The sequence below is a fragment of the Glycine max genome, chromosome 2, assembly GCF_000004515.6.
Source record: "Glycine max cultivar Williams 82 chromosome 2, Glycine_max_v4.0, whole genome shotgun sequence".
Lineage (NCBI taxonomy): Eukaryota > Viridiplantae > Streptophyta > Magnoliopsida > Fabales > Fabaceae > Glycine > Glycine max.
In genome coordinates this window covers 42,017,648-42,078,595 of record NC_016089.4, presented here as the reverse complement: position 1 = coordinate 42,078,595, position 60,948 = coordinate 42,017,648, and the positions used below count along the sequence as shown (strand labels likewise).

The following is a 60,948-nucleotide window of genomic DNA, read 5'->3' as shown; positions in this document are numbered from 1 at the left end:
GTTAGGGTACACATATTACCCATTGTTGTTAGTGAGCCTCAAGTTAGTTGTAATCAGTTGTCTGATTTAAGTGGTGGAGAATGCAGTGCTTCTAGCCAGGCCTCTATTGCTACAATAAAAAAGGCTCCTGCACTTTTTATTTGTGAAAAATTCTGTGTCTCATGTGAATTTGGCCATGATAGGTACTAATCTTTCTTGTATATTTTTTTTTATAATATAAATCATGCACACCACTTGTTTGAGTGGTTGTTGGAGAAAAGGAAGTGAATTGGTATGCAAGATGTTAACAAGCTATATAATGTAAAGCTTATGGTTGAAGGCAATGGAAATTTTGAAGTGAGAAGATTCAACTATAAGGGACAGATTCTTGTGTACACATGGTGCATATCTCTGAATTAATCCATTAGAAATAGGCTGTTAGTTTGATAAATGTTGCATTCTTGGACCCGAATTTGACAATTCCAAACCAATGAAAACTTTCTTTTGCTTTGGTTCACAATTCAGGTGGTGCACCATTTGTTCCTAAGAATATATTTTAAATAATATTATCTGTCAAAAGGAACTTGCTTTTTAATCTTTATAATTATACCTGGTTTTCCCCTTTGCAGTTTCTATAAATGTCCTCGTATTTTAAAAGGAAAAAAATTACTTATTCTTGTGTTATGCAGCATTGCTGCAAAATTACTTGACTTGGACACCCTCATCCTTTCCTTATTTTCATTTTTTTTATCCTTCTAGGGCTTCTTAGTTGTTGTTTTTCTTCTTTTTGGATGCAGGGAAGTGGGTATACTTATAAAGAGTGTGGACATTTCCATTGGGGAAGTCACAGTGAATTTGAATGAGGGGTTGCTTGTGAAGAAAAAGAGTTCAGTGGAATCTTCTTCTGGCTCTGAGAAAAGTGTAGGGTCAAATGTTGATTCTATGAGCGCAAAAGAGCCTCCCAAGAAGCGGGAAAAAATTATAGGCTATATTTCTAAGTTTCCTCAAAAGGTTTGCAAAATTAAACATGCTTTGTTTTTCTAATCATCACATATTCTTCCCGAGCCTTGGTGCAACGATAGGGTAGTTGAGTTGTGTTGGCTTTGTGTTCAAGTTACTGAAATAGCTTGGCTTATTTGGGTAAGGAAGTATTCATGATTCATCTAACCCTCCCCAAGGATAGGGCATCACTTCATGTATTTTATTGAAATTCATGACTTATGTCTTCTTGTTCTTTGTAATTCTATTTCTTATAGCAGTAAATAAACAAATCTAACTTGATTGAAATTTATTAATTTGGATGCTATTGAGGAGGCTGAGAAAAGGCATCTCTTATAGTAGGCCTTCTCTCCTTTGAAAGATATTGCCATATTTGTAGTCATACTTTGAAAAAACCAGAGATAAGATAAAAATAATAGAGGGAGAACTTTTTCAGAAGAGAATTGATTTTATTTCATCATCATATTTATGATACAATGGTGTATGCGTGCACATGTAGGGTCTTAACTAACTAGCTGCATGTTGGTTGTAGCCAGAACTATTGGCTAGGTGTGTTCAAGTGAATGCAAAACTGATTTCTTAAGTGTTCATACAAGTGGTTGCAGGTATTTATATGATAGGTGTCTTACTGACTACTCATGAGTCAACATTTAGTTACAGAAACAACTAAAACATAACAAAATAACATAAAATATACTGTTTACAACAGAACCCACACAATACTGATTATAACTCAAACAAGATGTTCCACATTGACTAGGAATATGGTCAAAGTACTCCTTATAAGATTTGGACAATCCTTCTCTCTTCAACAGAGTTTTGAGGTTGAGTTAGGCCTAATTTGATTCTAATACTTATGTCTAATTGTCATCTAGTAGTTCTTTATTATCTATTTGAGAAATGCTAAGAACACACTCTTTTAAACATACTCTTTTTTATTGGTTGAAATTTATTAAAAATTACAAAATTTTGTGGACTCCACATTATATTTAATGATTTTCTCTCTTGATGTTGTAGTTTTCAGTATATTTTAACCAATTAGGGGGAGTGCGTTTGAGAGAGTGTGCTAGAGAGTGAGTTCTTAGCACTCCTCTTATTTCTTTTATCTCCATTTAGTGTTATCAATTAAGAATGTTGCTAGGTCCTATTCTTTGATTGTGGTGAATATTGGTCCATCTTAGCAAAGTGCATTATATCTTCAGTTTATCTTGCTGGTAGGTTGTGTGGCATAGTGATGCATCTTTGTGGAGCTTTTCACCAACTTTAAGTTCTTTTCATGGCACATCAGAAATTAGATGCCTTGTTGTAGATAGTTCTAGAGGCATTTTCAATTTTCTTAAACACTAGAATTTGGCTTTGTGGCTAATGTGATTCCTTCACTTGTAAGTCTCTCTGAATATCTTGTTCATGTTCTTGGTGATTTTTGGTTTGTCAGGCAATTTGATATAAAATTGTAGGCCACTATTGAAAACAAAATTATGATAACTTTGTGGTACTTAATCGGACAATCAGTTTCTGTTACATTTTCTGTTTATATTTAACCAAAGATAGAAATTGTTCTCAGGTTTTTCAAATAGTTTTGATTTCAGCTGTTAATTATGCTTTTTTTTATTGTAGGTCAGCTTCAATCTGCCAAAGCTAAATGTGAGTTTTGTGCATCGTGAACGTGGTCTCTCTGTTGAAAATAACATCATGGGCATCCAATTCAAAAGCATCAAATCACGACCCTCAAAAGATGCTGGGGAGAGTACACGTCTTCATTTTCAACTTGAATTTAGTGAAATTCATGTACGGAGTGTGTCTATTGACTTTTTGAAGCTCATATGATTTCCATTTTTGCAATTTTCTTCTTGCTGACAACTTTTTTCTATTGATATTACAGCTTCTTAGAGAAGCTGGTTCTTCCATCCTGGAGATATTGAGGGTGAATTTGGTCACTTTTGTGTATGTCCCAGTACAGGTAAGTTATTTTGCCATCCATAAAACACACCTTTGCATCTTTGTATAATTGGTATCATTTAGTGTTTTCTCAACCTAGCAAACTTTTCTTAATATTAAGAGCAATAAAAGGGTAAAATACAATTTATATGGAGAAATTTATTGGAAAGCAATCTTCCTGTTGAAGTCATATAACCTTTAACCTATGAAGCACATATACTTGCATTTGATTCTCATATCCAATATGGATACCTGTCTTATACTCTTAGAAACTTCACGAATATGTATATATCTATAAAGTATCTAAGCATTTAAAAAAATGTTGTGAAAATTTGATATAAATAAAGGGATATGAAACAAAGAAGTATAAGATAGAAACATGAAAGCATTGTCTCTAGATGATCCAAAAATAGAAGTTTCGGTTTTTCTGGATGATAGCTCAAGGGAGTTTGATACTATTGTTATTAATAGGCAGTGATTTATAATGACAATGGTTTATAATGTTTATTTAGTATTTAATAATGTCAAAAAAGTTCTCTCTTAATTTGGATTTGCAGAATTGAAATTATATATTTATTATGTTTTATTAATTTTTGTACATATCTACATATGTAATCTTCACATCTTATATATTTTAAAAATAATAATATTGCCGCATCGAATACATATTGTCAGCTTATTGAATCTGTGCATCATAGCCTTTAATCGGCAGGTGGTAATTTTTGGGGGCCTACACATTGATTTGTGACATTCATGAAACTATCTTGCAAAACCACCATTAGACAACTTAAGCTTTTAGGAGGGTTAGTCCTCGATAAGGAATGAGAGTCTTCTTGATATAGTGGTGAAGAATTTGATCTTTTCCATCTCATACTTCTGACAAAACTCAACTTTTAGCACAAGATAGTGTGCTTGCACGTTGTTCATGCTTCAAGCCTACAGAACTCCTAGTGGTTTGTTTTGGAGATATTTATGACAATTTTAAGCATTCACCTGACAACTTAAGCTTTTAGGAGAGTTGTTTGTTGATAGCCATAATATTTTATAATAGAATTTCTGCAAAAGTTTATATCTAAAGGACAATGCACTCATAATATGAATCAAGAATGCCTGATATGGACTATTAGACTTAGTTATAATTATTGTTTATTGTATTTTCTGCAAACTTACTTTGATTTTTTGGGTCCCCTCCTCTAGACAATTATGCCTATTAGAGCTGACATAGAATTCAAGCTTGGAGGTTTACAATGCAACATCGTAATAAGCAGATTAAAGCCTTGGCTGCTCCTACATTCATCTAAGAAGAAAAAAATGGTTATTCGGGAAGAAGCTCCTGTTGTAAAACCAAAACCAACAACTGATAGTAGTAAGATCATCGTGTGGACATGTAATTTCTCAGCTCCTAAGATGACAATAATTCTTTTCAATATGGCTGATTCTCCACTGTATCATGTAAGTATTGGCAACTATATATACTTTCGTTATTTATGAACCAAAACAAGCTCAACAATGATGCTATGCACAGAATAAAAAAAAATATTGGTTCTAGTTATTAGTTTGGGATGACAGAATAAATATTGCACGCAGAAGTTACTTAAATACTAGTATTAGTCTGATATAATAACATCTTAACAGCTTTTAGTAAATATTATTGAAGAATACAATAATCCCCAAAATCAAAACTAAGTCCAAATATTGATCAGATCATTTGATCTGTAAGCTTATCCTTTTTGGTGCTAGTTAATCCTGCATCGCTATTGCTCTTCAGTCTTCCCTCTCATTTTCGCTTCTTTTCCCTCTAATAAATTTTATTATTTTACAATAAATCTCTAATATTACTTTGGGCTTTGAGTAGTGGTACTGCCGGGTTTATAACCTTGCTGCCTCTAACACCTTAAGAAAAAGCAAAATGTGAGGACCAAGACAGTCTGGGGGTCTACTAATGAAAAAGAGCCTAGTTGAGTATAATTGTATATTTTTTTGGCTCTTAAAAGGGTGCATTTGGTTTGTTTTTGGCCTCATTTTTATGTAATATATTTTTACAAATAATTTCAAAAATGTCACCTTATTTCCACTCCGTTTCTCCTTTGCCTATTCTTGAAAACAGGAAATGAAGTAAAAACTAGGTAACATTTTTTTTAATTATTAATGAAAACATGTCAATGAAAATAACAAACTAAAAGCTTCCAAATTTTATAGGTTCATCGCTTGCATAATGATGTATGTACAATCATTAAAAGGATCAAATATGCTTTTGTTCCCTCAAAGTATTTTGCAATGTTGGTTTTAGTCCCAATAATAATATAATACATTTTAAGTCCCTACGTTTACCCAAAAACACAGCTTTTAGTTTGGTGAAGGACTACAACCATATCACCTTAGGTAAATGCAGGAACTAAAAACGTATTAAACACTTGTTTTTCTAGGGACTAAAACCAACATTTTGAGGAACCAATGCTCATTATTATTATTATTATTATTATTATTATTATTATTATTATTATTATTATTATAAACTACTAAAAGAGTGACAGCTACTTGGATTAGATTTGAGGTTCAAAGGATCATTGTCAATTATTGGTTGAGTCTTTTTTGGAAAGGCACTAAACTGATCATTTCCATCAAATGAAAGCTATGAATGGATTGTTTTGCTTTCTTTGACTGTTTAAATTTCTTTTATTAAAGTGATTATATCTCCAATGTTTGACCATTTTAAGTTCTATTGGATGAAGTTACCTTATATGTTAATTCAAATGCTTTTGAGTAAAGACATTTACCACAAAGCATCCATTTATTGCTTTCCAAATCTAGGGTTGCTTACAATCAACACATCTATCTGCAAACAACATTTCGAATATGGGGACTACAGTGCATACAGAACTTGGTGAATTAAACCTCAACTTGGCTAATGAAAATGAAGAATGCTTGAAAGAAAGAATTTTTGGTGCTGAGTCAAAGTCTGGCTACATTTTGCACATTACTAAAGTTAGTTTGGATTGGGGCAAAAAGGACTTGAAATCCTCTGAAGAAGGTGCTCCTAAGTGTGTGCTAGGTTTATCTGTTAATATGACCAGCATGGGAGTTTATCTAACTTTCAAGCGAGTAGAATCATTCATATCAACTGCAATATCCTTTCAAGTTCTATTCAAAAGCCTTTCCGCTTCAAAGAAAAAAACAACGCAAACCCGGGCTCGATCATCAAAAAGTTCAGGGAAGGGAACTCAAATGTTGAAATTCAATGTTGAACAGTGTTCAGTATATGTACTGGGGGAGACTGGAATAGAAAATGCAGTTGTTCCTGATCCCAAGCGAGTCAATTTTGGTTCACAAGGTGGTAGAGTTATAATAAATGTGTCAGCAGATGGTACCCCGCGCACTGCAAACATAATCTCCACCGTTTCCGATGACTACCGGAAGCTAAAGTACTGTATTTCTCTTGAAATCTTTCATTTTAAGTTGAGTGTGAACAAGGAGAAAAGATCCAAACAGGTAGAACTTGGAAGGGCTAGATCTATCTATCAGGAATATATGGATGAAAATAGGCCAGTATCAAAAGTGGCATTGTTTAATATGCAAACTATTAAATTTGTACAACGTTTAGGCGGCCTTAAAGAGAATGCTGCCTGTTCTCTTTTCAGTGCTACAGAAATTACAATGAGGTGGGAGCCTGATGTGCATCTATCACTAATTGAACTGGTTCTCCAGCTAAAATTAGTGGTACACAATACGAAGCTTCAGGAGCATGGTAATGATGAACATGTCGAAGACATGTCTAATGTAAAAGATACTAATAGGAAAAATGAAGCTACTGTGGAATCAGGGCATTCAGAAAAGAAGAAAGAATCTGTTTTTGCTGTTGATGTAGAAATGTTAAATATATCTGCTGGGCTGGGAGATGGAGTTGATGCTATGGTTCAGGTGCAGTCAATTTTCTCTGAGAATGCTCGTATAGGAGTGCTCCTTGAAGGACTCATGTTTTATTTTAATGGGGCCAGAATCATCAAGAGTAGCCGGATGCAAATTTCACGAATTCCTAGTAAATCTGCTGCTAGTGCATCTGATGCAAAGGGGCCTGTAGCCACAATATGGGATTGGGTAATTCAAGGTCTGGATATTCACATTTGTTTGCCATTCAGATTGCAATTGCGTGCTATTGATGATGCTCTAGAGGATATGTTGCGTGCATTGAAACTTATTGTTGCTGCAAAGACCAATATGATTTTTCCTGTGAAGAAAGACAGTTCTAAAGCGAAAAAGCCTAGTTCAGTAAAATTTGGATGCGTAAAGCTTTTCGTACGCAAGTTAACTTTTGATATTGAAGAGGAACCAATTCAGGGATGGCTTGATGAACACTACCATTTGTTGAAGAAGGAAGCTGGTGAATTAGCTGTCCGGTTAAACTTTTTAGATGAATTTATATCCAAGGCAAAGCAAGATCCAAAACCTACTGATGACACCAATAATTCTCCTCAAGAAAAAAAGGTTTATTTTAATGATGTTGAGGTTGATGTAAACAATCCTTCGACTATTGAATCAATGCGAGAAGAAATTTATAAAAAATCATTCCGATCATATTACCAGGCATGCCAAAACCTAGTGTTATCTGAAGGGTCAGGTGCTTGTATTGATGATGACTTTCAAGCTGGTTTCAAACCTAGTACTTCAAGGACTTCTCTTCTTTCAATATCTGCATTAGACTTAGATGTAAGCTTGACAAAAATTGATGGTGGAGATGATGGGATGATTGAAGTTCTGAGGAAGCTTGATCCTGTTTGTCTTGAATGTGACATACCATTTTCCAGACTGTATGGGTCAAATATTCTCTTAAACACAGGTTCTCTTGTGGCCCAGATTCGAGATTACACATATCCTCTTTTTGCTGGAAGTTCTGGTAAATGTGAAGGTCGTCTTGTGATGGCTCAGCAGGTAATATGAAGAATCCAATTTCTTTCATATATGTACCTTTAGTTTTTTTTTTTGTTTACATATTGTGGTCATCCTTAAGTTATGAAGATCCTATCAAAATATAGAATCATGATCTTGAAAGGATCCAATAAAACTCGGTCGTAACTCATACATGTGCTCATGAATTTATAGGTTTCCTGTTGCTTTTAAGAAAAAGCTACATGTTACTTGAATTGAACTTTGTATTTGTTTCTTTTGTGTTATTTGGGGTATTACTAAATGATGATTAACCTGATAATATTTCTTGGTCATTATTGTTTATTTCTGCTATTTATTTCAAGTAGGCAACTAGCTTTCAGCCTCAAATGCTTCAAGATGTCTATGTTGGGGCATGGAGAAAGGTATGCATGCTTCGATCTGCTACTGGTACTACTCCGCCAATGAAGACATACACAGATTTGTCCTTGCATTTTCAGAAAGGCGAAGTGTCATTTGGGGTGAGTTATGAACCAGTTTTTGCTGATATTAGTTATGCTTTCACTGTGTTGCTACGGAGGGCTAATCTAAGTGTTATAAACCCCGGCCCACTTATTGTGCCACCAAAAAAGGAGAAGAGTTTGCCATGGTGGGATGACATGAGAAATTACATTCATGGAAGAATTTCCTTATTATTTTCTGAAACAAGATGGCATATTTTGGCAAGTACAGATCCTTATGAAAAGCTTGATAAACTTATACTTCTGACTAGATCTATGGAAATTCACCAGTCAGATGGTCGCATTCTTCTTTCCGCGAAAGATTTCAACATTTTTTTGAGCAGTTTGGAGAGTATGGCAAAAAAGCGTGGTTCCAAAATTCCGCCGGGTGTTTCTAGTGCTTTTTTTGAAGTCCCACTTTTTACACTTGAAGTTGCAATGGACTGGGATTGTGACTCTGGCAAACCATTGAATCATTATTTATTTTCACTTCCAGATGAAGGAAAACCTCGTGAGTTCGTATTTGATCCCTTCAGATCCACTGCTCTTTCACTTCGATGGAACCTATCTTTTAGATCCCTTCCTCCTTCATCAGAAAAACAATGTCCACCCTCTGTTGCAAGAGATAGTATAGAAGGATATGCTACTGTATCTCAGCCTCCTCACACTTCTCAGAATGTTTCACCGGCTTCCCCAACAATAAAACTTGGTGCTCATGATCTAGCATGGATTACAAAATTCTGGAACTTGATGTACCTTCCCCCACATAAACTGCGGATGTTTTCACGCTGGCCTCGTTTTGGTGTTCCAAGAATTATCAGATCAGGCAATCTTGCACTAGATAAAGTAATGACCGAGTTTATGATTCGTATAGATTCCACACCGATTTGTATAAAGAACATGCCTTTACATGATGATGATCCAGCCAGAGGACTGACCTTCATGATGACAAAGCTGAAGATTGAATTATGTTTTGGCAGGGGTAAGCAAAAGTTTACTTTTGAAAGCTACCGTGGCCTTCTTGATCTTGTTTACCAAGGTATTGACCTTCATATGCCCAAAGTTTTCCTAAGTAAAGAAGACTGCTGTAGTGTTTCTAAGTTAATTAGCATGGCAACAAAAAGCTCACAATCTGCATCCAAGGATAACGTTCCCTCTGAAAAAGGTTGCATGACGCAGAAAAATCCTGATGATGGATTTATTTTATCCTGTGATTACTTCAGTATAAGAAAACAGTCCGCAAAGGCCGATCCTGATACTTTGGGAGCCTGGCGTGAAGAGGGAAAAATAAATCCTGAGAAGACCACGTGTGTACAGTTTGAGCGTGGTAAACAGAGCGAAACTAATGAGCATACGCAATCAGACCCAAGCGACGACGATGATGGCTACAATGTGGTGATAGCTGACAGTTGCCAGCGTGTGTTTGTCTATGGTATGAAGCTTCTATGGAATATTGAAAACAGAAATGCTGTTTGTTTCTGGGTTGCTGCTCTTTCCAAAGCCGCTGCACCTGCCAAGCCTTCTCCTTCTCGGCAGTATGCACAGAGAAAATTACATGAGGACAACAAAAAGGATGATGCAGCCGAAACTAATCAAGATGATGATGCATGTCAAACCCATCAAGATGATGGAGCCAAAATCCAGCAAGATGATGAAGCTGAATCCCATCGAGATGATGGAGCTGAAACCTGTCAAGATGAAGGAGCTGAGACACATAAAGATGAAGTTTCAACATCCCTTAACACTAACAGCATCTCGGATTCTCCCTCTTCTCAGGCTGCCAAGAATCCTGAATTACCTTCATCCCCACCACATTTGGATAATGCGGACAACTTGCCATCTAGTATGTGCCATAAGCTTCAGGAAATTTACATGCAAGTAGTAAAATAGAACACACAAACACACACACACACAAAAAAATAAAAAAAATACATCAATTAATATGCCTTGTGTCACAACAAATATTTTCACTGCTTGCCAGATCGTTGATGTAATTTTGGTAAGCACCATTTGTTCTTGAGTATTTTTACTGACAGATTTGTTTACCCTCTTTTATTTCCCTTTTTTGTCTCCTGCCAGCTAAAAATGAGAATGCTGACGACACTGAGGAGGGGATTCGACACTTCATGGTTAATATTATTGAACCTCAGTTTAATCTTCACTCAGAGGACGCAAATGTAAGTTATAGAATACTTTTTTTTTTTCATTTTAAATAGAGCTTATGGGCTGAGACACAGAGCATTTTAATTATTGTGCATGCCTTTTATATGGTAACTTGATTCTAGATTAAAACAATTTCCTTTTATTCAATTTTTTTTCAACAGATCTTATTTTGAGAACAGCTGACAGTTTGGTTTTCTGTTTCCTGTTAGTTTGTGTTAGGATAATTAGTTGTATAACTCTGAAGAGCATGTGTCATATTTTCTCTGAATTCTAATAGAACCTAATTCAATCCTACAAAACCAAAGACATTGACAACCAACTCTCTTAGAATTTGCGCTTAGGACATAACTCAACTCCACAAAACTGGCTTGTTAGAGGAGAACAGTCCAAGCCTTATAAGCACTAGTTATGCCATATCTTCACTCAGCCTTTCTGGTCAGCCCTCCATAGCTATCCCTTTCCAAGACCCTACAACCAATTCTAGCAGGCCACAATTAAGGCGGGTCAGGGTGACAACAATTAAGGTGAATTTCCACTAAAATTTAATAGGCCGCAAATAACTGGAATTAAGACAGCCATCCAACAATTAACACATTTTTTGTATCTTGATTTCCCTTATCTTTTTTCATGTGTTGTTTCTCCTTTGTTTATCAATTTGCAAAAGAATGTGCCAAGATTATGTGTGTACTCATGCTTTTATAGGGTAGGTTTCTGCTTGCTGCTGTAAGTGGCCGCATTTTAGCCCAGTCATTTCACTCAGTCCTTCATGTTGGTTACGAGATGATTGAGCAAGCTCTTAGTACTACAGATGTAAATGGTAGTGAATACCAGCCTGAAATTGCATGGAAAAGATGGGAGTTATCTGTTATGTTGGAGCATGTGCAGGCCCATGTTGCACCAACAGATGTTGATCCAGGGGCTGGAGTGCAGTGGCTACCAAAAATTCTCAGAGGCTCTCCAAAAGTAATGCGTACAGGTGCTCTTCTTGAGAGAGTTTTTATGCCTTGTGATATGTACTTTCAGTTCACAAGGCACAAAGGAGGCACTCCAGAAATGAAGGTAATTTTTTTCTATCATATCCTAGCCTGTGATCAATTTATTGGGAAATCCAAAGCTCATTGTAAGATGAAGTCTTTTTATCTGTGGTGAATGATTTGCTGCACATTCGGATAATAGAAACAGCCATCTCCATAATATTTGTGCTACGTACATGGACAATTTTGAATCAATTAAACATCTGTTTTTACATTGTTTTATTGCTAATTTCTTTTGTAGTGTTTTGGGGAATATTGGTTTCGTGCTAAATCTTTTTATACCTTTTTGACAATAAGGTTTAAAGGGCTTGTTAGAAGAAAAGAGGTCATGAACTGTGCAGTTTTCACTATTTCTTTATAAATTTTATGGAGAAGAATAAGATTTTTATTTTCTGGCTTCTCTTTGGTGCTTGGCTCATGGTATTTCCATTTCAGATTTATTATGTAGAGTTTGGGTTATCAATGTGCACTGCTATTCTTAAGTTTTGCTGGTTTTATTTTTATTTTTATTTTCTTAGTTTTATTTTGAATGTCATCTTATTCTCCTATGTATAGACATTTCCCTTCTAACGAAATTACCTTTTCTATAAAAAAAAATGACCCTAATCTTTCTTAGTAAATGCATATCTTTATGAGTGTTTTTCACCAGTTTGCAGTCTTTTGTCATGGCTGTGGTGGTCAATAATCTCTGTCAAATTCATAATTTAATACTGCAGGTGAAACCCTTGAAGGAGCTCACATTCAATTCTCATAATATAACAGCAACAATGACATCTCGCCAGTTTCAGGTCATGCTGGACGTGTTGTGCAATCTTCTCCTTGCACGGGTTCCAAAGTATGGATAACCATTCTTGCTTTACACTGATTAAAAATCTACTTGTATCTGTTTGCCTACATCAGATATTCTTGTATGTCTACACCATTTAGTACCCTATCAAATTTAACAGTGTCAGGTAAATTTGGTTACTCCATCTAAATGACTACATTGCTAGGAGTCTAGGACCACTATAATTTCTTCTCGGAGATTCAGGGGTCAGATTCTTTAGCTGTTATATATGGATAGATCAATCAGGTTTTTTGTCAGTCTTGTTATTTGGCATGGTCAAGTCACATATTCCTCGTTACCTCTATATATTTTCAATTTCCGAGTTACATTTTTACTGTGGATAGTAGCCTCTTTTTTTTTTTTTGGTGAATCAGTGGATAGTAACCTGATACAGTGTTTGATGTTAATTGATGCTGCAATAGTTTTCTAATTTCTATTTAAAATTATTGTTCATTTACTCTGAAATTATTTATCAGGCAGATATGTTTCATATTCATGAATTTGGTTTAATTTAGATAATCCAGGTAGTTGAATTATATGATTCTTACCTTGATGCAGTTTCTTTTTTCCCTTCAAGAAATTTAAATTCGAGATTTTCTGTTCAATATGAATAGTTCTTTAAATTAACTAAGTATATCATAAACAACTTAGGCCTAAAAAAAGTAGCCAGACACTTTCTATTGAAGATGATGAAATGGTCGAAGAAGAAGCAGATGAGGTGGTACCTGATGGTGTTGAAGAGGTGGAACTTGAAAAAATCAACCTTGAAAAGAAAGAGAGGGAACTAAGGTTGCTTCTTGATGATATAAGAAAACTGTCTCTTTCTTATGACCTTTCTAGAAATCCGCATCCAGAAAAGGAAGCAGACTTGTGGATGATAGACGGTGAAATAGCCATGCTGGTAAGAAATGAATCTTGTTAAAAATCCTTTAAATGTATGTAATTGGATGGTTCGAGTCCAATTATAGATGCTTGTTCTTTGAATTAAGTTGTTTGTATCTGCGAAAAACAGATTAGGCTAGTGCTCTGCCTGGTGATATTTTTATGATTGTGGTACTTAAATATTTGTATCCACTGGCAGAAGTTGATAAGCTTATTAGCTGTAATAGTGAATTGATGATAAAAAGATAGTCTTCTTTTAGAAGGAAAGTAGTGTGTAAGAAAAAGAGCACAAGTTAGCCTTCTTAAAGCTTACACCTTGAGTACAATCGAAACTATTGATACAGAATCTGTTACCATTAAGAAATAGCAATGCTTTCTACAGTATGAAACTGATTAAAAGTAGGAATTCCATGATTTCATTATTTATGCTGCCCAAATGTTAATTGTATGAGGATATCATCAATTAATTTAGCTCATATATTCTACAGGTTGTCAACATATCTGACATTCTCACAGTTAATTTCTTCTATTGGGTTAACTTCTTCCTATAGCTTTATTTATTTATTTTGTGTGTGTGAGAGAGAACTTCTTTCAGTAGCTGAATGGCTACAATTAGGTCTGGACATGAGTCTTAGCTCAGCTTAGCTAAGTCTTGCTTGGCATGGCTCAATAGAAAATAGTCTTAACTTGAAATTCGTCTCAAGTTCAGTTTGATACGAAACATTTTTGTTGCCCAAGTTCAGCTCAGACCAAGTTCATGAACAATTTGATTAGACTCATTAGCTCAAGTAAGACAACATGGATCAAACTAATGTTTAATTAATAAGAAGTTGAGAACAAGTTGGGAAATGGATACTTTAAGTCCATTGTTGGAAAAGAGAAAAAAGATCAATCAACAAGACACTGTCTTTTTTTTTCTTTTCTTTTTTTAACATCCACTCATGTATTATAAATCTGAATCGTCATTCTTGAATTAGATTTGTCAATATCAGATTCAGATTATTTGTCTTTCCTTCCTCCAAAAATCCTTGTAGTTTCAACAATAACCTAATAAACACAAATTGATCATGTCTGTTCATTACGCACAACTTGTTACAAACGTCAAATAGAGATAATTATGTTTTTGGTTCCTATACATTTTATAATATTACTTTTAGTCGCTAAACAAGATTTTTAATATTTTTGATCCCTATATATTTTCTTTGCTAATAATTTTAGTTTTAGTCCTTGCTGTCAATTATAATCACTAACTAATGAGGTAATAGTGCAACAAGGAGTCTAATGGAACAACTACATGTCATTTTTTTTGTACATAAATTGTTTTAACCCCACAACTAGTAAAATAGAACTATTTATATTTATAATGCATGGCCTGCTAACGTCATTAACAACTAAAACTATTAACAGAGAAAAAGTATAAGAAAAAAAAGAAGTTATATGGTGATTTTAGTATACGACATATTTTCGTGTGTAATCAAAAGTTGTCTAACACTGGCAGGTCCAAGAACTGAAGAGAGAAGTTGTAAATGCGCGAAAATCTAGGAAAGAAGCATATGCATCATTAAGAATGGCAATGCAAAAAGCTGCACAGCAGCGGTTAATGGAGAAGGAGAAGAACAAAAGTCCTTCTTATGCTATGCGAATATCTATGCAAATTAACAAAGTTGTTTGGAGCATGCTCCTTGATGGTAAATCCTTTGCTGAAATTGAGATCAATGACATGGTAAGAATTATTTTCCTCTCTGTTTATCCTTTCAAAGCTCATCCAGTCCCCTGAAAAATCTGTTTCTGACAAAGTATGAACTGCTGTCCCAGCATCAAATATTCTCAGCACTGAGTCTGACTTCATATGTATTAGATAGGTTCTAAAAATTGCGAACTTAATGGCCCAAATTTACTCCATTGACTTTTTATAAAATGCATTGTAATATGACACTTTTTATTTCGACATACATATAAGTAAAAAAATATATAAAAATATAGAATTTAATAAAATTAACTTTATTTAAATCACGTAAACAAATTCATATGAGTAAAAAGATCACATTCACTTCATTGTTACCAAATAAAATTTATTAAAAAATATCTTCGGCTCAAAACAAGGTCATCTAAGTTTACAAAAGAACTTAAGTTAAACAGCGAAATAAAATAAAATAAAGTAACATGTTGAGAACATCATGTAATTGAAATAAAAATCCATGTTTGCCCCAATCTTATGAGAGCATTGTGTCTCAACGTCTTCTAGCACAAGGTTCTTTAAAGTCATCCACCTAGTTATCTGCTCCTACAAATACAAGGTTCGAAATCATCACAAGATCAAAACACAAACAACACATAGAAAGTGAGTTATAACATTTCTAAATAAAATATGGATAAACAAAGACATAAGCAAAATACATTATGAAAATATTTATGACATAGTTCAACTTAATACAATCCACATCACTTCACCACTTTATCATTTAAAATTCACTTTTTTAATCACCAAATTCATAATAAACAATTCGCAGATGTTATGCAACAATTATATTAAGACTCAAACCTATATGCAATATGGTACCATGTTAGTGAAAAACAACATCAGGACGCCTAGGAGTACATAACAAGACACACAATACAATGAGTATGTCAGATCAATCTCACTAAGTGGAATCATAAGGTGATTAGTCAGAGTCACTCTATTTTGCAAGAATGCTCCAACCATTTGGGATCAGCATAAGCTTAAAGGAGCACTCAAACTGAGTGTATTTACCCTCAAGACCTAAACTCCGAAGAATCTGTTAGAGTCTCACCTTCCTGATTCAGGTCCAACAGCCTAAAACAACTTTTGCAGGCAAATACTGCTTATGAATTATACAATACCCATGACCTCACACTTGTTTTCAAACACGTCTAATACATTGTGCTACAATTTAACATGTTAGGTTCCTAACTTGAAACCCCTACACTTTTCTTTTAACACCTCATGCATAAACATTTTTCTCAAGGCAAACACCAGTCGTGTTATTGAATAATTCACAATTCACAACACAAGTAATATCACATCAAGTATTAACCAACCACTTATTCACAATCATATCCCATGTTCACAAATTAACATCTCACAACGTCACAATCCACTGTCACATGTTCACGTGTATCTCATCAATTAACACATGTTCAACTTGTCACTTATATACTCAATCTCAATCACAATTTCATAATCCTAAAACAACATGTTAAAGGATCTTACAACTTTCATGAAGACCACAAAACCTAATTCAATCATTTTCTTAGTCATTTTTAGGCTACAAGTTAACCCACATTGTTAGGAAAGTAACACAGACTTAAAATAACTAATTTTCACTAAGCACGAGCGTTCTCTCATCAAGCACGGTCGTGTTTTGCGAAAAAAAACTCCATTTCATGAAGCAAAAGAGACACAATTCAAACCTCAAAACACTCCCAAATTCAAAATGAATAGCGCAAAACATGTGATCACATCATGGGGAACAAAATCCCTTAATCAATTTCAAGAAAACATGCAAGAATAAAAAATTCTCAAATTTCTAGGTTTCTAACATTCAAAACCAAACACTCAATTAAACCATCAAATTCGCATCAGGGTATCAATTGACCCGTCAAACATGAACAATTCATAGTTATCATTGTACAAACAAAATTAAAATGCATAAGCATCCTAAAATTAATCCCAATTTGATCCCCAAAGGATCCCTACACATGTCCACTCTATCCCTAATTACGATAAACTCATCTTTTACCTCTAAGTGGACTCACATATGTAATCCGGCAGCGATAGCGACATCTCTAGCGATTTCCTAAGATTCTTCAAGCCGTTGCTATGCTAGGGTTTTCAAGCATTAAAGAGAAGGAGAAGAGATTATGACCTCAAATTTATTGTCTCTGTGCGAGGGGCATATCTCTTTAGGGGAGGGTTTATGCAGGGTTTTAGGAGAAGAAGAAGGGAGAATAAATTTAGGAAGAAGAAATAGTATAGAGATAGATCGTAATTGTAAAGGTTTACTCAATATGTCTCTATTTATAGCTAGGGTTCTGAGTCTATTATTTATTATATTTTTTCTTTATTTTATTATTTCATAAAAAGAGAATTTTATTTTACTGTTTTATTAAATAAATAACCAATTAAACATTCTTTTATTTTCTAAAATATTATTTTACTCTATTTATTTTTTTAATATTATGAAATCTTTATTTTGATTAACAAAAACTCTTTTCTCTCATTTATTTAATTTTTTTTAAAACTCTACTAATTTGTGGTTCACATGACTAATCATTAAAAACCCAATTTCAACTTAATATCTCACCCCAAAATATTTACTTAATTCAATTAATTATAAAAACTTAAAATACACATTTAATAAATATCAATATATTTATTTACCAAAAAATTGAATCTGCAAATTTCTTTATCCCTGCATGTTATGGGGGACAATGGAAAAAATTACCATGATCTTTTCTAGTTAAGTTTAATGATATGCAGTGTTAATATAAAAGTTTTTACACTATCAATTAAGTTGAAATCATGTTTAATATGAATTTTCAAGCTGTTATTATCAAAGTTAATAAACTTGTGATTAGACAATAGTGTAAAGATACTATATCAGCGCATATCCTTTTTTTTTTTCTTTCTAGTTTAGTTGTTCTTTCTTGTCGTTGTTTCTATGAACCTGAGCTTATAATGATTCATTTCTAATTCCTAGTTTTCTAACTTTTTTTTTTATTTCTTTTCTCTCAATTTGCAAGAATATACTAATTCAGTTTCATCTTGCTAATCACTTAGATCTACGACTTCGACCGGGATTATAAGGATGTCGGCATTTCTCTGTTCACAACAAAATATATTGTTTTCAAAAATTGCCTATCTAATGCCAAATCTGATACAATTCTGTCAGCATGGAATCCCCCACCCGATTGGGGAAAGTATGTAATTTTCCAGGCATTTTTCTTCAACATACTGGTGCTTCCAAGTTGATTTTCTGATATTTTTTGCTTTGATGTTACATGCATTTTCTTAATTGCTAATTAAAATCTGATTAGTTGTTAAGTTCAAGTTCAACTGCATCATTCACCCCTTAGGTTTCCATACTACTTCCTCTCTTTAAGCTTCAACTGAAAAGGCATACAGATAACCTGGAAAAGTACAACTAAAATAATAAAATTTACATGTGCTGTTGAAATTATTGATGTAGATGAAATGGGAGGAAAAAAGGACCTCTTAATAATTTATTTGATTATAAGATTGATTACCTTTTCTATTTCAATAAAGATTAGTGTCTTTCTATGTTTTCCTTATCTTCTGGGTATCATGATATTGCATGTTTGCTTATGGTTTTGTTTTTTTTCCCAGAAAAGTGATGCTTCAAGTTGATGCGAGACAGGGAGCTCCAAAGGATGGAAGTTCTCCCTTTGAACTTTTCAAGGTAAGTGATTTCTTATGGTTATTTTTCTCATTAAAATTAGTAAAGTTCAGTACAGAATAATAGAATCCACCTCTTATTCTAATTTGGGTTTTTCATATTTTTATGTCTGATGCTTATAATAATTGAGACCAAGTGTAATATGTTAGAGTTTTGTTAAGCAGACCCTGCCCAAGATTATAAATATAAATTAATATTTTATGTGTATTTGATTACAAATGTACAATGTCTCTACATATTGGAGAGAGCAGAATATTAAGGAGCAATAATTACGGAAGCGAATCTATTGAAGTTCATGAGAGAGAAAAATGAGACAGTTTCTAAGAAACAAAAGAAAATAAAGTGAAGAAATTTGTTTTTCTAATATCAGAAATTGTTATTATACAGTAACAGTAATACAACTGAACTCAGAAATTGTCTGGAGAACTGGGAATCATAGAAAATGAGTGAAGTAAAAATATTACTGGAGATATTTGCTGGGAAAGCCAATACTTGTGCCTTTTGTTTCCTAACATGAACATACTTTACTCTATATAGGTAGAGATTTATCCCCTTAAGATCCATTTGACAGAAACGATGTACAGAATGATGTGGGGGTATTTCTTCCCGGAAGAAAAAAAGGAGTCACAACGCCGACAGGTTAATTTAGAATTTCAATGTGCTCATTGACTTATTTCCACAACAATGATAAAATTCATAGATATTATGTGTTTAAGTAAAAATTATGATTGCTCATATAGGAGGTTTGGAAGGTTTCGACGACAGCTGGTGCAAGGCGTTTGAAAAAAGGTTCATCGGTCAATGAAGCTTCTGCTTCAAGTGCAACGAAAGAGTCTGAAGCCCCATCCAAATCCACCATCACTGCAATGCTATTTCCCTCAAGCAATCAGTCTTCTGCTCAAGTTGATTCTGCCCAAGTGAGTCCATTCTCTAGTATATGGTTTTCAAGTAATAATATTAAGAGAAATGCAAGTAACGCATTCTTTAACACTTTTTATTGGGTGAAATCTCATTTTGGCCAACAAATAGAGAATGGACGCATGATATTTAAAGGGGCCAGCATAAGATTTCACCTAATAGTGGAGAAAGTATTGGAAAGGGATTGTCAAGAAATGTGTTGCTAGCATTCCTCTAATAATAAAAGAACCTGAGAAGGCTAATGCTATACTACATTGGTAGGAAAGCTAGGGAAAGATATATAGCTTCTTCTACTTTTGTTATTTTATTCTCACCATCCAATTTTATGACATTTTAAGAAACAAGATAGATCTAACACAAGGAGTTTGGTAACATGCTTGCAGGCATCCAAAACACAAAATGTCAAAGCTAACCCTGGTACTGGTATAACCCCCGAGTTGAAAAAGGCATCTTCTTTTGATAAGACAGAGGAAGATACCGTGGCAGAATCTGTAGCCGATGAACTTGTCTCACAAGATGAAGCATCCAAGAATAAACTAAAAGATTGCAAAGGTGCTATGCCATCTGAAGAGAAGAAATCTAGACCACAAAAAATAATGGAATTTCACAACATCAAAATTAGTCAGGTTGGTAGTAGTTCTGGACCATTTGATGAAGTTGTCACTCATCACATTTCATCAACTTTGTTGAAATAATTCCAATTTCTTATGAATCACATATTCTTTCTTGCAGGTGGAATTGTGTATTACCTATGAAGGGTCAAGATTTGTTGTGAGTGATATGAAATTATTGATGGATCAATTTCACCGAGTTGAGTTTACCGGGACTTGGCGGAGACTCTTCTCTCGAATTAAGAAGCACATTATATGGGGAGTCCTGAAATCCGTGACTGGAATGCAGGTAATGAACAACTTACTGTTTCCTGATCTCCTTTCAATTTGTTGTTAACAAGAATGAATGTATACCCATCGTGTTTATCTTTGTAGACAACTATTCATACCTAACTGCCACGGCAAATTTATAACGACATTCTAAAACAAACTTGAGTGAAATTGTTGCTTGTGACTCCCTTTAAAATGGCTTTTGCCAATTGCTGAGCGGAAAAGAACACGCGCAACAAAACTACAAATATTCTAATTTCTTAGTTACCAAATTATGTAGATCCTATGATTTCCTTAATTAGAGATATCTAATGATATCCAACACTCCCTGTCAAGTTGAAGCATATAAATCATATGCACCAAACTTGTTATATATATAATCAATTTGAAGATCTCTCAAAAACTTGGTGAAGACATCTGTCAGTTATTCGTTGGAATTGACAAAATTAGTGGTGATATCACCCAATAAAATCTTCTCTTTGACGAAATGATAAATCTACCTAAGTGTACTTAGTCCTCTTATGGAATATCAAATATGAAGTAATGTGCAAGGCATCCTAATTATCACAAATTAGTATTCCTAAACTTTAGTTCTTTAGGCAACTCTTTGAGCTAGACAATATCACTATTGACTGACGCCATGGCTTCCTACTCTGCTTCTGCGCTAGACCTTGTTACAACATTTTGAATCTTACTTATGATTGCTTATCTTATACTTCCTCCATTCCAAAATGACTAATGTTTAGGTTTTTCACACAAATTAAGAAAAATAAGTATCTCAACACAATAATATTTATTAGGGGGCAATTTTAATAAAATATCTTGACTCTCTTTCTTAATTTCAATAAATATATTATTAAGTCTTTCAAAATAATAGTAGTATTTATTAGAGGATAAAATTAAAATAAATATTGTAATATCTCGTTAAAAACCGAAAATATCAGTCAATATGATTTCTTTTAATACAAAAACATCAATCAATTCAGAACGGAGGGAATGTGTTGTAATGCTATGTACAATTTCAGTATCAAGGAGCAATATTTAGTTTTTTTCATTTCCTTTATACTCAAGTTGGTGAAATTATTTAACTGATTTTGCTTAATTCGTTTAAATGTCCTATTGTCGTGGATCATGTAGGGTAAGAAATTTAAAGACAAAGGTCAGATTCAGCTCCCTAGTGCTGGTGCTCCAGAAATGGACCTTACTTTGAGTGACAATGAAGGCCAAGCAGGAAAATCTGATAAGCTTCCACCAGCTTGGCCTAAGCGTCCAAATGAAGGAGCAGGTGATGGATTTGTAACATCCATTAAAGGAATATTTAGTAATCAGCGCCGCAAGGCAAAGGCATTAGTGCACAAGACAAAGAAAGGAGAAGCAGAGAATGAAACTCAAGGGGATTCTGGTGAAAATGATGGAGATCAGATCGCTCCTTTTGCTAGGCAGCTCACGATCACACAAGCTAAAAAGCTTATTAGGAAGCACACCAAGAAGTTGCAGTCTAAAGCACAAAAAGGTTTGCTCTAGAGTCACTTCCATGTTATTGTTTTTTGACTACTTAGTTCATTATGATTTGTGAATAATTTTTAATTATTTGGATAAGATTAAAAAATTAGCATTAGCAAGACAAAAAGATAATGCACTTCTAGTTCTAGGCCAAAAGTATATTATTTGTGAGGTAAGGAAATCAATCCTCCTCAAAGAAAAAATAAAAGCAAGTCAAAATGGCTTAAGAATTCAATAACGTATCTAATCTCTCCCTAACACTAATGTATTTCAGCTCAGGATTGTCCTTTATTCTGTTTGCTATGTGTTCTACCCACTAACTTACTTTGGTTATCTATTCGATCTAACTTTCTCTTTTCCGAGTTATGTATTTACTTGAGTAGTTTGAATACCATAAGATTCGGATTATATTGGCTTCTTGAATCTAACCCTTAAAACAAGCCGGCATTATCTGTCTGTACCTATGAAAATAAATCCCATCAAATGACTTATTTTTTTATAATTTACTTTCTAATCTTGCTGATTTATGTAAGCCATTCAAATCTTCATGACTTAATAGCTCAAGGACTGAATAGTAAATGTTTTACAGGTTCCTCCTCACAACAAGCAGAAGCACTACCATCATCAAAAGAGGAGACCATTACATTTGACAGTGATTCTTCAAGTGGATCCTCATCTGATGATGAAGCTTTTCATGAATAGGTTATCTAAAGGAATTCTTACTTTTCAGTTGATCATGAAGCACGTTTTATCTTATTCTTAAATCACTAAATCAGCAGGTACGTACCTCAGATAAACACCTAAATTAACAGAAAAACTTGAGGGTAGGGACACCAAAAATGGAAGAAATAGAACTTTGGACTTAAAATTTGGATAATGTGTGATTGATGTTGATTTTTATTCAGTATATTATTCTCTGGAAACCTCAATCATTGTTGATGAAGAGCCTTGCATTCTTCTAGTATCTAGGTAAAATTTGCAATTTTGGGCTCCTTAATATTTCACAGGACGAGAGAATATAATGCGACTTCGTGAGATTTTTTTTAGAGACCACAACTAAGATTCAAACTCAAAAATACTAAAGACATGCTTGAGTTGTCGAATTGTGTTGTCGTCCGACTTGTCGCAGCACACGTTCAAATACTAATCTAAAGGACCACAGCAAAAGTAACGCTCCTGATTCGTTCGCAGAAGTAATTTTGAGGTTGCAAATGTTTACTCAAACATAGACTAATTAAGTTAGAATAACTCTGTTTGATTTACACGTCCGGTGATGATTTCATGAGATTTAAGAATGTCGTATTTTCTTTTTGTGAATGTATGTGGTCTTATTTACCTTTTAGGCTCTTAAATTTACTATAGACAAACGAATTACGTTGGCAATAACATTATGAAAGTAAATAAATAGAAAGGAATAAGAAGGTTATCATGTAATGGAAATGAGAGGTGACGGGAAGAGAAAGAAATATATATATATATATATATATATATATATATATATATATTGAGAGGAGAAAGAAATGTATGTAGTGTAACCATTTTTTTTGTACGTTTTTGTGTTTTGGCAGTATCAATATAGTTTAATCCTGTCATTATTATGTGACAAGGAACTAACAACTTTGTGGTTTCCGGTTTTTGGTGAGTCGCTAACTTATCTCAAAGAAAAGTAAAAGAAAAACGATCGATGTGATTCAATTTTAATTGGTAGTAGTAAATACAAAACATGATTTTTATGAGAACTCCAATTTCTAACATGAAGACAAATCAATGAAGACAACTTAGAAAAAAAAACTCTAATTTCTTCAAGTTGTCTTCATGCTTACAAGGTGATGGCCATTCCTTTACTTGATCAAAGCTCCAAACAAGGTCCTAATTGACTTCTTGACTCTTAATCACACAAAGCCTTTATCTTTCAAGTTTTTTAAAGCAAGATATACCGAGTTTCAAACCTCCTTTAAGTCTAAAACCGCACAAAAGAACACATCAAGAGTTCTAAATGATAACTAAAGAAAAACAAGGGTAACCTAATCCTAATTGACACGAAATATTAATGGGTCAAAACCTACATTTAGTTTTATCAAATAATAATAATAAAACTAAAAGTGATCTCAAAACATTAACATAAAAAAAATATAAGGAATGAAGAAAGGTGGAAATGAAGCCTCCACCCATGAAGCATCAAAATAGTTTTTTATTAGAAATTAATTACATTGGGATGCATCTAAACTATGGTAAACTTGTATTAATAAAAAAAATTCTTTTTATTTTTTTTAATAGTGTATTGTTACCTTTGTAATTAACAAAAAAAATATTAAGGAGAGGTTGACACCCTCTATCTCAACATGCATATAAATGAGAAAAACATGTAAAATGCATATAAATGAGAAAAACATGTAAATTGCATATTCTAATTAAATCAATTTTATTCAACAAAATCGTAAGCAAATCCACGTGGATAAGTAGTTCATATTCGTTTCACTGTTACCAAATAAAACTTATTAGAAACATTTCTGACTCAAAACAAAGTCCTTCAAGTTTACAAAAGAACTTGAGTTAAGCACTAGAATAAAATAAAGTAAAATAACATGTTCAGAACATCAGTAATTTAAACAGAAATTCATACTCCAATGTCATATCCTATCAGAGCAAGTGTCTCAATATCCTTAAGCACAAAGTTCCTTAAAGTAATCCACCTAGTCATCTATTCCCACAAACACAAGGTTCGAGATCATCACAGGATCCAAACACAAATAACACACGGGGAGTAAGTCATCACATTCCTTGACGAATAAATGAAAGCATACAGGTATGATATAATTATGAGAATAATATAATTATAACAACAATATAGGTATAGCAAGGCTTAATTTTGGCACAATTCGAATCATTTCAACACTCATCATGTAACATCACTTGTCCTAGAATTTAATCAAAAATCACATTACATGCTTTCACGATTAATCATATATTCAAGATAACACATTTCAAATACAATACTACATCTCACACTTACACAATTCATTACCCAACATCATATAGCAAGTCACAATGATCATTACACAGGCGTTATGCAATAGATACACTAAAACTCAATCATATATGTAATGTGGTATCATGTCAATGAAAAACCTTGTCGAGCGCCTGAGAGTACATGACAACACAGATCATACACTAGTAAGTCAAGTCACACTCAGTAGGTAAAATCATAAAGAGATCAGTCATGATCACGCTGTTTTGCAAGAATGCTCCAACCATGTGGGATCGACACAGGCTTAAAGGAGCACTCAAACCAGGTGTATTTACCTCCAAGTCCTAGACTTCGAATAGTCTATTAGGGCTTCTCCCTCTTGATTTATGTCCAACCCAGAAAACATTTTAGCATGCAGACTTTATTTATGAACTATACAAAACACATGACTCGCGCTCCTCAATTGTTCTCAAAATAATTTTACCTCGTCGTGCCTCAAAGTGATTCAACTCGTCGAATCCTCATAGTGGATCCCATCACAATACTCGTCGTGCATTAACTCGTCACCCTAAAAGAGTCTTATAGTTGTGTGATTGTACGGTTCATAACTCAATGCACATAATGTTTCAATACACGTGTAATCTCAAAATTTAACACATACTCAACTTGTCACTCACACATAATTTATCACACATAATCCCAAGACATCATGTTATCACACCTTATGCATATATATATATATATATATATATCACACACACACACACACACATGATTATCAAACTCTCGAGTTAACTCACTAACTTTTACGAGTTTACGAGTTCACTTGTCCTCTACGAGTTGACTCTTAAATAAACTCTTTTTTTAGTAGACTCTGGACAAACTCTAAGTAGACTTGGTAGACTCTCAAGTTTACCACCGAGTCAACGAGTTAGCAAGTTAAAAAAATTAGACCAAAATCTAAGTCATTTTGGATTGTTTTCTGTCTGTTTACCATTCAACATACCTTCATTTAGTGTGTTATTCTCAAATACAAAATTCTCACCTTTAATAATATCAAACTTTTGTTCTCCAATAACATCAAACCTTCGATAAGAATGATCTACCACTACTATAACTTTTGCAAGTTATTATCTAGTAGTTATGTATTATTACTAGACTTGGCTATTCAAATATTCTGAACTTTATGATTTATTGTTTTGTTTTATTATATTATTGAAATATTTAATTAGTATGTTATTTATAAATATTTTATTATTATTTTTATATGAAGTAGAGTTGACTTTACAAGTTCAGTCTATGGAACTCTCACGATTCTATGTAAACTCTCCACACACACACACACACACACACACACACACACACACGCACGCACGCACACGCACACGCACACGCACACAAAGTTCATACTTATCTTGTTTAAAAGTTAAGACAATTATCGATCACAAAACCCTTTGGACCATTAACTATGTCTAACATTTGCTTAGTAATTTGAATCTCTCTCTCTCACACACACACACCCACCCCCCTCCCACACACACACATATCCACTCGCACACACACACCCCCCTTCCCCCCACACACAGTTCCTACTTATCTTGTTTGAAAGCTAAGACAATTATCTACAACTCTTATGTTAATCACAAAAACCCTTTGGACTATGAACTATGTCTAAACCTAAGGTAAACATTGGATCATTGCTTAATCATGATAGTTCAACATTTGCTCAGTAATTTGACTCTCTAGGGGGCTATACAACTCCAAATTGGGTGAAACCAATGACATTTGTTAGATAATATCTAAGTATACAACTTTTATGAAGACCACAAAACTGAATTCAATCATTTTCTTAGTCATTTTTAGGCTACAAGTTAACTCACGTTGTTAGGAAATAGTACGAGCTTAAAACAATTGATTTGCACTAAGCATGGACGTGCTCTCATCAAGCACAATCATGCTTTGCGAAAAACCTCCATTTTGTGAAGCAAAAGGGCACAATTCAAACCTCAAAACACACCCAAATTCAAAACAAATAGCATAGAACATGTGATCACATCATGAGGAACAAAACCCCTCAATCAATTTCAACAAAACATGCAAGAATCAAGAATTTCCAAATTTCTAGGTTTCTAACATTCAAAGCCAAACACTCAATTGAACTATCCTATTTGCATCAGGGCATCAATTGACCTGTCTAACATGAGCAATTTATAATTATCATTGTACAAACAAAATTAAAACACATAAAATACCCCAAAATTAACCTCAATTTGATCCTCTAAGGATTCCTACACATGTTCACTCTAATCTCAATTGTGATAAACTCATCTTTTACTTCTAAACGGGCTCACGAGTGTAGTTTGACAGCGATAGTGGCGCCTCTAATGGTTACCTAAGATTTCTCAAGTTATTCCTCTGGTTTCTCTGCTAGGGTCTCCAAGCATTAAGAAGGGATTGGAGCCTCAATTTCACTATCTTTGTGTGAGGGGGATTTCTCTCTCTCTCTCTCTCTCTTTCTCTTTCTCTCTACAGACATTATTTCACAAATTCCAACAATGAAAATGTGTGAATATGAGTTCCGAAGAGAGTGTCCAAATTTCACGATAATCGAACGATTAACAGGTTCATGATCATAAATTTCAAGATAATCGAACAATTAACAGGTTCATGATCGTAATTTTACTGAAATAGGTGTAAGTGTATGTGAGAAAAGAGAGTGTTTTGGGAAAGGAAGAAAGGTGAACAAATTTGAGAGAAAAATATCGTAAATATAAAAACTAACTTAATATGTCTCTATTTATAACTGGATTACTCTGAACCTATTATTTACTCTATTTTTTTACTTTATTATTTTATAAAAAGAAACTCTATTCTTTCATTAAATAAATAATCAATTAAAACATTCCTTTATTTTCTAAAACATCATTTTACTCTATTTATTTTCTAGTACTGTCAAACCCTTATTTTAATTAACAAAATTTTTTCTCTCATTTATTTAAATTTTAAAAATTCTATTAATTTTTAAATAATTTTTTTATTTATTTTATGAAAAGTGAGATGTTAAAAAAAATATAGATAAATAAATAAATAGATAGATAAAGGTGTATTGAAAAGGATTCTAATATATTAATTATATATATTTCTAATTTGTATGCTAAAATCTTCAAATAGAAAACCAAAGATAATAGAATTTCACCCAAAACTCAAAAGCATTTTCCCAAAAAGCAACAATAAACTTGAGTAAATAAAGCATTATATATACTATCAAATATAAGGAATTCAATGTACATCAATTATGATAAAATATAGGTACATTATTTTGAATGATTTTATTTTATCAATATCGTATATAACTTCATCGTGAATATAGTTTGCACAGTAAAAATTAGTGAACTATGATGATTTTTTCAAAACCATATCAAGAGTGCCTTATATCGTGAATATAGGTTCATTATTTTAAATGATTTTATTTTATCAAAACCATATATTAGCTTCATCGTGAATATAGCTTCAATATATCTCTTCTCTGGGGAGCCTTAGGCCCTTCAGTTCACCAAAAAAAAAATGTGATAGTTTGCGCAATAAAAATTAATATTGAGGGTTGGTGAGTGACTAAAGTTAAAATCTAATTTTGATTTAAAAAAACAACAAATAAAATCATATTCAGCATAAGTTTGCACAAATAGTATTGTTTTTAACTATTCAATTAACACTAATTGTTTAAACTGTTAAACGGAAATCTCCCAGCCTCTGTGCTCGTGGAATGTTCCTCCTCGTGCCCTACACCATCCTTCTCAACTCAAGGACAGATTTGGCTAATCCTTCTTAGTTGTTTTCAACTTTCCATAGAATTAAAAAAGGATAAATAATCATTTTTGTTCCTAAATATGTAGAGTGGTGACAAATTCGTCTATGAAAGATGAAAATTTAAATTTTAGTCATCGAAAGTGAAAAATTGTGCAACAAATTTATTCATTTATTACCGTTAATAAAAGAACATACATGACACATTTAGGGACGAATTTGTTAACACTCTACAGATTCATGAACGAAAAATGACTATTTACCCAAAATATAATTTAACTTTCATCTTTTCCCCTTTTTTAATCGTTGTAAGTGTAACAATATAATAAATACTTAAAAAATAGAAAAACGAACATAAGTTGGAACAAACATAATAATAAGCATAATATTGATTAATAAACATAACACGTCTATTACTCTAAAATTTCTAATGTGCAATACATTATTCAAAATATGAGACTCAAACAAAAATGCAATGTTATTAAGTTAATCCTTAATTACAAAAAAAAATAAGATCCAACTCGATTTTGTCACTACCTAATGTTGTCATAATAAAAATTTCAAAACAACAGATAGATTATGTTTATTAATCAATATTATGTTTACTATTATGTTTGTTCTAACTTATACTTGCTTTCCTATTTTTTTAAGTATTTATTGTAATGTTATGTTTGGAACGATTAAAAATGAGGGAGAAGATGAAGATTAAATTATATTTTAGGTAAATAATTATTTTCGTCCCTGAATATGTAGAGCGCTGACAAATTCGTCCTTGAATGTGTCATCTAGGCTATTTCATTAACAGTAATGGACGAAAGTTAACGAATGAATGAATTTGTTGTATTTTTTTTATTTTCAAAAATTAAAATTTGAATTTTCATCTTTTAGAAAGAAATTTGTCAGCGCATACATTTAAGGACAACAATAACTATTTGTCCCAATACTGTTAAATGAAAAGATAAATTTGTAGCTAGCATTCTAACAAGGATATTTTCTTGCAAGAGTGATCAATAGACAGTAATTAATTGTTAATGTAAATGCTAAAACATTATATAGATTAGATAAATTAAGGTAAATTTGTCACATTTATTCATTATCATATATGCATCACCTAGTATCAGCTGGTTTATTCTTAATTAAGAGAAAACTAAAATACAATATCTTACATGCTATTTTTGTTGTTCTTGAATTAGAATAATTTCACCTCGATAACTTTCAAAATCCTTTAATGCAAATTACCGAAATAAAACTCTAGTTCTAGTACAAACAACACCTAGCTATAATAATTAGGGGTTGATACCATAGAGCTTTCGAATCCCGTCTATATCATCTTGCGCTAGATTCACCTTCCTAGTTCGAGGTGGTATAGAAGGATACATGATGGCTCTTAGGTCCGACGAGTGGCCTAATCCGAGCAAGTGCCCGATCTCGTGCACTGCCACAGATTCAAGGTCAAACGCACTTGTCACCGGCGATTTGGTGACATCGCCAGACGCCACCCAATATTCGTCGGCGTCAAAGTGGCACCTCCCATCAGTGGGAGCGAATGCATGGCCCAATATCCCACCTGGACCATCAAAAGGATACGGATCACCGTGGTTCTTACTCGCGAAAAGAATCTTAATGTTGGCTGTTTCATACGACGTCGTCTCCTGGAACGCGATGTTCACCACTGGGGTCCACTTGCTGAAGGCCCTTGCAATCGCGCTTTTGAAAGTGTCATCAAGTCTTGGCTCCGGGGAGAAAGCGTAGGTGAGTTGTGTGGTTCCAGCTTGCCACCGCGGCATGTCTTTGAAGAAGGTATAGTCCGAGATCATGCCAAACGATGTGGTTTTGTTTGTGTTGATTATTATGTCGGGGACGCCACACCGGGGTGTCATGATTTGTTTAAGAGTGTTGATGTCGAACTTGCCGGTGACGTTGAGGTTGTAATTCTTTTGGTAGGTTTTGATGGCAGATACGAGGGTGTCATCGAAGTTGTCGTCGAAGTGTGGTGCATTGGGGATGTAGCCGAGATGGTGGAAGTAGTTTTTGACATTGGATAAACCTTTGTAGTTTTGGCCAGGGTGGTAAGTAGTGAATTTATATGTGGCCTCCCCATCCCATGCATATGGGCCATGAGCTGAAACTGAAGGGAGTGAGGTGGCAAGAAAATATAGAATTGCAAGAGCAACCAAGAGCTCTTGGTGGTTGCGGAGAGTCATGTTTGGACGGAGCTATAGAGAAAAGATAAAGTTGGAAGGGTGGTGAAGAACTAACGGGAAAGGAGGGGATATTTATAAGAGAAAACCATGAGTAAAAAGAAAATGTTTTTAAATGATCAGGACAGATAGAATGATTGAAACAATGGTTTAGTTGTAATTGAATTAGTTTTATATTTTTAATATTATATAATATTTTAAATGATAAATAATGTAGAATCACAAAATAAATGACTAAATTATATGTGTCATAACATAAAAATTAAGAATAGGTGAGAAAAATAATTTATACTCAAGAGGAATATTTAAGAATGTATTTTTTTATTTTTAAAAATATTTTAGATGAAATAAAAATTAAAAATTAAAAAGACTAATTTAACATCGATTTGATTTTAACCAATTGTATACTGATTATTGACTGGTTTTCATCAACTCTGAATTGGTTCAATTTTTTTTTATATCGGTTTCATAGCTAAAGACTCACTTTTGTGGATTCACATTCAAGAAAACTTTTTCTCCATTATTTCATAACCTTGTCCAAAGTAGGACAAAAGTACTCTCCATGAATGTAAAAAAAATAAAAATAAAAAATCAATATTGTGACTTGCAATCACAATCCAACTATATGATAAAGACAAGGGTGTTCCTAGGTGTATCCAGCATTATTGTTGGTGCACTCAACAATTTAAGTGAAGTGACAAAAATGTTTATCAATTAAAATTTAAAATTTCTACTTCCTGCACACTACTGTTCCTCGTCCCTCATCCATACGCCATTGTCTCCACTTCATTCACGTCGAGCCTTCTTCTTCTTGCTTCCTCTTCCTTGGTTTCCTCTGCGTCATTGCCGTTGGCTGCTTCTGTTGTCGGCATTGAGGACGTCTCCATCGCACTGTGTCGCTTCCACCATCGAGGTAAGCTTCATTCTCCTTTGTTAATGGTTGTTGGGTGGTGGTTGGGTTCCGTATGCCACATACAAATTATATAATTTGTATGAGTTATATGGATCACCTCATCCGTATAACTCATATAGATTACATAATCCATATAACTATACTGATCAAGTGATATGTATAACTCATACGGATTATGTAATCCGTATGAGTTATATGGCTCACCTGATCTGTATAAATCATACGAATTACATAATCATGTTGTTTTTAAATTATTAAAAAAAGAATTAAATTTTTTTTAATAGTAAAAGTTTTTTTATATATAAAAGTATTATTTTTTTTGTTTTTAAATAGGTTTTTCATGAAATATAAATATATTATTTTCTTTTTTGTTTGTAAATAGTTATTTTTTATTTTATAAATAAAAAATATTGTATTTTGGCTTATGATTTTAAATAGTTTTTTTTTGTAATTGTAAATATCTAAATTTTAATTTTTTTTAAAGAAATAGGTATTGTTTGTGTTTTAAATAAAAAAAATAGTTTATTTTGAATTGTGTTTTGAAATAGTTATTTATTTTAATTGTAAATATGCTAATTTTGTATTTATTTTTAAATAGTTTTTTTTGTATGAAATATAAATATATTATTTTATTATTTGTTTGTAAATAGTTATTGTTTATTAGATAAATAAAAAATTGTTTATTTTGAATTACGTTTTTAAATATTTATTTGTTTTAATTCTAAATATATTGATTTTATTTTTCTTTTCTTTTAACTCTAAAATAATTTTTTTATTTATGAATGATTGTATTGTAATTGATTTTAAGTATTTTTTGAATTTTGACATAAATTTGTATGTATGTGCAAATTTGCACATTATGGTTAGAACTAGAGGTTTAGGTCGTGTCTTGGGCAGAGTTATAGGAAGAGTCCTTGAAAGAGAAGATAATTGTGATTCAAATGATGCTCCATAATGACGAAGGCCCACAACATCCGCACATAGACAACGGGAAGTTGCTGCTGTTGCTGAGGATACTCCTCACGTGGATGACGCAACTGAAGAGGTCTTTCAACTTGTTTAAGAAGCTGGTATTGATGCCCAGGATTTTCCAGGCGTGCCGCGTGACGCATCAGTGCTGACTGTCTATGCTTATCATGTTGCAGTCATTGTTTGGAATGGAGAGATATTTATAGTCTTTCAATAAGTATTTGTTATTATTGTTAAAATTGTTAAAATTATTTAAATTTTTTTTAGAAACGTCCTGAATTGAAGCTATCCTCCCATGGAAGGAAGGTTCAGAAATTCAGGATGCCTGCTGCTGAGATTAAAGGGTTAGTCACTGCCACAGGATTAAGTCATGTGATCGCATGCTCATTGGACACTGGTAATCGAGGATTTATATTGGCTTTTGTGGAGAGGTGGCATAAGGAAATGAGCAATTTCCATCTTTCGGTAGGAGAGGTCACCATCACCCTCGATGATGTGGCCTTTTTGCTTCATCTGCCCATCATAGGCACATTCCACAGCTTCGACATTCTTCATGTCGACGAAGTGGTGTTGATGTTAGTGGAGTTACTTAAAGTCATTAGAGATGAAGCTAGAGCTGAGACAGTACAGTGTCATGAGGCATACCTACACCTATTGTGGCTACGAGATATTTATCATAGTAATGTGAGGCAAGACACTGGACTGTAGCAGCTCGAGCTTATTTGCTGCATTTGTTATGTTGCACTTTTTTTGCTAACAAGGGTGCAACACATGTGCATGTCGTGTTCTTGGATGCCTTCCGAGACCTTAGTCAAAGTGGAAGCTATGAATGGGGAGTTACCGCCCTAGTGCATATGTACGATAATTTGAATTATGCTTGCAAGAGCGGCGACAAACAACTTGTTGGGTATATCACACTATTACAGGTAATTGTCAATGATTCTTATTTAATTGATTTTAATATGTTTATTTGAAATTTTTTTTGTTCTGATCAAATTTGTGTAGTGTTGAATTTATGAGGATTTTTCATCTATTGTTGAGGCTTTTACGGACTCAGACTATGATGAAAGGTCACCACGTGCCTGTCACTGGACATCTACGAAGGCATTACCAGCATCGACGTATCGAAAGCATCTAGATCGACTAACGGTTGCTGATGTTTGTTGGATGCCTTATGGTGATCACCGTGCAGTTTGAGAGTTTGACCTCATTTCATGTTTTCTGGATATATCTGATGGAGTTCCATTGTCGTCATACACCGACCAAAGAGGGTGGTGCGACAATTTGGGCATGTTCAGACCATTTCTCCACACTTTCCGGGATCAAGGTTATCGTTCAAATATATTGATGACAAATGAATGCATTTCTCTGAATACCTTGCACCGGTGGGCTAGATTTGTGTTGTGCCTCGACAATGTGCACCAGACTACATCCACTAGTTCTACATTATTTTGCATCCATTCATGATGCTGACACAACCCAGGGATCCACTCATACATCCACCTGTCATGCAAGATGAGACATATGTGGAACTAGATATGCCTAAGTTCTCGGTGGTGGCAGCAGCTATGGAGGGAGTACCTGCACATGTTCTGATGTGGAGCAGCTTAGACATGTAGTGGTAACATATATATTCATGTTATTTTTAATTTCATTTAATTTAATTATGCAATATGGTAATACCTTATATGTTGTTGTCAGAGTCATATGAGGCTTGCCAAGCAATTACAAAAAGGTTGGAGCGGTTGCTCAACCTAAGGATAATGACTGAAGGCACAAAAGCACACAATGTCATACAAGACTGCCTAAGGATCGCTAGGGGTGTCACTGTAGAGCACCATGTTTATGTCAGGTCACGACAAAGGCGGCGCACGAATCACGCTTGAAGACATTTACAACTTTTAAGGAAAAATTTTAGACTATGTTTATCATTTTATTGTATTTGACAACATTTTATATGATTTTTTTTATGTTACTATTGGCAAACATAAATTATTTAACCCTAAAGCGTAACACTAAACCTTGATTTTCACATCACAGTTAACTCTAACAACGCACATATGACTAAACCCTAAGTTAAGGAGTAACCCTAAACAGTTAACTTTAACGTAAGGTATAATACATAATTACGTGAATTTCCAGTGAAACAATTATATATTAATGTAGTACATTACAATGTCATTGGCATCTACATATTCACTGTTTGCTTAAATCAACGTAGTCTCTTTTGAACATCATCGAATTTTTGTACTATTGCATTCTACTAATATATGGAGTTGGTCACTGTTTTGCTTGAGGATGATAATTCATAGACCATAACAAAGCTAGAGGCGGTAGGGGACAATGGTCTCTTAAATAAACATGTTGCACATGCACAAACAATTTCAAGTTATGATAACACAATTAATTTCATTAATTAAAAAATATGAACACAATGAGTGTACCTGGACAAAATGATTGTCAAATACGTGAGCAATACATATTACGTGATGCACAGAAGAATCTGTTGGTGGTTGACTTCTAAGCGGAAAAAACGTCATGCTTTGTTGCAAAGACAACGATACATGGATAACATTATACCTTGATGCAATGACATATCCCATGTTGGTTATATCCATCCACTTATCCATAGTAACCTGCATGAACCAGCTATACAGATTACATTTATGTAAACTAGATTTAAAAAAAAAAAAAACAAAACATAAATTACATACCATGGACAATCCATCAACATGTAGGGACATCTTTAATTTCACAAATCTGTCTATGCCACCAAAGAGGTTGATGTACTCATACGGATTATATAATTTGTATAAATCATACAAATTATGTAATCCATATAAATCATACGGATTATGTAATTCGTAAATTACATAATCTGTATGTTTTATATGGATTATTTAATTCGTAAGTTATATTAGAACTAACGGATTACATAATCTGTATGTTACGCAAACACAAAAATTTTACGGTGTACCTCCGACGTATCTCCTTTAACAACCGAACCAACTGTCACAAAAGTCACCACCAACGAACCTCCGTAACACTTTCACCTCGATCGAAGTGGCACGTCTCTCAACAATGAAAAACCAAGAGGAAAGGGAGAAAGCAAAGAAAGCATAACTAAAACAAACTTAAAAAGAAAAAGAAAACACATGGGCATTCTGGGAATTAAATAAAATTTCTGGATGCACAAGTAATAATGCTGGTGCACCTAGCAAAACTCTAAAGACCACTTTTTAATTTTGGAAGCATGAGACCCACTCTTTCACAATGAATTCCTCCCAATTAGATTTTAAAACGAGTGTGTCATCTTTAAGTTAAGTTTAATATTTATAGTCTTCATTAAGTAGCTTTAAAAATTGTGTTATAATATATATTAAAAAGGAGGGATGTACTTATTTTAAGTTAGAATTACTTTTTATTTTTAGAATTCATTTTCTTGATATAAGATTAATTATTTATTGTAATTATTATATTTTAAAAAATATAGTAATTCTAAACTCTTGCGGTAAATCAATTTTCTCAAAGTATATATATATATATATATATATATATATATATATATATATATATATATATATATATATATATATATATATATATATATATACCTCAAAGTAAAGTAGAGACGGCAAATGTAATTATCAAAATAGGGGTCAAACATAGATATGCTATTCAAGTGTGTCAAAAAATATTTTTTCATTTTAAAATGAGTGTCCATCTTTAAGTCAAGCTTCATAGTTATAGTCTTTCGTTCCAAAAATTTTGTATATGAAAGTGAAGTGATAAATGTAATTACCAAGATAGCGGTCAAGGAGAGATGTATTCAAGTGTGTGCTTCTCAAGTTTGTCTCTATATCACTACCTAATGTTGCATGAAACCTCCTCCTTCCATTCCGGTTCCTTGTTTATTTTTAAAATAGATATAAGGGTTAATTTTTAATCTTTTTTTAAAAAAAAACTGACAATTTTTATTCTTTCATTATTTTTTCTCTATTTTTAGTTTCTATAAAAGTTTGTGTTTATTTTTAGTTTTTCATTTATTTTTATTGATCAAAATTAGTTTCAAATATAAAATAGATGAGAGACAAAAATAGATAAAATGTAAACTAATTGTAAACAATAAAAATAAATAAAGGTAAAAAATGGAAAAAAAATTAAAAAAAAAGACAAAGTAATCAAAAAAATTAATGAAAAATTAAAAATTATCAACAAAATCTTAAGAGACTAAAAATTAGAATTTATAAAAATTTAATTAATATATATAAATATCCATTAAGTGGCTTCAAAATATTCATAGCAAAAATTCGTCCTCCTTTCATTTATTTCGATAATTGTGTTTGTACGCGTCATGCATTTATTTCTTTCAACGTCATCAGTGTCTTGCATGAGGTCCTTTTCGAAGCACACAATGCCAACGAATGAGAAAAATATACCGAAGTCCATTAACTCCAAATTTCCAAACCAATCTCTGTTTAATATACAGTGCACACATTAAATTTCAAGATATATTAGAATATATAATAAAAAAATTGCAAATAAGATACTAGATGCCAGATATATAATTAATCTTTTTTTATAAGCCATTTGCAATTAATCTTATCATCTCCTTTTGCTAGCCAAAGTTACCAAAACAAATATGCAAAAAGCAAGCGCACAATAAATTAAATGTTTTAAAATCTGTTTGATATCAAAAAATATGTCTTGCTCCAAGAAAACCGAAGAAAATAGGTGCAGGACACCGGATAGCTGCGCTATAACATTTTTTTTTTTTTTTACGGAATAGCTGCTATAGCATTGTGCATACCATATATTGTTACTTATGCATAATGTCGTCTTTTCATGAGATTTAAGAATGTCGTCTTTTCTTTTTGTGAATTTATGTGTTCTTAAATTTACGTTTTAGGCTCTTAAATTTACTATAGACAAACGGATTACATTGGCAATAACAATTATTATGAAAGTAAATAAATAGAAAGGAATTAGAACGTTATCATGTAATGTGAATGAGAGGTGACGGGAAGAGGAAGAAATGTTTTTTTTTTTAAGAGGAGAAAGAAATGTATGTAGTGTAACCATTTGTGCTATATACTTATCATTATTGTTTTGTATGTTTGTGTGTTTTGTCAGTATCAATTTAGTTTAATCATGTCATTATTATGTGACAAGGAACTAACAACTTTGTGGTTTCGGGTCGCTAACTTATCTCAAAGAAAAGTAAAAGAAAAACGATCGATGAGATTCCATTTTAATTGGTAGTAAATACAAAACATGATTTTTATGAGAACTCCAATTTCTAACATGAAGGCAACTTGAAAAAAAAAACTAATTTCTTAAAAGGTGTGCTCATGCTTACAAGGCGATGGCCACTCCCTTTACTTGATCAAAGCTCCAAACAAGGTCCTAATTGACTTCTTGACTCTTAATCACTCAAAGCCTTCATCTTTCAAGTTGTTTAAAGCAAGATATACCGAGTTTCAAACCTCCTTTAAGTCTAAAACCGCACAAAAGAACATCAAGAGTTCTAAATGATAACTAAAGAAAAATAAGGGTAACCTAATTCTAATTGACACGAAATAGGTCGAAATCTACATTTAGTTTTATCAAATAATAATAATAAAACTAAAAGTGATCTAAAAACATTAACATAAAAAAATATAAGGAATGAAGAAAGGTGGAAATGAAGCCTCCACCCATGAAGCATCATAGTTTTTTATTAGAAATTAATTACATTGGGATGCATCTAAACTATAGTAAACTTATATTAATATAAAAAAAAAATAAAAAATAGCTTTATTTTTTTATTTTTTAAATAGTGTATTGTTACCTTTGTAATTAACAAAAAAAATATTACGGAGAGTGTGACACCCTCTACCCCAACGTGCATATAGTTGATGGATTGACAAGTGTATCAATTTATCTCAAGCAGTAAAATTAAAATAGAAGTTCGAGTATTGTATTCACAGAGACTTTGTTTGTACTTATGATGAATATTTGATTAAGAAAAATATTTGGAAAGATTATAGTAAAACAGTAATTTAAATTGATAGAAAATTAAATCAAATAAGAGAAGAAATTAAAAAAGAATTTAAATTAATTAATTAAAGACATAAAAGATGAGAAAATCCAATATTATTGTAGAAGGAAATCCAAAAGATGAGAATGTTGGAAACTTAGCTTACCAGAGTTACTTTTTATGTAATGCTAATATTTTTTCTCTATTTATAATTATTTTACTTTACGCATGCATTTACTAGTATACTCTAACTTTGGTCCCCCACATCAAAGAGCTTAATTTATCTATTTTCTCTGTCAAATCCCTTTGTAGAGCTAAAATAATAAATTGCATTAAGAGTATAAAGATGTATAGAAGACTAAACAAATATCAACCTATCCCTAGTGATGATTTTATTTAGATATCTGTTACGCTCTCTGCTATTTGGCAAGTGTACTGAGTTCACAAGTAATATATAAAACGGTAAGACCGAGTGTCGAGTCCATAGGGAATTTGTTTCACTCAGAAAATGTATATTCATTGAGCAAACATTTTGTGTATAACGAAAGCAAGTAAATATCAAGTTGGGTTTTTGTGTGGAAATCTAGTTAACTATAAACTTAATATATGCGGTTTGAGAAGTAAAAACAGTCAAGTGAAAAACGTTGGGTTGTTCTACTGACTCTACCTTGATGTTGTTAAATATTTTTCTCTATTTAATGTTATACTAGTGTTCTTATGCTGAGAAATTACCCAAATCAAGATCCCTCGAGTGAATGGGCCTAACTCTCTTTAAATCTTGTCATTGATCCCTCAACAAACTTAGTCTAAAAGAGTTACATTAAGTCTACAGCATAATATGGACTAGATCGCTGCACTCCATTCCTAGACATATAGTTTTCTAGCTTGTTCTATCAAGTTCTAAGGCTTTAAAGTGCTTTCCAATGCTAAAAATTCTAACTATACATACAAATGGGTGATCAAGCCACAAGCATGTAAAAATAAGCATGGATAGAAGCAATGAACACATAAAAATAACATTAAATAGATAGTAAAAGAATATTACATCAAAGGTTCAGCAGAACTCCCCAACCAAGAGGTTTAGCTTTCCATTACAAGTAATGAGCTTTTAATACAAAGAAGAACAAATTTTGAGTGAAGAAAAATGGCAAAGAAGGGTTAAGAATGTCTCCTTCAACCTCTAGAACCCTAATCTCACTCATATAACCTAAACTCTCTTGGTGGCTTCATTTCTGTCGCTCTAGCTTCTCCTTTGGCTCTATTTTTTGACTCCTCTTTTGATTTTCGTCAACTTCAGTGTTTTAAAGGCTACTTGGATATTTCAGCTTCTGAAGGCTCGCTTAGCGAGATTGGCTCGCTAAGCAAGAGTAAGTGAATTTTGGCTTAACGAGCTGGGCGCGCTAAGCGCGAGAAGGGACAAATGACTCGCTGGGCGAACTGATGGTGCACTGGGCGTGGGCATCTAAGACTGATCTTCTTCTAGGATTCCCCAATGTGTTAAGCAAGCTGAGTACCTTGCTTAGCGGATATCACTCGCTAAGCGCATATGCCTCGCTTAGCAAGACACCAACTGCTAGACCTTCTCTTCTTTTGGCTTGAAACTAAAGTGATATCAACATTAATTCACAAAATTGGAGTATCTGCTGAGTAAAACCAAACTAAACATAAAAATATGTACAACTCCTACAAAAAGAACCATAAATTGGAAAAAAAGATGTTAATTTAATGAAGTTATTTAATACAAAAGTTAGTCGTAAATAATGACTAACAATATCCTTTCCAGGTTCTATTAGAAAATAACATTTCCCAACACTACCTCTAAAACTTACCATGCAAATGGATGATTAAGTCACAAATAATAATATTAATCATAGGAAAAGATAATACGAATGTAATATTCATAAATAGATAGGAAGAGAAATTACATCAATAGTAGTTGGCTGTCAAATCCCAGCAAATGGGGTTTAGCCTCTCATTGTAAGAGAGACTTTATAATTGCAAGAGGAGAATATTTAGTAAAGGGAGAAAAGACAAGAAAGGGAATGGAGGGAATGAATGACTCATAATGTTTGCTACTTCTAGCATTTGTCTTTAATAAGGAATTGTATTATCTTTGAACTTGTGTGTGTCTTTTCCTTCTTTTCTCTTCTTCTTTTATATGTGGAGATTAGTCATGAGTTTCTTGCACTAAGTTCATCTTTACTTTCTTGAATTAGTCTATTTTCCTCAATTAGCCTAATTTCGTTAATTAGTCATGTTTTCCTTAATTAGCTCTGTTTTCCTTAATTATTCATGCCTTCCTGAATTATCTTTATTTTTTGGGCTTTATTTTACTTACTAAGCATCATAAATTTATAAATTTTAATATTCTCTGCACAAAAACTTAAATGATATTAGTTTAATAATTATTTGCTCAAAAGGGAAAAATTAAGAGAGAAAAATTATAAATTTCTCTATAGTTTAACCCCAAAATATACTCATAATTAGTAGTTATCACATATAAATGAGAAAAACATATAAAATACGAAATCTAATTTAAACTATTTTATTCAATAAAATCATAAGCAAATTCACGTTGATAAAAGGTTCACATTTAATTCACTGTTACCAAATAAAACTTGTCAGAAATATTTTCGACTCAAAACAAGATCCTATATATATATATATATATATATATATATATATATATATATATATATATATATATATATATATATATATATATATATATATATATATATATGTAATTATCAAAATTGCGGTCAAACATATATATGTTATTCAAGAGTGTGTGAAAAAATATTTTTTCATTTTAAAATGAGTGATCCATCTCTTTAAGAGTCATAGTCTTTCTTAAATAGCTTCCAAAAATTTTGTATATGAAAGTGAAGTGATAAATGTAATTACCAAGATAGCGGTCAAGGAGAGATATATTCAAGTGTGTGCTTCTCAAGTTTGTCTCTATATCACTACCTAATGTTGCATGAAACCTCCTCCTTCCATTCCGATTCCTTGTTTATTTTTAAAATAGACATAAGGGTTAATTTTTAATCTTTTTTAAAAAAGCTGACAATTTTTATTCTTTCATTATTTTTTTCTATATATATTTTTAGTTCCTATAAAATTTTGTGTTTATTTTTAGTTTTTTATTTATTTTTATTGATCAAAATTAGTTTTAAATATAAAATAAATGAGAGACTAAAAATAGATAAAATGTAAACTAATTTTAAACAATAAAAATAAATAAAGGTGAAAATGGAGAAATTTTTTTTTAAAAAAAGACTAAAAGTATTAAAAATATTAATGGAAAATTAAAAATTATCAACAAAATCTTAAGAGACTAAAAATTAGAATTTATAAATATTTAATTAATATATATAAATATCCATTAAGTGGCTTCAAAATATTCAGCAAAAATTCGTCCTCCTTTCATTTATTTCGATAATTGTGTTTGTACGCGTCATGCATTTATTTCTTTCAACGTCATCAGTGTCTTGCATGAGGTGACGTTATATATCATTGCCTTTTCGAAGCACACAATGCCAACGAATGAGAAAAATATACCGAAGTCCATTAACTCCAAATTTCCAAACCAATCTCTGTTTAATATGCAGTGCAAACATTAAATTTCAAAATATATTAGAATATATAATAAAAAATTGCAAATAAGATACTAGATGCCAGATATATAATTAATCTTTTTTTATAAGCCATTTGCAATTAATCTTATCATCTCCTTTTGCTAGCCAAAGTTACCAAAACAAATATGCAAAAGCAAGTGCACTAATAAATTAAATGTTTTAAAATCTGTTTGATATCAAATAAATATGTCTTGCTCCAAGAAAACCGAATAAAATATATAGGTACAGGACACATTTTATTTTTTTACAAAATAGCTGGTATAACATTGTGCATACCATATATTGTTACTTATGCATAATGTATTTCAAGAAAATATTCTGTATAATAATTATGTCACAAATGTAGTGATTATTTTAACCTGATTAAATTATCAATATTGCTTTAAAAATGACAAAATAGAATCTAGCTCAATTGACGGGAAAAAAATGTGTACAATATTATAAATTCTCTCACTCGATTCTCATGCATAAAAAAAATATAACAAACATTTCAATGAAATGCCTAATGGAGACAATAGGCAGAAGTTAGTTTTTTTCTTTTCTATTCTTTATATTTCTCCTTTTGTTCTACATGTCCTGAAGTCCACAAAGTATTATGCACCACAAGGGTGGAAGTAGATCAAGTGGTCCTTTGGGATTCTATGGCTTGTCTCATTTAAGGTAAAGTTTGGTCTAGTTCAACTCATTTAGAAAATAAGTCAAGTGTAAGTTTTTTTTTAAAAATCTATTTAGTTAAATAAGTCAAGCCACATACCTTAAGAAAAATTTATTATGTCTGGCTAACCTGTTTAACAATAATATATTATAATAAAAATATTATTATTAATGTGATATATAATATTATAATTATTTTATTTAAATTATCAAATTATTTTAATAGTTTAACAATTTGAATAATTTTAGTTAATTTAATATAAATGAGTAGCAATGAATATAGACTCTTTGCTTTTAGCTAAACTTAAAAGACTTTGCTAATATATCACATGTATGGTTTGTAAGTAAATTTTGTCAATATCTTGTGATTTAAAATTGTCTTATTATTTTTTAATGATAATTTTTTGTTTTGTTTAAAAATTACTTTATGAAACATGCATTTAAATGGACCTAAAGATAGGTGGGTGATGGATAACGGCTTGGACTATAAAAATATGAAAGCCAGGCTTAGGTGGGGCTTGGCCTAACCCATCCCATTTCCACCCCTAGCACTATGCAAAATGCAAGACAACTTTTTTTTTTATTTTTAGATTCGAGGTATCCTTCTACTAGAAATTAAAAATTATTTTCTCAAAATGTAACATTCTTTTAAGAAGTTGATGTCTTTTAAGATATTTTTATAATAATGTACTTTAAAACATTAATTAAAAGCTTAAAAACATATTATTATTTATTAATTATGTCACACTATCTTGATTAAGCACAAGATAAATTACACACTAAGGTCTAGGCCTAATGATATTTGAGAAAATAAGGGTAAAATCCAAAACAAATAAGAGCTTATCTGTGGATTAGTAATATAATCCTTCTGTTCTTTAAACTTTTTTTTTCTCTATAACAATTACCTGCGGATTGATTAAGTTATCTTCGAACGTTTTTATCCACTGAAATATTTTTATGCTAAATATTGACAAACGGTTCTTTTTTATATTATAAAAAATTTAATTTAAGTGCATCATATTTATATTTAAAATTATATATCTTTTTTTGTGAGATTATAATTTTTTTAAAAGAGTTTTGAATAAAAATGCAAAATAAAAAGAACTTAGAGCAATTTATTCTCTTTTTCCTAAAGAATAATTCTAAATACTGCTACAATATTCTTCAACTTTATTTATAAAGTACATATTTTATAGACTTAAATAATCCTTTAAAGATTGTTGTATTGATTATACCTAACGTAATAATGACGTTGACAATCCATTGATTTATATATAATCAAGAAGTTTAATAAAATAATTACATATAACTCAATAAATTATATTTTTAAATCTTCATCTATTCAAAACAGTTGATACATCATACTAATTAACTAGAAAATCAAAAATAAAATTTAGCAAAACAATTATATATGATTACCTTGTTAGACTCCTACATGATATCATTGTTGGTCCGCCATCAATTGATGTTGTAACTTGACTAATGACAAATGAAAACAAAAATTAAAAGATTAAAAGAAAACTAAAATAAAATATATTTTCCTCTTTCCTAGGGGTCTTACCTGGGTAAGATAAAGATTGGGTACTTAACTTCAGCCTTGTACACTACTAAGGATGTGTTGTAAAGGAAAGATGAAAATAATTTGGGAGAGAATTTGTTTTTTGTAAGATTGTCAAATAACTAGCATGACTAACACAGCGTAACTTATTACCCTGCGTAATATAAAAAAAATACTTCAAGGGCTGTCTTCCATCGTTAACATTTTGCAGCAACTTCTCCAACAACCATGATATCTATCGTCTACGATTCGGACATCATATGTACCCTATAGATTGCATATAGCCTCAGACAGTTGTAAAATTAAGGAATCGAAATTGTTGGGTTTTGCTTAGCATCTGTAAAACTCGTGTTGCCAAATGTCCTAATTGTGGCAACCCACAGAAACCCAGTGAACAAAAAATCTACATGTAAAATTAAATTCAAGGTATTGGGTGAGACCATCACCAAGTCATCATTTAAGTTTCAGGTGATACATCCAGAGATCAATGGTTAATGCCACTGATCCAACCATATAAAAACAAAGTTCTTGCATTGATGGGAGTATTGTTATATCTGTACATTCCTATTGGTCAATCTGAATGGAATAACTATAGACCTACTTATGCCAGAGTCAACTACTCCAACATTTTCTGAGATTGGAAAACCTTACGATCAGCTACCAAAGCTGGATTAACAGGCTCTGAGAAAGCAGCAAGATTGTTTTGTGCAGGGTCGGCAGCGGCAGTCCGACAGTCTGGGTCATTACCTCCATCAACCTGGTTATCAGGTGCAAAAAAAAAATAAGGTTAAAAGGATGCACATATTACCATTTTGATTAAGATAGTAAATGAAAGCATACCTGTTCAACTGGTGGAAGAGAGTGTTCCTGATTTCTCTTAGAAAGGTCTCTCAAAGCACCCTGCAGAATACCATTGTCAAAAGGTGGAACACTAACAACTCGGCAATCAGCAAAAAAGAAATTGCAAATTCACAATTGAGCAAATTTGAATTCATGCTAATGAAGAATATATTTGCGCCTCCCTCTGGGCAAGATAACACACCTTGAAGATAAAGGGGGAAAAAATTAAATTACACCCCATGACTTTTAATATAAAACAGTTCAAAATGAGTTTAGAAGAAATTTCAACAAGACTTCCCAAGAATTTGGTATTCACAAATACTGCCAGAAAAGACCACACACAATATTTCCCTCACTTTCTAGTGAAACTCCAGATATTATGTATCAACCACCCCCCCCCCCCCCCCCCCCCCCCACACTGTCAAGTCCACAATGCAGCAGGGAGAGGAAATAGAATCAAGAACACAAAAGGCACAGCTTCAGGTCATATGTATTTCACATCATATCCAGCATGGTTATTGGATCATTCATGCATGTAACTACAGTACATATTAGAACATCTATAATAAACCAACAGACATAACTCATAAATACTTCTATGCAGATAAAACTAAACACTCCAATATGGACATTAAAGCTAAAATAGGTTTTAAAAACCTTATGGCATACACAAACAAGAAACAAATTGAAATTGTAGCTTTTTTATAAACCAACTCCTTCCAAATTGCAATACAAATGGCATGTTTAAGAAAAGTATATATATTAGTCATTACTCATTAGTCAGTCATATATATAAATTTAGTTATAGGAATATATACATCTAAAAAATGAATTAAAACTCACATAAATATTTTCCCAAAAACAAAAGCCATTTGATGAAAATACATACCCTATTTGCCCAAAAAAGCCCACAAGCATTGCAAAGTGACCTTGGACCAGATGGCCCTCGCCGCATCATTGGGGTGGATTTTGAACTAGTGCCACAATGTTTACATCTATAGAAACATGCAATAAAAAAGAGGATGATAAAACATCCAGTTAGAGACCTCCTAGCCAAGGGAAATTAGATTCATCGAGTAATAACTTCATAATGCAAGTCTCTGATAAGGTGAAATACTATAAAACTGTATTAAATAAACCCTAAGCTAGAATAGATGGCAACTAAAAAGGAAACACTAGAAACTCACAAATAAGTTACAAAATTTCAGAAAGAAACAAATCATTTAGCTAAAAGAAAATGCAACACAAAACTCACGAGGTTTCAGATTGACTATCATCCTGTCCTGAATCTTGGTCAGTACCATAACTATTAGCTCCATCTTGTTTCTTAGATGAAGTAAACTGACCCTTGTTACGATGCATCCTACATATATTCATCAAATAAGTAACAAATAGGCACTGACACAAAAAAATATAACAGCTAAAACGATGAGCAACAAGAAAAAAGTGAAACATAGACAACATTGAAAAATTAATGAGATTATGAAAAGACTCCTTTTAGGTACATATGGAATGGAAGCAATTATTGAGAAAAGTTCACACTAAGACAGTTAATATATGTTAAATTTGAATTCAAGGCATTTGTTAAAACAATGCATGCAACTATACATACCAATATACCTAGCAAATCACAAGGAACTATTCAGCCTTCACTCTAGCAGATTTAAACTATCAATGTATGATCTATCCAATATTTCCAATGTACTGATGGATGATGCTGTTACAGTGGAGAACATTAATGCCCTGGCCGTAGTTTCTCGTTAACTGTACTATGCAATATTTGTCTCACAACAATACAAACATAAGATTAAAATAATCCTTCATCCGAATTTCAAATCTCTACATGAAAATCAGTCATTTACAAGAGACACCATGAAGTAGCTTTTAAAATTTTTGCTGTATATATAAATCTTTCATTTTCAATAAAAATAGAAAACAGGCTCAAAAATGTGTTTGCCTCAGTTTTTAATGAAAATGCTTATGAAACATTTTTTAAAAAGGAAGTTTTCATAGTTTCTGGAAACAGGAAATTGAAAACACAAACAACTTCATAATCATAATAAAAACAATGAGCCAAGGGACAGTATTAGTACCCATAAGGGTACCACACCCAAAGTGAATCACCAGACAATTGCTGGTTAGTGGTTTCACATTGACAAAAACCATATAATCAACAACAAAACAGACAATAAATGTTTGACAATCAACCTGAACACCAATACCCTTGTAAAGAAACATGGGGTACTAAAGTAATCCTCTTTTCCCCCATCAACCAACTACACTTTCTAAAATTTGAAAATCTGAAAGGAAAATAATTTCAAGGAAATAAATATGTTCATAGTAATATTCAAAATAAATGACATGAAGGGAAAAAAATCACACTATTTATTATTACATTTAAGTGTTTAAATTATATTCTGAGATTGAAAAGTTTATTAGACATTGATTTTCATTAATATGTAAACATAGCTTGACAAGATTAGACATTAAATTCAGTTCTTCCACAACCCAAAAAGGACATGCTTCAGTACAGTGTCGGTTAGAGATTCCTCCACAATGAACAAGTAAAAATCCCCATAAGTTTCTATTACAGATGCTAATTATCAAACCTGAGCGCAACTTCTTGCCGTACGCTATATCTCACTTTTTTATCAAAGCATCGCTCTTTCCTCTTCTGCCTGAACCTATCTAATGAGGCAGCTCGTTGTGGTAGACTACATTTAGGAAATTCCATTGAACCCTGCAACAAGACCCAAAGAATTAGAAAATACCACTCAACACACAACAGTTGAACATTAATAAAGTTCTACCATGAATAATGCTATTCACAACTACTTCCACTCACGTCACTTTATCATTGGCTAAGTAGCTTTAACATAATAATCATGATTCACCTGATGATACATCTACTACCAGCGACCAAACATTAACAAACTTTGTCAACCAATGCTAGCAAGCCTTAAAGTTGGGAAAGCATGTATTACCTAGGTCTGTTCGCAGGAGATATAAGGTTGGTCCAATGGTCAGGGAAGGGTGAAGGGTGTTAAAAAAAAAAACTAGGTATGCTCACCACATAGCTTGATGTTAATTATCACTCAACACCAAAGTTACTATTTAGTATTTACTACCTAACTCCAATTGATGAATATAAAAATTACAAACTCTCACTTTATTATGTCTGGTGGTGGGGTAAAGTACCCTGCATCAGGTGATACTAATAAATAAATGGTAAAGAGATGCAAGTGCAAATGTGTATGAATAACATTAATATTACATCCTTATACTATCAGAAAATACCCTTTGATTCTGTTGAGCCCCAGGATCCACACATGGCGAACCACCCGAAGATAGTTCACATCCACCCAAAAGTAACAACACCGCTTGAACCTGTCACGTGAAGCCAAACACAGATTAATAAACACTTTCGAAAAAAATAATTCACGTTATCTTCAATGTATTCATCCAATTGCAACGCCTAAACAACGAAAAATAAGAGAAAATTGAATAATAATAAATTTGAAAAGGGGGAAACGGTACCTTATCAGGCGTAACGGCATCGAAGACGTAAACTTGGCCACGAAACGACAGCGTAAGCTGGCTGGACTCCTCGGGGCCTCCACCGCCGGAGACATAGACCGCGTCCGACGTAACATCCTCGACAACCACGGCGCCACCGGCGGCACCGTCATCGAGCGCGTGCGTTTCGTACTGAATGTGGTGGTGGTGGCCGTCGACGGCGGGCTCGTTGCCGGAGCCGTCGTCTCTTTCGCCAGCGCCGATCCGCGAGGGGATGTTCAGGGGCTGGGAGGGTCCGTACATTGCTGATGGCTCCATGGTAGGACCCGGGAATCGCACTGCATTACAGGGATAATTCGAGGGGAGTTGAAAACCCTAACCCTAATTTGATTAGAATTTGGGCGTGTTTTTTGAGAATGATGAGTGTGAGGGAAAATGAAAGGGAGTGAAGAGGAGCTGAGGGAAGGAGAAGGACAAGACAGCAATTTGATTCAGGAAAAGGGAAAATTGAAAAGTGACCAGGTTGATGGTGATATTTACGAGGCTTGCCCACTCCAGGCCCAATAAGCATGCCCCATGGGATTTGATGTTTAATAACCACTTTAATGTTCCAATCTTTGACCAAAAAGCAACATGGTTTATTTTATTTGTTTATTCACCCTACAATACATTACTATTAACTCTATGTTAACTGAAAAAAAAAAAAAACTCTCTTTACGTTCTCTACTTTTTTAATGTAATGTAGTATTTAAAGTTTCAATGTAAGTTACTATACAAACCAAATGTAAGTGATAACGAGTTTAATATTTTTAAAAAAGGAAGTTCTATATTCGAATTTGGTATATAAAAATCTAAACGTTGAAAAAAAATTGTCAATGTAGGGCTATACATGATTTTTCTTTTTGGGTGATCCAAACTGAGTTTAGAGAATAAACTTAATTTTTGACTTATTTGATTACCTTCAAGAATATGTTTGCATATAAAAAAAAATGTCATTGTTTTGGTGGAGCATTTTGATAGGTGGTTCATTTTAAATCATTACATTAATCTCTGAATTGTAGGTTACTTCACATCAAATCCTTACCCCTCCCAACAATTGTTGGAAATCACCTTGGCAACAGCATTAACCCTCCACCTTCTTCTCTGGTGAGAAAGAGAATGAGAGAACAACTTAGTCATGCATTTCTTCTCCAACTTCTTTGTGCACTCTTTCTTTCTCCCTGCCTATCACCGCTCTTCTCTCCTAAAAGCCTTCATCACTTTCTCATCATTGGTGGACTTCTTCTTTCTACGGTGGCCGCCAACTAAGAGATGGTAGTAGCGATGGACCCTTCACATCGTTGACGACATATGTTATGAGCTGAGATCAACTCAGTGAATTTTCCTAGTGTTCAAGGCCTAGAAACCTCCTAAGAGAAAGGTGAAGGAAGGGAAGACTTGTATTATTTTCTGCTTGATTCTATTACATGATTCATTCATATATATAAGTACCAAATACTAAAGGTTGTTATCCCATTCTAGCAAATTCTAACAAACAACACTAACAGAATTTGGCAAATAACAGAAAAAGCATAAATGACAGACAACACATGCTCCTTTGGCCAATTAAGTTCTGTCAGCTCAGCTCCTTGTCGAATTAGTTATAAAAATCCCTCAAATGCTAAGGATTGATGATTTTCCTTCTAACCTCTGGTTTGTGCTTGTCTCCCTTGTATCTGCCTTTAGCAATTTTTGTTTTAGTATTATTCGATTGTTAAGTTCATTGTTGTTGCTTTATTGCTTTCATAACAACATAACATATCTTTGTCATTGGAGCCAACATCGCTTTTCAGTTTTCATTGATGGAGTCCTTGAAAGCGTCGCACAGACCACATTAGGATCCTGAGCTCCGATGGCACGTTCATGTTCAATAGAGATAGAGCTTCCTTCATTGAAGAACTTGTTTGTCACTCAAATCCATACCCATTTGCCTTGGACAGAAACACCGTTAATTAGGGAGACATTGCGGAGGGAGGGGAATGGTTCATATGACCTAGTTTATTCGAGAATTGTTGAGAGGGAGTGGGGATTGGGTGTGCAGTGGCTGAATTAAAAAACGTCTTCATCGCCACAAATGACGATTGCTGGCAAGGGTGGGAATTTGGTGTGAGATTACCTACAATACAAAGATTAATCTAATGATTAGGAATCATAGTCCATAATCCATCACCTATCAAGATGGAATGACCATAAAAAATTGTCTGAAAATTTAGTTTTATAAAAATAAGATTTGAGTTGTTTTTACAAACTTCAATTTAATCCAGACTTAAACTTTGTGAACTTTTTTTTTTCGAAACATCATTGAGTAATTAATTTACCTAACTTAAGGTGCATTAATTGAAAATTAATGTAATTTCTAAATAAAAAATATTTAAAAAGAAAAATCCAAAAACTTTTGATGAATGTTAATAATGTCATTTTATTATCAACTAAAGTAAACATAATAAATATCATAAAATAACTTGTAATTTTACTAAATATAAAGAAAAGAACTGATATTAATGACAAACCCAGAAAGTAACACAATGAAATATAATAAAGATACTATAGCTTTATGCCTTTGTTCATTATAGCCATACAATCATAGATACTTAAGTGAATTTATTTTATATCCATATGAATCAAAAATAAGTATTACAGAGTTTATAATAACTCACATAATACTCAGTTAATTGAGCTAGATGATCCTTTAATAGTTACCTATGCGGTTGGCAGGATTAATAAAAAATATATATGCTAAATATTACAAACACAAAATTTGTAAGATAAAATTGATGTTTTAATTGTCTCTCTTGCTCATTAAGTCTAACTCTTACCTTGATTGATCAATGCTATTTTTGTATTGGTTAAAGTTTTTTTTGTGCAAATTCGAACAAACATTTTCTTTAATGTTGTAATTTTCTTAATGCACAATTAAGTGATTTCAATTAAATCACAAGGGGAATTAAATTTATTTTTTGTTGTTAAAAAATAAGATAGAATCAGTGAAAAAAAAAGAGAAATCTAATGAATTATAGTTTATAATGTTTGTGAGAGAAAGGTGTGTTTTGGCTTTGGGTTGGACTTTAGTGAGAAAGGTTCACTTCCCCCTTTTCATTATCTTTTTTATGAGATACTTTCATTTCATGATCCCTGGTGCTCTACTTCCTTCTTTCTCTCAAGGTTTTCTCTTCTCTCAAGTTCTCGTCCACCCACAAGAAGCTATCTCAAGAATGGAACTTAATCTCCCTTTAAGACGAGTTGTTTTCCGTCATTTTCTTGAGCTTGTGACTCTTTTGTTGGATGTTTTTGTTCTTCGTGAGTTTAGGTGAGGTGGTGTTGTTGTTGAAGAAAACCCTCTTTTGTTAAGCTCAATTTGTCCTTTCTCTCTTTTCCTCAAAGACCTAAGCTTGGAAATCCATAGGTAAGAGAAGTTCTACCTAACTTTGATTTGTGTTTGAGATCTTAAAATGTTTGTGAATTTGTTGGTTGATTAAAATCTTGTATGTACATGTTTCTTTGAGGGTTTGGGCATGTTGGGAAGTCATGTGGTTTGGGATAGCGATTACGCAGCATTTACAAAATTGAATTGCTCACTCGCTTAAGCAAGAGATGATTCTTGCTTAAGCGAAGGGAGAGTGAGTCTTTGTCCAGCTTTTGCTTAAGCAAAGGGGAGGGAAGGGGCACTTAAGCAAAATTGGTTTTTTCTTAAGCAAGAAAATGTCAATCTCTATTCAGTTTCTACTTAAGCGAGGTTGATTTTTGCTTAAGCAAAGAAAGGTGTTTAAGCAAGTTTGGTTTGTTGCTTAAGTGAGGGGAAGGATATTGGGACTTGGTGAGTCTCTATCTAGTTTTTGCTTAAGCGAGTTTCATCTCACTTAAGCTAGGAAAAACATATACCTAATAAAAAAATTAGTGTTCACTTAAGCAAGGAGAAGTGTTCAATTGAGTATTAGCCTATATTGTCTTTTCTTGCATTAGAGAGTTTTAATATGAACTTATAAGAGGTTTCTAAGGCTTTGAAGGTTAGCTAAAATAATTAAAAGCACGATTTGAGCTTGATGTTGTATATATATATATATAAATTGCACTTGTTGTTTCCAATATCCATGTGTTATTTTAAAGTTGTGAAATGTTTATATTATTTGTTGAGAACATTATTTGTTGTTGAGAAGATCATATCCTTGATGAGGTGATTGTATTAATGTTTGGATGACTACATGTTGTTAACGAAGTGATTATGTTGTTGTTCAGTACTTGTATATTGATGAGGTGAATTTATTGTTGTTGAGGTGAGGAAATGTGTTATTGTGAATAAATCTTTTATGATAAAAATTTAGAAATAGCTACCAAGGGAAGAAGAATTTCATTGGGCGCCAGAAATTTGATCCACTAAGAGACCTAAGGGTCTCACTTAGCAGACATCTTCCTAAGTATCAACGTTTTAGACTTTAATGGCTTTCTAAAGTGGTGAAATATTTCATAAATATTGAAGTTGACTCATTTAAATGTATAAGGGATGATTCTTGTTGTTGGTGGTGAAACTTGGATCCTAAAGTCATGCCATTGAAAATGAAGAGTATATAGAGGTGCCATTTCTAGGACTGCAAGGGAATCCAAGTGCTATATGGTGCATAGTTGTTATTAGTGAAACTTGGTTCCTTAATTAGGCCATTGGAGATGGTAAGCATGAAGGTGTTATATCTAGGACCATAGGGAATCCAAGTATGGCATTTAGCTATTGGTGTTTGTGAACAAGTATGTAACTTGAGGGTGTTGGTGGACCTTCAACCTTGTGCTGGGTGAATTTGTGGTGACTAACATTGAATAGACCTATAGAATAGATGAGTCAGCAAACTCCTATAGAAATTAAGATGATTGAATTCCTATTGAGGTTATGGTACCTACAAGCCTTAATTATCGAGATAAGTTAATACTCACACTCATTTATTTTCGATAAAATAACCCTTCATCTACAACATCAACTATAGGACTTCCTCAATGGCCTAAGTAAATACTATGTTAAGAGATGGGCCTATATTAATCGCTCACACAGTGCAAATCTTCATGGAGTTAATGAACAACTTTACACATATTAGATAGCGAGACTTTGTGAAGAATTTTTGTGACAAACAAAAACTCTCTCGCAAATTGTGAAGAATTTTTGTGATGAACAAAAAACCCCTCGCAAATTGTGATGAATTATTTGGCATTGCAAATACTAGATAGCAAGAAGTTATAAGTTCATCACAACTAATCCTTGTTGTTTGTGAAGTGTCATCCCTCACAAATTGTGAAGAATTGTTTCTATCACATATAGGTTTGTCACACTTAATCCTTTGTAATTTGGGATAGATGAATTATATCATTGGGACAAAATTATCCCCTTACAAATTAAGTAGTAAGTAACTTTTATAAAAGATGTCATCATCAAACTAGCGACTGGACACATTATCATGTAATTTGTGACTGAAATAATAATATACATAGCAATGCAACACGCCATTAAAGAAGAATGCTTCTCCTAAACTACAAAATATACAATCTAGGATAAGAAATATTACTGCAACAATGCACTTTGTATACGTAGCAATGCAAAAACTTTTTCTTTCGTAATGCTACGTTGTTTCAGCATTTCTCAAGTTTCCTCAAGAAATTTGTTAGCTTTTTTTTATAAACCTCATAACCAAAGGATAAAAAAAATAACTCAAAAATTTATTACTGGGCTTCAAATGTGTGAGAGCAGACACTTAAAGTAATATGTGAGCAAAATAAATACTATTGTGACATGAATTTAGACGTCAATGCAAGCAAAAAATATACCAACAACAATATCAAGCCTGGATAAAACAAATAAATAACTTGTTCATCAATCAATGGATTCATATAGTCAATAGTTACCATAATTAAGGATTGTTTTTATGAAAAAAGGTTTGTATTTTCTTCCAAAAATGCAATGCTCAAGTTTGAAGATAAAGACATAATATTTAACATGGTATTGGAATATGATATGCATGATCAACTCTTAATTGATGAAATACAAGAGCTAAATTGAAAGGACAATCTTTAAACAAAAAAAAACTAATAATCTTAATATTTATGAATGAAATATTGTTTTTATTTTATGTAGGGAAACCTCATACACCAAGAAAATGTGGAATTGCATAAGAAGGTAAATCTAATTTGTCAAGAAAATATGGAATTGAAAAAAAAAAGGTATAGGTTTGGATTGTAGATCAAAATAAAAGAATCTCCTCAAACTAAATGATCCACTTTTTGAATGAGGATAACCTTTTTTATGTTTATCTTGAACTTTAAAAGAGGTTTACTAACTTGGGTCTATGGAACAAAAAATGATAATGAAACAAGTAGAGATTCAATTTCTCTCAAGTCTATAAATACTATATCTTTTGTGTAAGACACTTATTTCTATTAAAGTGGATAGTTTAGAGCAATTAGTATGATCTGGTTTGCTAAATTAAGAATTATTAAGTGATGAATGCACGTACTCTTAAGATATTATTTAAGCCATTTTTTTTTTACTTTTCTTAGACTTAGAGCATTGGTTTGACTCTAATTGTGTTGTTTTTATTAGTTTATGAATTCTAGTTTAATATTTTGATTTCTTGGCTACTTTGTAGTGACTTATCTCATCCTTGTGTAGATAAAGAGTTTGAAATGGAAGAATCCTCTCAAAGAGCAAGTTTGGAGTATAGAAGCTCCAATATGATCAACTTGGACAACAAAAAATTCAAGAGGAATGAAAATTGACATTTGGTCAAGCCAGGATCCATGGCTGAGCAAGTTTGCACTCAAAATGAAAATACTGCTTTTTTTGTATTTTTAAGCCTGACTTGTGAATATATTCTGATTTCCTCTCTCTCTTTGTATCATTACTGTATTAGTTGGAGTTTTTTGTAATATTCTATTGGGGAGAAAAACTCTTAAGTGTTGATGTGTTCTTCATCCATTTCTCACATTTTCATGTGTAAATTCGAGCTACTAACCTCCATGATTTCCATTGTTGTAAGGGGTAGATGTAGACAGTTTTGAACTCTCATTTATCTTTTGATATAAATGATATATATGTTTCACATATTTATGTTCCATGTTTGCCTTTTGTCTTTTCTTAATTCTTGTTGTGGAGTGGTCACTAAGGGCACGATTTTGGGATGTGAATGATGCTGGGAAGCACTTTTATTATCTTGAATTGAACAAAATATCCACAAGGCTTAGATGTAGACACTAAGCCTTGTGGATATCCATGATGCTGGGAAGCACTTTTATTATCTTGAATTGAACAAAATATCCATAAAATATCCATGATTTCCATTGTTGTAAGGGGTAGATGTAGACAGCTTTGAACTCTCATGTATCTTTTGATATAAATGATATATATGTTTCACATATTTAGGTTCCATGTTTGCATTTTGTCTTTTCTTAATGCTTGTTGTGGAGTGGTCAGTAAAGGCACGATTGTGGGATGTGAATGATGCTGGGAAGCACTTTTATTATCTTGAATTGAACAAAATATCCACAAGGCTTAGTGTCTAAGAATGAAACTAAGTTTTTTGGTAATCTTATGGTTAGAAAGCTTACAATTAGGGCCTTCCTCGAGTCTTTGAGGGATCTTGGTTAGAGGAGTTATCTAAGGCTCTTTCTATCTAAGAAATTAGGATAAAAAAACTTTTATTGATTGATTTTTGATAACTGTCAATTATGAGTATATTTTGGAGTTAAATTATATATGAATTTGTAATTTTTTCTCCTAATTTTTTCTTTTTGAGCAAATAATTGTTAAATTAACATCAGTTTTTGTGCAAAGAATATTAAAAGTGATGAATTTATGATGCTTAGCGAGTAAAATAAAGCCCAAGAAAGCGAGCTAATTAAGGAAAACAGTTAAATGAGTAAGTAGGGCTAATTAAGGAAAGAAGACTAATTGAGGAGAGCAAGACTAAGTAAGGAAAAAAAACTAATTGAGGAAAGCAAGACTAACTAAGGAAAGAAGAATAATTAAGGAAAACATAATAATTAAGGAAAACTTAACTAATTAAGGAGAGTAAAGACGGACTTAGTCCAAGAAGCCCACTAATATGTACCTATAAAAGAAGAAGAAAGAAGAAAAAATGTGAAGACAAAGAACATGGACAAAACACCTATTTTCACCCCCTTCATCATTACTACATAAAAGGACTTTAACATCGGTTCTAGAGGAGTTTCAACATCGGTGTTAAAATTGATGTTGAATTGACCGCCATTAAAACTAGACATTTTTCAATATCGGTTTTAAAACTGATGTTAAAAATTATTATCTACATTGGTTCTGGCTAAAATTGATGTAGAAATATGACCAAAATTGTGTATTCTGAAGCGCTTTCTACATCGATTCCTAAAAACCAATGTTAAAAGTCATATACAACATCGATTTTTGCCAAAATTAATGTTGAAAGTCATATACCACATCAATTTTAACCTAAACTCTACATCGGTATTTTTTCATATTTTAACAGTTCCTTTGCGCTCTGGGCACACAATCTTATGGCATGCTTTGGTGTAGAATAATGATGCTAGATTGACTTTGGTATTAGGTGCTTTGTTGTTTCTGTTTTGTCAATAACTGAAGTTGGGATAGTTTAGTGAGTGGTGGGGTACTAGAAACAATGTGATTCAATGTTGTTTAGAATTCATTCGGTTATACAATATTTGATAATCTTTGGATGTTTAAAAAATTTGTATTTGGTACTACTGGTACCTATTTTATCAATATATTTTTCGCTGATTTTTTTTAGAAACAGCCGTTGAAGATGATACCTAGGAATAAATGATTATTTTTTTTTTAACCTTTTCTTTTTTTTAAGAGATTTCAGTTGAACTAAACAGATAAGAATATATAAAATGAAAAGATAAAAAAAATACTTTTTCATAATAATGAACTTATTTTTAATAAGAATTCTCATATTTAAAAAAATGCAGCAATAGTAAATAAATTAAATATCCAAAAAGATTTGTTGTTTTATTTTGAGAAGTACAATAAATAATTTTAAAAATTATTCAAATTATATTCATTTTAAAAGATCTCAACAACGATATCTTAAAATATCTAAATCATCAGACCACTTTTTTTCAATTGTGATATTCTCTAACATAATAGTTAAGATTATATATATATATATATATATATATATATATATATATGGCCTTTAAAAAAGTTTTTTTATAAACTAATCTTTATTTGATAAATCTTAGATTTAATAGTTATTACATGATATTTTATATTTAAATTTGAAATATTTTAACTTTTTTTCCATGTTTTCATATTTTAACTTTCGATATTTGCAACGGGGTATGCTCATTATCATTACCTCCTCTACAACCCACTCGCGATTCCTCCAAACTCCTTCTCTCTCCACCTAGTTTCCCAAACCCTAACCCCAAAAAACCCTCGCGTCGCCTCGTAACGGTTCGAAAGATGACATCGAGGTTCAAGCGATGATGACATCGGCGAAAGCCTCCATCGCAATCACCGTGACTACGACAAGAAGTTTGGCTTCACCATCAACATCGACTCTTTCTTGATCCCCAAAGGCCTTTATAGAGACACAATCCACCTCATCATCTCGAAACTCAAAGATGAACCTCACTGGATGCTCGAGTTTTGCCTCAAAGCCTTGGACCACTTCCTCGCCATGAAACCCCCCATTTGGTCCAACAACACCTTCCCCCCATCGACTTCCCAGATTTGTGCTACTACACCACGCCCAAGAACCAAAACGAGAACCAATCTACCAACCCCAAAATCCGCAAAGCCTTTGAAAACCTCGGCATCCCCCTTGACTGCGACTGTTGGTAGTTGATTAGATGATAGTTGATAGTTTTAGAGAATTGTTTTAGAAAGAAGACTATGTCATTGATTTCTTGGATGATCAATTACAACATACCAATTGCCTATTTATAGGCTCAAGTCATCAACCTCTCAATAGTGGTGAATGTTTCTACATTACTTTAGGTCTTTCTAGAGTTTTCATGATAGATTAGTATCATGATAGTTCTAGGTTCTTCTATCTTATACATACACTTATAGTTCTAGATTGTTCTACCATATTCATACACATTATAGTTCTAGATTGCTCTACTATATTCATACACACTATAGTTCTAGGATATTCTACCATTTTCATACATATTATATTTAAGAATATTCTAGAAATTTGTTGTAATTTCAACAGCGACACCAACTTTGCCGTAAGCTGCGTCTTCCACAGCATCTCCATCGCCACCACCTTTAAAGAAACCCTTAAAAAGGTCGGGGTCATCTTTTGCTCCATCTCCGAGGCTATCAAACTGTACCCCAACTTGGTTAGGAAGTACATAGCTAAGGTCATGCCCAACAGCGACAACTACTTCGTCACGTTGAACTCCGCAGTCTTCAACAATGGCATGTTCTGCTATGTTCCCAAGGACACCAGGTGTCCTATTTATTTTTTATCAACCAATGTTAGTTAGTCTGTTAGTTTTTTTTAGTGAGAAATTTGAACCCATGAGCAGTGACGTATCTCTCAATTCCTTCACCCTTTATTATCAAACCAACATTATATCTCTCACCAGGTGCCCCATGAAGCTCATGAACTACTTCAGGACCAACTCATGGGACACCGGGCAGTTTGACCATACACTGGTTGTTGCTGATGACAAGAGCTCAATGGAGTATTACGAGAGTTGCACGACGACTTCTCACAACGTTAACCCGCTTCATGCGGCGATGGTGGAGATGTATTATTGCGAGGAGGGGGCGGAGATTAAGTACTCGACGATGCAGAATTGTTACCCCTGGGATGGGAGTGGAAAGGGCAAGTGTACAACTTTGTGACAAAGAGAGGGGTGTGCGGCGGGGCAGGGTCAAGGATATTGTAGGTGCAGGCAGAGGTTGGGTAGACAATCACGTGGAAGGGGATGGGAGTGTTGGGGACTTTTATTCCGTGGCGGCGATGGATAACCACTAGCAAGTGGATACGGGGACAAAAATGATGCATAAAGGGAACAACACCAGGAGTAGGACTGTGGCAAAGGGTATTTGTGCTGGGAGTTCTAAGAACTATTACAAAGGGCTTGTTCAGGTTCACTCTAAAGTCAAGAATTTAACTAACTCCTTGCAATGTGACTCTGCTTATTGGGGACAATGCAACTGCCAATACCTATCCTTACATCCAGGTTTTGCATTTTCTTTTCTTGTGTTTATGTGTGTGGAATATATGTATAATTTTAAGAGGAGAGGAGTCTCGTGGTAAAATAATACTCCCTCCTTTTTTTTTCTTTTTTAAGAGACCCAACTTTGAATCGTAAAGCTCTTGCTAATGTATGAGCTACATGATTGCTTGTCTCCTTAAGTTTGAATTAAGATTAAAAGAATTTTTGGTTGTGCCTATGATATTTCTTCTAAGAAACAAGTTTTAGTACTATTATATTAAAACTTATTTCTTATTAAAAAAAAGGGACGGAGACAGTAAAAATAAAAATAATAGTAATAGTATAAGTTTCAACCAACTCTTATTTATATCATTTATATGCTCAAAACTCAAAAAGTGACTTTTGTTGGCATTTGTTGTTTGACAAACAAAAAAAATGTATAGGAAGGTGCGAATGCATGCAAGAGGATAAGAAATTGTGCAGTTTTAACCCAATTTTCTTCACTTTTTCTTTATTTTTTCCCTGCTTCCCCTATTATCCAGAAAAATTGCCATGATACTTTTGTTTAATTTGATCATGAAATCACAAACTATATATTTTGCAGGTGAAAAATCCAACAGCAAGAATTGAACATATGCATGATACTACTACATCCAAACTTGGACAAGATCAATTATTTTACTTTCAACAAAGGGGGATAGACTCTGAAGCAGGATTG

General features: G+C 32.8%; 4 protein-coding genes and 1 pseudogene across 4 annotated transcripts; 3 read left to right on the top strand and 2 right to left on the bottom strand.

The window, feature by feature from the left end:
• The first annotated feature begins 5,772 nt into the window (after positions 1–5,772).
• On the top strand, positions 5,773–22,849 carry LOC100777373 (protein SABRE). Its single transcript, XM_006576000.4, has 15 exons — positions 5,773–7,842; positions 8,166–10,140; positions 10,377–10,474; positions 11,163–11,519; positions 12,211–12,329; positions 12,972–13,221; positions 14,701–14,925; positions 18,004–18,143; positions 18,571–18,643; positions 19,178–19,279; positions 19,381–19,557; positions 19,942–20,184; positions 20,291–20,458; positions 21,577–21,952; positions 22,532–22,849. Exons 1-15 carry the CDS (start codon positions 5,773–5,775, stop codon positions 22,642–22,644), a joined length of 6,486 nt encoding a protein of 2,161 aa, XP_006576063.2. The 3' UTR covers positions 22,645–22,849.
• A 6,888-nt stretch (positions 22,850–29,737) lies between these two features.
• On the bottom strand, positions 29,738–30,962 carry SMEP1 (metalloproteinase). Its single transcript, NM_001248606.2, has one exon. The coding sequence runs from the start codon at positions 30,916–30,918 to the stop codon at positions 30,001–30,003; it is 918 nt and encodes a 305-aa protein (NP_001235535.2). The 5' UTR covers positions 30,919–30,962; the 3' UTR covers positions 29,738–30,000.
• Positions 30,963–33,118: 2,156 nt separating this feature from the next.
• LOC102665598 (protein MAIN-LIKE 1-like) lies at positions 33,119–33,994 on the top strand. Its single transcript, XM_006575999.1, has 3 exons — positions 33,119–33,421; positions 33,559–33,723; positions 33,818–33,994. The coding sequence occupies exons 1-3, from the start codon at positions 33,119–33,121 to the stop codon at positions 33,992–33,994; spliced, it is 645 nt and encodes a 214-aa protein (XP_006576062.1).
• Positions 33,995–45,060: 11,066 nt separating this feature from the next.
• LOC100776838 (GATA transcription factor 25) lies at positions 45,061–49,602 on the bottom strand. Its single transcript, XM_003518220.5, has 7 exons — positions 49,047–49,602; positions 48,807–48,896; positions 48,119–48,249; positions 46,765–46,872; positions 46,399–46,504; positions 45,510–45,569; positions 45,061–45,426 (listed from the first exon to the last, which is right to left on the bottom strand). The coding sequence occupies exons 1-7, from the start codon at positions 49,341–49,343 to the stop codon at positions 45,286–45,288; spliced, it is 933 nt and encodes a 310-aa protein (XP_003518268.1). The 5' UTR covers positions 49,344–49,602; the 3' UTR covers positions 45,061–45,285.
• The window catches only part of LOC100776302 (UPF0051 protein ABCI8, chloroplastic-like), a 12,085-nt pseudogene continuing 597 nt past the window's right edge, over positions 49,461–60,948 (top strand).

Bases quoted from the DNA above. Each gene is read 5' to 3' on its own strand.
- LOC100777373 (XM_006576000.4), top strand. From the start codon at position 5,773: ATGGGGACTACAGTGCATACAGAACTTGGTGAATTAAACCTCAACTTG. The intron at 11,520-12,210 runs GTAATTTTTTTC...TTAATACTGCAG, and splicing joins GAGGCACTCCAGAAATGAAG to GTGAAACCCTTGAAGGAGCT. The intron at 14,926-18,003 runs GTAAGAATTATT...CTAATCACTTAG, and splicing joins AAATTGAGATCAATGACATG to ATCTACGACTTCGACCGGGA.
- SMEP1 (NM_001248606.2), bottom strand. From the start codon at position 30,918: ATGACTCTCCGCAACCACCAAGAGCTCTTGGTTGCTCTTGCAATTCTA.
- LOC102665598 (XM_006575999.1), top strand. From the start codon at position 33,119: ATGCCTGCTGCTGAGATTAAAGGGTTAGTCACTGCCACAGGATTAAGT. The intron at 33,422-33,558 runs GTACAGTGTCAT...TTTGCTAACAAG, and splicing joins ATGAAGCTAGAGCTGAGACA to GGTGCAACACATGTGCATGT. The intron at 33,724-33,817 runs GTAATTGTCAAT...TGAATTTATGAG, and splicing joins GGTATATCACACTATTACAG to GATTTTTCATCTATTGTTGA.
- LOC100776838 (XM_003518220.5), bottom strand. From the start codon at position 49,343: ATGGAGCCATCAGCAATGTACGGACCCTCCCAGCCCCTGAACATCCCC. The intron at 48,897-49,046 runs GTACCGTTTCCC...TTCACGTGACAG, and splicing joins ATGCCGTTACGCCTGATAAG to GTTCAAGCGGTGTTGTTACT. The intron at 48,250-48,806 runs GTATTTTCTGAT...GTCTTGTTGCAG, and splicing joins GGGCTCAACAGAATCAAAGG to GGTTCAATGGAATTTCCTAA.